The 71,532-nt window shown below is 45.1% G+C and overlaps 1 protein-coding gene across 1 annotated transcript; it reads right to left on the bottom strand.

Annotated features, from left to right (window-relative positions):
- Positions 1–12,735: 12,735 nt before the first annotated feature.
- LOC115080280 (extracellular calcium-sensing receptor-like) lies at positions 12,736–38,028 on the bottom strand. The gene is made up of 5 exons (XM_029584431.1): positions 37,750–38,028; positions 25,257–26,102; positions 19,605–19,832; positions 14,445–14,568; positions 12,736–13,655 (listed from the first exon to the last, which is right to left on the bottom strand). Exons 1-5 carry the CDS (start codon positions 37,915–37,917, stop codon positions 12,736–12,738), a joined length of 2,286 nt encoding a protein of 761 aa, XP_029440291.1. The 5' UTR covers positions 37,918–38,028.
- Between the last annotated feature and the right edge of the window lie 33,504 nt (positions 38,029–71,532).

The following is a 71,532-nucleotide window of genomic DNA, read 5'->3' as shown; positions in this document are numbered from 1 at the left end:
ATGCCCAATTTTCCAGTCTCACAAGGTCTTCCTGCAATTTATAACAATCTGCTTGTGATTTAACTACTCTGAACAATTTTGTGTCATCTGCAATCCTTCTGCTTTCTTTCCTAATGGTCCTGGACCTCCCTGTTCCAATGATTCTTTTTGCATTTGACCAAAAAGCCAGACCTGATATTCTAAGAAAAGCTGAACACTTACATTTAGGCCTCTAAATTAGTTCCCTAAATTGGGCACCAATTTTCCGACAAACAGGCCAATACAGTAAGGAGCGGTGGGAAGAGCTGCGTTAGTGCCGGGCGCACCCGCGGTTGCCGCACGCACAGTCCAGCTCACCTACCACTCGATCCTGTATGTAAATAGCTTGCAAATGCAAGCTGCGTCCAAGAAGCGTCCGTGAAGCATTAGGCCCGCGCAACCCATTTTACTGTATAGAGCGCTATACAGTATCCTGGGTGCGCTGGCCTAACGCTTCACGGACACGCTGGTATCTGTCATTTCAAATGTCATTTCAAATGACAAGTACCAGGAAGTGGACGGTTCTCCTACGCTCGGGATTGCCAGTTCTCTCTCCCCTCCTCCCGAAGCAAGGCGCAGGGAGGGGGGGAGAGAGGACTGGTGAAACGATGTGTAAAGCAACGAAGCGACTTACTTTTCTTGTAGCCCTCCTCCGGACAGGGACGGTAACTTTCAAAGCCACATGGGGGCACACGTGGGCACCCCGTTCATTGTCCCATGGCTCTTTTAGAACATATGCGCGTATATGCACGCATATTGTAAAATAGCCTGCACGCGTGCGCAAGTGTGCTCAGTCTTGAATGGACGTACGCAAATCCCACGTCTACTGCGTAAATGGGGAACGTTTACAAGGGACACGCGCCAATGCCGTCGCTAGTTTTCCCCAGGTCATTTCCAGCTCACCCGGGGGATAGGACTTCTAAATCCCCCTAGTTCAACAGCCTTCCTTCCCCTCTTTTGGCCCCGCCCCCCTCAAAGCCCAGCGGACGCGCCTAGATGCTTTTGTTTTATGACTTACACGCCATCCATAGCAGTAGTAAAGGTGCGCAGCCGGGGACCCCGGCGCGCACCTGTTCACGTAAGCATTTATGAGCACACTTCTTGGCCAGGACTGGACACGCCCCATCCCTTTCTGTGCACGTAGAGGCTTGGACGCGTGTACCCTGGTGGTCTTTAAAATCCGCTTAGCGCACGCCGGCCCAGCGTGTGTGTGTATCTTTCTAATTGATACACGCGTCGGACTGTATGTTTTCAGCTGAAAATTCACAGAAATTTACGGACCCAAAAACCTAAATTCAGGCCTGCTATCATTTGCCTACATTTAGGCTGCGGGTAATGTCCCACCTGTCTCAAATGTACATCGGTGAAACCATTATTGAAAAAGCCTTTACATGATTACTGCAAACTATAGGCCCATATCATCATTACTATTTCTGTCTAAATGTCTTGAAGCTGTGGTTCTGAAACAGCAGAGTCTCTTGATGACCATACTTTATTACACTATTATCAGTTTGGTTTTTGAAAGTTTGATAACACTGAGGGTTTTACATCTTTCAACACTCAATGTTATTTGGAGAGGCTTTGATCGGGTGATTGATCACCTTAGACATCTCGGCAGCATTTGATATTATGTCAACAAGATGTGATCTATATCTAATTGTTCTTGGAATAAAAGGTACTGTATCATTGTGGCTCCTTTCTGACTGAAAGGAAATTTCAGCTGCGGCAAGGTTTCCCAGTCTCGCAGTGGGTTGGAATGGAAACAGGGATGCACTGTCAGTCACATTATTTAATATTTATTTAGCCTTGTTAGGTGGCACTAGTAAACACTGAATACCAATAGCCAGTAGGAGAAAAATAAATCTTTAGTTATATTATAAGATATTTTATACAGCTTACTAAACAATGCAGAGCAAACCTTCAGCTCAGAGTTCCCAAGCCTTTCCAGTCAGTTAAATGTCACCTCCCGTAGGGACCCAACCGCTGGGACTTAGGTGGACCTAGGGAGGTCAGGGCAACGGTGCAAAGGCCAACTGGAGCTTCGCCCTGGAAGCCCGCGGTCCCCCCAGGAGGAGCCCATAGGGCCCCGGGCCGCTGGGTCTGGAGAAAGGCAACAGAGTAGTCAGGCAATGCAGAGGTCCGGGTCTGGAGAGAGGCAACGGAGGAGTCAAGCAATGCAGAGGTCCGGGTCTGGAGAGAGGCAACGGAGGAGTCAAGCAATGCAGAGGTCCGGGTCTGGAGAGAGGCAACGGAGGAGTCAAGCAATGCAGAGGTCCGGGTCTGGAGAGAGGCAACGGAGGAGTCAAGCAATGCAGAGGGCCGGGTCTGGAGAGAGGCAACGGAGGAGTCAAGCAATGCAGAGGTCCGGGTCTGGAGAGAGGCAACGGAGGAGTCAAGCAATGCAGAGGTCCGGGTCTGGAGAGAGGCAACGACGTGGTCAGGCAAAGCAGAGTCAAAGTCCATGTAGTCAATCCAAGCAAGGGTGAATAGTAGAGACGCAGGAACGAGGAAACCAGGAACAGGGAACACTTGAGGAACAGGAACACTGGAACGAGGGGAGAACCCTGAGGAGGCAACGAGTACTCGACCAGCGAGGAGACCTGTTGCAAAGGCAAAGCTAGGGAGCGGAGCCCGGGCTTATGTACCGGTGCTCCGTTGACGTCATCATCCGGGGGCTGCGGCCTGGTTCCCGCCGCAGGCCCTTCTTTAAGAGCTATTACATCAATCATTTGGAAATAGTTTATGAGTCAAGATGGCATCTGAATAGAAATTAGCCCCACCCTCAGATATTCACTCCTTATTGTAGAAAATGATGAACTGAGAGAACATTTCTGAATCTTATTTCAATTTAGGATTTGTTTGGTGAAACAATTTTTTTTTTATAAATCATTGTTCAATATTAAATTAGGCTTAATTATGATCTAAATGTTATTAACCTGATTGAAACTGTCTCTGATATATAGTATGATTATTGCCAACCTAAATATTTACTTATGAATTAATATAGATTTGAACCTGATTGAATTCATACTTCTGAGGGAACTAAATTGATTGTAACCATAGAAAAAACTGAATAGAAAAAGTGTTTTATTCTGGCCAGAAGTACTTTAAATTAAGAAAGTTAATATGCACCCATTAGAAATTATTTGTTATCCTTTGCAAACAACAATTTATTTTGATTAACTTCATTTTACAAAGCGCTAATTTGAATTATTTTGGAGACATCTTAACAGATTCATATGGTATTGCCAAAGCTTCAAATCAGTCCTGATGCTTTCCTAATCTGAATCCACTTCCAAGCTAAAATCCAAGAACCTCACTGCTGGGATAGACCCTGTCAAGTTTGGCTCCTGGATCCAAATGCTTGTCTGTGAGAATCCAGATGAAGTTGCCCAACATTGGACTTTAATATAAACTGTTTAATATATTTTTGAAAGACATTGTTATGATGATTGTTTTTCTCTTCAAATCCTGAAGAACTGCACAGAGAGTACAAGAGGGACCACTGAGGAAGTCAAAGTCTGTTCAATGTAGTGCAATATAGTGCAATTTAGCTAACAATGTTCCTTCCTGATTTAATCATAGCAAGCATATGCTTTACTTATGGACTTGGCCATTTCCCCCTTATGTTCCCTTATCAGTACCTCAGACCATAGCATTTGGTTGTTGTCTGAATCCAGTTCCCCTTTTCCCTTGCTGAAGTGGGGAGAAATGTTACAATTGCATTAAAAGCATCAGGGCACGTTAGTTAAGGACATTTCAATTGTTGCACCTCCTGATTATTTTTAACTTAGGCAAAGTAAACTTTCATCTTAACAGTCATCCAGAGAGTCCTACCTGGTTTGTACGTGTGCCTGACCCAAAGAGCAAGGGTTACACACACACCTATTGGATACTACACAATCCTTCCTGATCCAAGAAGGTTTTTGTTCACTCCCACAGAAAAGACCTATCCCCTGGGAGAAGAATGTTGGGTAAGAGACGGAGGAACTAGCCATGGTTAATAAATTATTTTATGGCCCTTTGGAATTGGACAGATTCCCCGGGAAAGGGTTACATAAAATGGCGCCCAACATGGGGCTCAAGGGAGGAATTGTGTGTTACCGGTGCAACTGTATTGTCATTCTGCATGTTACAAAGCACAACTGTGTAAAGTACAAACACAGCTGTGTTTCCCACCTTGGGGGAGCGGTGGAAACAAGAAAGAGTGCACCAGAATGGGGGAAGCCAGGTAAAGCATGCGCGTGACATCACCAGCGTTCGTGATGGGTATCCAGTAGCAGCCCACAAAACTGGCGGCATGCAGCTGACACACGGACTAGCCCAAAGAGTGGTGTGTGAAAGCAGCAGAGGTGTGCAAAATCGGATTCCAGCAACTCCGTTCGACATCACTAGCTGATTCGAAAGACTGAATGGCTGAGCAACACAGTACGTTCCAGCCCATGAAGGGAGATGGCAGCCCGCTGTCTCACACAGAAGAAGAGGTTCTATGACCTTTGGGTCCAATTTTTCCAGTTCCACCGGAGTGAGTACAAGCATCTCACAGGCGGGAGCAATGGGGACAGTATGGGAGACACACATGCGACCACGATTCTTTCAATACTGAGGCCGGCTACAGTTATTGCTGGGGGGGATGCACCGCATCCATGATTGCTGAGTGCACTGAGTGTCATGCAGGACAGAGAGTGCTACTGACTACCTTAAAATGTTACTGGTGCAATGTAGCCTTTTTTTAAGAGGTGAGATAAGATCCCTGTGGGTCCTGAGCTGCTGTTGTGGGACCGCAATTGCTTAGTGCCTTGGAGCAGGTTGCTCAGAGTGCCCTTGCAGGACAGCCATCCCACATCAAGTTGGAAGAGAGCAGAAGCAGTAGCGGAGCTGAGAACAAAGGAGCGACCTGGCGGGAAAACCTCACTGAAACCTGTAAGCTCTTCTGCCAGCAGTGGAGAGCCGGCTGACCTCCCGAAACTGCTGGCCTTCAAATTTGAGGGAAGCCCTGATGTGGTGGTAGAGCTGGTTATCACCAAATCAACTCCTGTACCCACTGCTGGACCAGAGTCACCCCTTTCTTGGGCCAAACAGGTTGGTGTGCAAGCTGCTACTGTGACCAATGGAGAAACAAGCTGGGGTATGACACCAATAGGCTGAGGACGTGGTTTACTCTTAAAGGCAATGGCAGCCGCTAGACCACTCGGGCTCCTGAAGAGCTTCTCCGTAGAGCCTCTACCACCAGCAGAGCTGCAGAGCTGTTGGGTCATGGAAGATCTCCTGACGAGTACTCCAGTAGCTCCAGATCATCAAAGAGACCCCGTTGACTTGCTAGTAGGAGCAGTAGGAGCAGAAGAGAAAGCAGCCTGGCAATAAGCCCCACCTGGGCTATCAAATATTTAATCGTAGTAACCCCATAATGCAATTTGCTGGTGAAAGGATACGGAACCTACCAAGAGCTCTGCTGCAGGGCCATGGGCATGACACCCACCATGATCAGCTCTGGAGTATCCTCTGCAGGGGAGTCTATACCCCTGAGTGACTCTCTTTCTCCACTGCCAAGCCTTCCAGAGAAGAATAGCTCATATGCTGGCAATGACTTGTCCGGGATCCCTGAGTCACTAATGGAAGAAAAATGATTGGACCAGAGTCTTCCACTTGAAATAATAATCAGTGGTGGGTGGAATCCAGCACAGCACCTGATCCCAAGGGACTATACAAAGGGGTAGATTTTAAAAAGGGTGCGTGCGGGCATACATGTGCGCGCGCTACCTGGCGAGCTCACATGTACGCCCGATTTTATAACTTGCGCGCACAGGTGCGCGCAATTGTGCACCTGGTGCATGCCGAGCCGCGCTGCATTCCTCCATCGCCCTTCCCCCTAACCTAACCTTCCCCCCCTTCCCCTAACCTTCCCCCCCCCAGCCCTACTCTAACCCCCCCACCCCCAAAATCTTTATTTTACCTTTTGCGCCTGCCGGCAGCCTGCCAGCACACAATCCCGTGACACAGCGGCAAATGACCGCTGTGTCAGAGGCCTCTGGCCCCGCCCCTCCCCTTTCTGCAAGCCCCGGGACTTACACGCGTCCCGGGGCTTTACGCCCGTCGCTGGGCCTTTTTAAAATAGGCCCGGCGCGCGTAACCTTTTTAAAATCCGGCCCAAAGTGTCTCAAATTGAAAGCTTTGTTTGGGCTGCACTACCCTTATGCCCCCATCCACGTGATGAGCTTTGTGGAGGACCCAAGGGATATCTGGGCAGCTGAATACGCTGATAAATGTATTACGAGGGGATCTGCTGACCCGGAATACCGAACATCTCATCCAGACTCCCCTCAAAAGCTGGACAAGAAGATGGCTGAAATGGAGCTTGGCAGAAATATCCTCGAACATGCAGTGGTTTACAAGAAAAGGAATGGTGAACAAGTAAAATATAACATAGACTGCCTTCCACCAAATGGAAAGGTAGTAAAAAAGTTGGATCCTCTCTAGTATGAGCCTGCTCCAGTAAATCACGTCCAGCGGAGAGAGAAATCCCCAAAGTTATCTTGAATGGCAGGGACTTTTCCAGAAGTAATCCAGCAACCAGAAGACAACTAGCCTGGATATTTCTCTTTTTGTTGTTTGTCTATGCTTCCTTTACAGACCCCAGTTCCAGTTAGGCCTGGAAGGCCGAAGAGTTGCAATTGTTAAAAGAATTGTTAACTTATCCTCCATGGAAGGGATGGACTTGCTATTTTGAGGATCTCTACTGGCAAGTGGATGACCTGGCCAGTCAAGGGGCCATTGAAGACCAGAAGACTCTGGGAAGTTATCCTTCGGGGGAAGGGTTTTCTCCGGTATTGTATCATTTATGAAATGTTGACAAAGGAAATCTTTGTTGTTTTGAAAAAAGAAATTGTTTGGCTGAAGGCAAAGCTAATGTTGCAATTTCAAAGTATCTGTTTGAAGAAAAATGTCCATAATTCTTTCTAGAAAATGTATAAAATTCAAAAACTTGGAAAAAAAAAAGTTGTGTTCCTTGATTTATTTTTATCTAATCAATTGGGAATCCTCACCAGGATGTCTTGCCAATATTTACTGACTTAACGTTTTCTTCCAGGTTCCAGTTCTGCCCTGTGTACCTGTTATGCAGGTTTTTTTCCCCTTTTGCAGGCCATGTGAAAGGGGATGGAGAATGCTGGTGCGCTGTGTAAGGGCATGGACGACCTAGTGTTCCCATTGCTGGTTTTGCATGCCGCTTAGTATCCAGAAAGGTGAAAATGTAACATAAAGTGTATTGGGATGCAGCATTCCCCCCAGGAAACGTATGGTGGATTCTTTTCACCCAGCCCAAGAAGCGGTTGCAGTGACCGCGCAGAAAGAAAGAGAAGGGTTTTGATAACAAACTGAGCTTTTACTCCCAAGCTGTTTTCCTGCCACCCTCCCTTGCCCTGAGCTGGAAGCTGGAAGGACTGCTTTTAGGAGAAAGCCTTTCCTGCCGGAAGGCTGCATCTGCATTGTGAAGAGGAATTGGAAGGAGAAGAAAGAAGAAGACTATCCTCTGGGACCCAGGACACTGCCAGGCTGGAGTACGGGATACCCCCAGCCCACCTGGGACACGTATCGTTCCCTGACATGGGGGATAAGCCCCTGCCTGGAGGGACCCATCCACAGAGTAAAAGATCAATTAAATCCTGGCTCATGTAAATCTGAGGACCCTGGATGTAACTGGACATTTTATTCCTTGCACCTCTTCGTTATTTCCAACCCAAGCCAAGTAAACTTTAATTTGAGCATCCATCCAGAGAGTCCTGCCTGATTTGTACGTGTGCCTGTCCCGAAGAGCAAGGGTAACACACACCTATGGGATACTACACAACCCTGCCTGTGCCAAGAAGGGTTTCCTTCTCCCCCACAGAAAGGACCCACCCCTTGGGAAAAGAATGTGGGGCAAGAGACTCAGGATCGAAAGTCTCCCTTTTTTTTTAACTCTCAAGTGAAATCAGTTACGCCAAAATCAGAGCAGGGACTCTGAAGCACGTAGCTTTACAGGCTTAAGGCACCCTGTTTGTGCAGAGTTTATTTATTTATTGATTGATAGATTGATTGATTTTGTATCCCGTCGTTTGGAGGAACCATCACAATGGTTTACAAAAGTAAAGAGAGCAATAATAATTACATAAATATATAAAACAACTGTAAAGTATAAATAAATAAAATAAAAATACAAAAGATAATGGGGTAGATTTTCAAAGGGTTGCGCGCGTAAGATGTGCAAGCCCCGGGACGCGCATATGTCCCGGGGCTTCGAAAAATGGGCGGTTCTGGGGCGGGGCCACGGTCCGGGGGCGTAGCTGCAGTCCAGGGGTGGTCCGGGGGCATGGCCGAGTGCCCTGACACAGCGGCTTGTGTCGGGGCCTGGCCAGCCAGCGCGCGCAAGTTATGCCTGCCTTGGGCAGGCGTAACTTTCTCAACAAAGGTAGGGGGGGATTTAGTTAGGGCTAGGGCTAGGATTTCGGAGCGGCCTCGGAGGGAACGGAGGCAGGCTGCTCGGTTCGGCGCACGCAGGTTGCACAATTGTGCACCCCCCTGCGCGCGCATGTTATAAAATCGGACGTAGATTTTTTTCGCGCCGGGTTGCCCGCGCGTATGTTTTAAGATCTGCCCCAATAATAATATAGATAAGATACAAATCAGATAAATCAAGAACTAAAAAAACGGAAGCATTAAAATCAGAGGGATCAATAACAATTAGAAAAATTGATTATATGAATTAGAGAGAAGCAGCTATTTTAATAAGGTTGACGGTTACGTTGTTTATTCTGATTCTGTATATGCCTTGTTAAAAAGCCAGGTCTTTAGGTCTTTTTTAAACCGTTTAAAATCAACTTGTAAACGGAGTTCTAATGGGAAGGAATTCCACAATGTAGGCCCTGCAGTCGAGATGGCTCTAGTCCTAACCTGAGTCATGTGGGCTGAATGAATAGAAGGTACAGTAAGCAGTCCCTTATTAGCAGATCTTAGGTTGCGTTGTGGTGTGTGGAGTCGGAGGGATGTGTTCAGCCAGTCAGTTTGTTCTTCATATATGATTTTATGTATAATGCATAGAATTTTATAATCTATGCAGAACTTCACAGGTAGCCAGTGTAAAGATATTAATACAGGTGTGATATGATCACATTTCTTGGTACCTGTTAAAATCCTGGCTACTGTGTTTTGAAGTATTTGTAAGGGACGTATCATGGATAGTGGAAGACCGAGTAGAGGTGAATTGCAATAGTCAATGATAGCAAATGCCAATAGTTGCAGAACTGTTCTAAAATTGGATTGATTTAAGAGGGGTTATAGTCGTCTGAGTGTTAATAGTTTATAATATCCTTCTTTTAATTTAGTAGAAATATGATTCTTGAAGTTGAGTTCTCTGTCAATAATTATGCCTAAATCACGAGTATGTGTCACAATTTTTATTTCTTTTAACTTATCTTCTAATTTTAATATGGGAATGTCGTTGTACGATGGTCTCCTGTCTAGCATGATAAGGTTTTGTTAATATTGAGCATGAGTTTCATGTACGAATTCCTGAGACACAGTCTAGTGGCTGAAGTTACTCCACAAACAAAAAAACAGCCAAAAAAAGGCAAAATCCGGGCTCTAACCAAGCGCTAGCTAGATTTGAGCTCCCCTATCCCTAACACTCCATTAGCTGGGCACAGCTGCAGCTTTGTATAGGTAGCTCCTTAGCGGGGAAACCCTACTGTCCCCTAAATCTCACATTTTCAGGTTCTCACCAGGATAGCACAGCCCTCTGAGTGTCCAGGATCCCCTGCGGGGGGTGGAGCTCGGCTTCAAGGCCCTTTTGCATGATTCGCACTCCAGTCCCTCCTCACACACCCTGCAAGCAGCACTGATGATCCCCTTCACGTAAACCGCAGCAATAATCAGGCTAGAAACTGTGTGGGGTTCCAACTCCATTTTACTGAGGGGTTGCAAAAGTGAACTGATCTTTACAGACTCAAAAATGAAAACAGTTCAGCTGACAGTCACAACCTGGGATGCAATACATTTGTGACCTTCTTTCTCCAACAACCAATATGTCGTATTATTTATTTATTTTTCTGATGCAGACATAAAAATGATAAAAAAAAAAAAAAAGATAAGAACTAATAATTACAATAAAAGCAAGAACGTACAACACACACCCCTCTCCTCTGGTGCTTCTCCCTGAGTTTACACAGAGCTCTTTTTATTTAGTTTCTGATTTATATTCTGCTTTTCAGGCACTTCATAGTGGATTAGATTCAAGTTGTGTGCATATTTCTATGTCCCCAGTGGCCTCACAATCTACGTCTTAGACCGTACCTCACCCCTGTTAATGGATTGGAGTCCGTTCTTCCTTGATGATTCCTCTTCTTCTTCCAGTCCTTTCAGAAGGAATGGGATTCTCTCCTCAACCCAGCAACCACTGAGCTCCCTCGGCCACCAGGGTATTCAGTAATGCAAAAGATATAAACCCAAGAAGAGGTAGGAAGGGTGGAAAAAGAATGTTCTCCTCTAGCAACCAAATCAGTTACCAAAAAAAAACATAGAGAAAAACACTACAGGGAACCAGAACTCTGTCTCCCAGTCTCTTGTTAGATACACCCCAGTCCTAACCCTGGAAAATAATCCAAGTGATATAGCATGGTAGGGATGTGAATCGTTTTTTGACGATTTAAAATATCGTCCGATATATTTTAAATCGTCAAAAATCGTTAGAGGCGATATTTAATAGGAATTCCCCCGATTTATCATAAAAAATCGTAAATCGGGGGAAGGGGGAGGGGAAGGGGGAGGGCGGGAAAACCGGCACACTAAAACATCCCTAAAACCCACCCCGACCCTTTAAAATAAATCCCCCACCCTCCCGAACCCCCCCAAAATGTCTTAAATTACCTGGGGTCCAGTGGGGGGGTCCCATTGTGATCTTCCACTCTCGGTACCTTTGCCCTGTCATATGACAGGGCAAAGGTAGCGCCGGCGCCATTTCTATCAACGCACCCGTTGCCCGAGAGTAGAAGCTCACAACGGGACGCCCCCCCCACTGGACCCCAGGTAATATAAGACATTTTGGGGGGGGGGGTTCGGGAGGGTGGGGGATTTATTTTAAAGAGTCGGGGTGGGTTTTAGGGATGTTTTAGTGTGCCGGTTTTCCCGCCCTCCCCCGATTTACAATTTACACAATATTTAAAAAAACAAAACCGCGACGATCCGATTCCCTCCCCCCCCCAGCCGAAATCGATCGTTAAGACGATCGATCATACGATTCACATCTCTGTGGGATATGCTACCTCTTAAAAGGGTTAACATGAGCTTTCTATTGAAAAGCCAAACTGAAAGCCACACCCTAAGATGGTGGCAGGGCTTTCTAAAGGCTGGGAACACACCATCTGCTTCTGCTCCATGGGGGAGCAAAACCCAAACCTCCAGCTAGCTAAGCTCCCTGTACTGCCCAGAATTTTGGTTCTGTCCTTCTGGTAAGGAAACCAAAGGATCTTCGTGCATAGCCTGAGTCTGTATATTTTTTTTTTCGTCTTTTGCTTCCTGCTGCAACTTTTAAAACAGAGTATAGGGGTTCTGGCAAACTGTAAGGTGACTACCACCTTGGAAATATTAAACACCCCTCCCACAGAAAGGTCCAGTTCGGGTCGGAATCTATGAAGCCCAGTTGCTTGGTTTGACGTGTGCCTCAAGAGCAAAGCCTTCAGCCTCCCTGCCCAGCCCTCCACCAATTCAAAGCCAGCCATGGCGAGTTTTGGTCCTGTCAGAGTGAGAAGACAAACCCAGATGTGATTAGTGGTGAAGGGGAGCTCGGCCCTTAATCCTTTGTCTACACTGAGCATTGTCTTTTCTGTTCTTGGAAGAGGAAAGACTGCTAGGCTTGTGAAGCTGTTACAGAGATGCTAAAGAGAGTCAGCAGGAAATTCTCTGCAACTATTCAGAAGATTTTTCCAGTTCCATATGCTGGATACCAGAGATCTGCTGATACCAATACAGAGAAAGTCCTAGGGTTGGGAGAAGCTCTAAAGAGAACACTATGGAGGAAATGGTTCCCCAATCCAATAGATTTCTTTGAGTGTGTAACAAGTGACTGTATTAGAAATTTGATTTCTGTATGGATTGCACTAGACAAAAGTGTACCCATCTGCTAAATTATTCATTTACACCAACTGTTCCAAAAAACTTGGTTTCCTTTGAAACAACCCTAGCCTTGTGTAATCATGTTTTTTTTTGCACTGGGAAATACCAGAAGACAATCCACAGGCCTAAGTGCCTTGAAAAACATTTTTCTTTCCCCCCCTATTAGGATACAATCCAGGGAGCATGGAGTGTTTAGTTGCCTCACCATTCCAAACAGTGCTCCTCTGTGCTACTAGCCAGTGGCCCAAGAATATGCACTAAAGGTGAGTTGAGAGAAGGTAAGAGATCCAAGTCAGGTTGGTGTTCCAAAATCCAAGTGAAAATAGAGTATCAAGGAGAATATGGCAATCAATGGTGCTTAAGGTAACACATACTCTAGGTCAAGGAGGATAAAGATTGAGCAAACGGCCTTGGCGAGGAAGAGATCACTGGAGACTCTGGCAATCACTGTCTCCATGGAAAGTGGAAAGCAGAAATTGGCCATTTGTTGACTAATAATGATAACTCAGAGAAGAGCCTATGACCATATTTATGGAAGAACGTAGTCCAGATTATTTGAAACAGAAGAGTAATTTATTTCATTTTTTTGTTACTGACTGTTCTATTCAAGAGAAATTCTTTAGTATTCATATCGGGCCTAAATAAAATAATATAACACTTTGGGAGGAATATGCAAGCCATTAATCCAATGCTGGAAGACAAGATTGCAAAGACCTCAACAGCGACCATGTGTTTGCCACGGGTGCTCAGGTATGCTGGGATGAAGGACAACCAAACACTAATAAAAATCAGCATGCTGAAGGTGATGAATTTAGCCTCGTTGAAGCTGTCAGGAAGCTTCCTGGACAGAAAGGCCACTACAAAACTCACACTAGCCAAAATACCCATGTATCCCAGCATGCACCAGAAGGCCATGGCTGAGCCTTCGTTGCATTCCACAATTATTGAACCTTTCTGGAAAGTTTTGTTAATTTGTAGGAAAGGAGATGATGTAGACAGCCAAAGAACACAGATAACAACTTGAACAGATGTTGAGGAAATGATAATTGAGTTGGCCAGCTGAGGTCCTACCCAGCGCTTCAGACTACTGTCAGGCTTGGTGGCCCTGAATGCGATGACCACCATGATGGTCTTTGCCAAGATGCAAGAAACACAAAGAGCAAAAATGATGCCGAAAGCCACTTGCCTAACTAAGCATGTCACATCCTTTGGGTGGCCAATGAAGATGAGTGAGCAGAGGCTACAGAGGACTAAGGAGATCAGCAGAAGAAAGCTGAGCTCCTGGTTGTTGGCTCTGACAATGGGGGTGTGTCGGTACTTGATGAAAATCACCAGGATGGCTGCTGGGATCGCAGCTGTGACCACAGATGACACTGCCAGTATGGCACCTAAAGGCTCTTCATAAGAGAGGAACTCTAATGATTTCTTGATACATTTTTCCTTTTGTTCGTCAGGCCAGTAGTCTTCAAGACACTTCCAGCACTCAGTGGAATCTGTGGATAAAGATATTTGGCTAATACTAAATTTGAAGGGTACTATGCATATACATTAAATTTCATGAATGAATGGTAATAGTGCATACACTAGAAATTGTCATTCCTAAGGGTGAATTTTCAAGAGCATTTATATGCATAAAACCTAGTTTTATGTGCTTAAATGGGCTTTTGAAAATTGACTTGGGTTTTCTACGCATAAAGGTACACACAGAGGAGATTCCTTTTAAACTTTTACAAGTACTGCACAGAGGCATTCCTGGGGGTGGAGTTGGGGTGGGAAACTTGCTTCCGTTCATAATCCAATTTTTTTGAAAGTACGCATGTGAATGTACGCATTCGTTTCCTATCAGACACAAATGTGTTCACTTATACTTCATCAATGTATGCAGTCCCCCTAATTTTCAAAGTGCAATTGCTCCCATAAATCTGCTTTGAAAATTACGGCTGAAGTTCACACTTATTTTGCAGATGTGGACTTCATACTTAAGCCTCCCTATGCATTCTTAGATTTGAAATTCTTTAAGTAGCTTAGGTACTTCACTGGAGTCCATCGTATTGGCAAGCATGGCAAATGACTTCACACAACACTACTGTTCTGCTTTGGCCATGCTGTTGGCAACCTACTCAATTGATCTTCATGGCAACTATGACTTCTCACCATGTGACTTAGCACAATGCTATATCTAGTTACAGTGTTATATGATTAATACTAAAACATTAGGTTAAGCTTGTTTGGGGCAAGGGAAATGTCAGTTTCTACTTTGTGAAGTTTTAAATCTCTCTCACCACTTTGGTTGGAAATCTCTCCTTCAGAGCAGATGACACACTTAAAGCAACAAAGAGGCTTTCCTTCTTCTGTTATCTTTCTGTATCCTGGAGGGCAAGTCTCACTGCACACAGACTGAGGGATCTAGAAAAAAAATAGAAACTTCAAAAAATGAGGAAAGAACAATAAAACATTTCTACTCTAGCTATCGTAATCCACCCATCAGTCTAAACATCCATCTGACTCATCAGTTAACCTTCTTCAACCTTAACATCAAACCATCCCACCAGTGAGCCCTCTCAGCAACCTACTCATCCAAAATTCATCTCAGTCACTAAAGCTATCTATTTGACTCCCCATCTAATTATTCAGTTTATCTATTTAACCGTGTAGTTTTAAGCACACCTACCCAACATCTTGCCTTTCCAACAAGCAAATCAACAGTCAACCATCCTATACACTAACTTAACTATTCAACCTGAGGCCAAAACTCCTCGGTGGAACCAAGAGAGTGACAGGGTAGCAGCAGCAAGACTGGCAACAATATAACAAGGCACTGAGGGCAATAAATGTGGGTATTGGTTTAGTGGGGATGTGGCTGTGTGAGCCTTTTGTGCTGCAGCGTAGTTGATGCAGCCTTGAGGGCAAACCTACGAAGCTTATGCCGGCAGCTGGCAAATGCGCCCTTTACCAGTCACCTCGCCTACAGGCTGAGCCCTTGGGAACTGGTGGCCGGCAGAACTTAGGCAGGACCCTAGGGTGGTGAAGATAACTAAAGTCTAGAAGCACACCGGGGTTATGGTAGACAGCAGACTAATGTATTCAGAGACAGACCAAGGTTGGGGAAGACAGCTAGCAAGAGTAGTTAGTTGCAGGTAAGGGATCAGATTCAGATGGCAGACAATTGTGATCATGTTCAGGCAAGAGGTCAAGATCCAGGAAGTCAGACCAAAGATGGACGAAGACCCACTGACGACATTGGACAAGATGACTATGGTAAGGTGAGGCCAGACAAGGTGGGTTGGAAGAGGAAAGCAGGCTGGACGAGGCAAGGCACCAATAACACAGAATGACAGGAACCAGAACACAGAACAACAGGAATAAGGAACACAGGACACCAGGAAGTTCAGGAACTAGAGAAACAGACATTGCAAAGCAGGAAACCATTGCTGAGGCATCTGCTTGCTGCAACACTGAGGCTTAAGTAGTAGCCTGGATGATATCATCGGAGGGTGCCAGTAGCCGGGATTCCTGCCATGGAGCCTTTAAGAGCTCACCCCCATACTTAGTTTCCCAGACCATCAAAATCAGGGCCCTTTTTCGTTACTGTCTGAGTCTTATTCCCCGTTGCCTCTTGCCATTGAAGCAGAGAGCAATGTTGGAGTTGCATCAAAAGTATCAGGCTTATTGGTTAAGGGTGGTAACCACCATACCAGCAAGTTATCACCATGCACTCTTTTTTTCATTTCCATCCTCTAGCCTTTAGGGATTCACAGTGTTTATCCGATGCCCTTTTGAAATCTTTCATTGTTTTTGACTTCACCACCTACTCTGGAAGAGCATTCCAGGCATCCACCACCCTCTCTGTGAAGAAATATTTCCTGACATTGATTCTGAGTCATCCTCCCTGGAGTTTCATTTCGTGACCCCTAGTTCTACTGATTTCTTTCCAATGGAAAATGGTTGTCGATTGTGTATCAATAAAACCTTTCAAGTATCTGAAGGTCTGTATCCTATCTCTCCTGTACCTCCTCCAGGGTATACATATTTAGGTCTTTCAACCTCTCCTCATAAGTCATTTGATGGAGACCCCCCACCATTTTGGTATCCCTTCTCTGGACCGACTCCATCCTGTCTCTGTCCCTTTTGAGAAACGGGCCCCAGAACTGAACACAGTACTCCAGGTGAGGCCTCACCAAGGATCTGTACAAGGGGATTATCACCTCCTTTTTTCCTACTGGTTATTCCTCTCTCTATGCAGCCCAGCATTCTTCTGGCTTTAGCTATCACCTTGTCACATTACTTCACCATCTTCAGTCGCTAGACACCATCAACTCAAGGTCCATCGCTTGATCTGTGCACAACAGCCTTTCATCCCCCATCACATACAGCTCTTTTGGTTTGCTGCATCCCAGATGCATTACTCTGCACTTCTTGGCATTTAATCTCAGCTGCCATATATTTGACTACTGTTCAAGCTTCCTTAAATCATGTCTCATTATCTCTACTCCTTCCGGCGTGTCCACTCTGTTGCAGATCTTAGTGTCATCCGCAAATAGACAAACTTTACCTTCTGTCCCTTCTGCAATGTCGCTCACAAAGATATTGAACAGAACTGGTCCCAACTGATCCTTGTGGCACTCCGCTTAACATTGTTCTCTGTTCAGAGAGGGTTCCATTTACCATTACACTCTATTTTCTATCAGTCAACCAGTTTGTAATCCACACCACCACCTTGGCGCTCATTCCCAAGCTTCTCAGTTTATTTATGAGTTTTCTATGTGGGATTGTATCAAAAGCTTTGCTGAAATCCAAGTAGATCACATCAGGCACACTTACTCGATCCAATTCTTTAGTCACCCAATCAAACAAAAATCAATCAGATTTGTCTGAGAGGACCTTCCCCTGGTGACTCCATGCTGCCTTGGTACCAGCAATCCTCCTGACTGTAGATAGTTCACTATCCTTTCCTTCAGCAGAGTCTCCATTAATTAACCAAGGTGAGGCTAACCGGCCTGTAGCTTCCAGTCTCCTCTCTGCTCCCACTCTTGTGAAGTGGGACCACCACCGCTCTTCTCCAATCCCTCGGCACCACTCCCGTTTCCAGGGATCTATTGAACAGGTCATACAGCAGACCTGAGCTCCCTCAGTTTCCTGGGATGAGCCTCATCTGGTCCCATGGCCTTGTCCACTTTCATTTTTCCTCACTCTTTCCATACTTTCTCTTCTGTAAACAGAGTTTCATCTACCCCATCTCCATCTACTGTCTTGTCAACCAGCAACTCTTCTTCTCCAGGGTTTTTTTTTTTGTGAACACCGAACTGAAGTATTTGTTTACTATTTCCGCCATTTCTTCATCTCTCTCCATACAGTGCTCCTTGTCATCTTTCGATTTTACTATACCACTTCAGGCCTTCCTTCTTTCTCTGATATATCTGAAAAATGTTTTGTCTTCTCTCTTTACTTCTTTAGCAATTCTTTATTCTGCTTGACTTTTTGCTTTCCTGATTTCTTTTGTCATCTCCCTCATTTTTAACAGATATTCTTCCTTGTGTTCCTTTTTTAAAGATCCTTTATACTTCTTGAATGCTGTTCTTTTTGCCTTAATTTTTTCAGCCACCTCCTTAGAGAACCAGATTGGTTTCTTTTTCCTCTTATTCTTCTTTACTTTCCTAACATATAGATTTGTTGCCTTTATAATAGCTCCTTTTAATTTGGCCCACTATTGTTCCACCTCACCCATTTCCTCCCAGTCTTCCAGTTCTTCCTCCAGGTACATCCCCATTTTGCCAAAGTCTGTATTTGTAAAATTCAAAACTTGAGTCTTCGTGTGACTTCTCTGTATCCTATTTGTGATATTGAACCATACCGTCTATTGATCACTACTGCTCAGTTGAGCCCCAACCTGAACATCAGATATTATTCCCATTAGTGAGCACTAGATTGACAATTACACCCTCCCTCATGGGTGCCATTACCATTTGTTTGAGCAGAGCACCTTTAAGGGCATCCACTATCTCTCTACTTTTTGTAGATTCTGCAGAAGGGATGCTACAATCTACATCTGGAAGATTAAAATCTCCAGATCAATATTTCTCAGGTGCACAGGTAAAGGTATCATCAGCAGAACAAAGGAGATAGCATCGCTATTGTATTGGTCATTAATGAGAGCCCCACTTGGAGAATTGTGTTTAGTTGCAGAAGGAGGAGTAGGTTAGCACTCTAAATTGGCATTAAGCATAGAAGTAAAAAATAAAATACAGTCTGGCTGCTAATATTCCTCTTTCCCCCTTCCTCCTTTCATCTCCGATCCCCATCTCAAGTATTACGAAAATAACTGTCTGGAAGCTGGTGCTCCAACTCCCGCATCCCCCTTTCCACCCACCTGATATTTCGAAAACACCACTGTGCTTCCACTCCTGCTCCCCCAACTCAACCCCGCCCAAAGAAAAACCTCTACTGTTCTGCCTGCTAAACAATGAGGAGGTACAGGCTTACTGTTCTCCCTTGTTGGCATCCAGCATTGCTCTGGCATTATTGCTGTCAGCAGTGATAGACACCGGGCGGGCACAGGTTTACAGCCTTCCCAAAGGTATCCAGCCGGAATGACAATAAGCCTATACTACCTCTCAGTTTTGGTATGTGGGGTTTTTGGGGGGGCGTTCAGGAGGAAGAATGGAGGCATGGGTTCTTTTGAACTATCAGGTGGGTGCAAAGAGGATTGTGGGGGGAGGGGGCAGGGTGTGGAGTGCCAGCTGCGGGACAGTTCTTTATTTTAAGCCTGGGAAGGGGATTGGCAAGGGGGAATTATAGTGTTGGATATATTGGAGGGTTTTTTTTGTTTTTTTTAAATAATATTGGGAGAGTGTGTTGCCAGCCAGATGTGGTCCTGTTACTGCAGTGCCTAGAATTAGCAGACCATGTTAGGCAGCTAATGCTGAAAGTTGGTGCTAACCGCCCAACCTAACCCCACCTCTGGACTGCCCAGAATTTGTACAAGCCAATTTTAACCAGCTAGTGAACTTAGGTGGCTACATTTATCAGCAGCTCAACACTTGGCCAGTTTTGAAAGGCTTTGATCTAACTGGCTAACTCCTTTGAAAATCGATCTGTATTTCACTTACATGCGGAACAATGTCCTGTAGGCAGTCAGACTGAGAACTGGGAGTTATCATTTGTTAAGATTGCAGCTGAAATTTTTCCTAAGCTAGGTGCCTTCAATATCAGCTCCTTGGAGGCTAATCTTTTTCTTTTTCACATATAACAGCACTCAGCTTCAAGCCCTCAGTGAGCTGTATTAGCAGCAAGATTCATTTTAGTATAGCTCTGTTTGACGCTGTGGTCTAGCAGAGACACACACACATCCCTGGCCCAAAAGATATATATGTACTTCCCAAATATCGCTGCTTTAGGGATGTTCCCTTAGATTCAGCACATAACTCTTTGAAGAAGCTTCCCACCTTTGATTGCCCCTCGTTCCACACGATAGCACTTTCGTTTATAATGAGCTCCTTTCCCGGAAGGTTTCTGGAATCATAGACGCCAACCTCCACAAACTTAACCGTCTGCTCAGGGGTCAGCTGCATGTTGAGAATGTCATAAATTCCGGGAGGGTTTCCGTTGGCATCAAAAAACACCTCTTCTCCATTGCTGTTCTTGTAACGAGTTTTCCATATATAATGCAGAAGCTGAAGACAAAAGGAGACATCGTTATCAGTTAAAATATTATTTCTTATTGTGAACATGGAGCAGTATGAATGGAAGTTTGACCAACTTCATTGGGTGACCTGTTCTAGGGATCAAACATAATATGTATAGTGAGAACATTGGGACTGTATTATTAATAAGCAGAGCTGGAGCGTGCACTAATGAATGAGATGTTAATGCCTTTCACCAGTTGTGTCTAATAAATTCTGATTAGGGAGTGAATCCATTGAGGTCTATGGAGGTGGGTGGCATGGGGAAGAGATATGTATGAGCGTGATACCATGGAGTTCTCTGGAGGTAAATGTTATGGTGGCTTTATAGGGAAGAGACAACATGTATCTAGCAAAGGAAAGTCTTGCTTTACTAATCTATGATGTTTTTATTGAAGAAGTTAATAAACATAAAAAGACAGGAAGTGCCATGATGATTCAGACCAAGGTCCCATCAAGCCCAGCATCCTATCTCCGACAGTGGCCAGTCCAGGTTGCAAGTACCCAGCAGATCCCAAAAGCTTGATCTATTTTACTCCCAGGGATAAGCACTGGCTTTCCCAAGTCTGCTTGGCAATAACTGTTTATAGACTTTTCCTTCAGGAATTTGTTCAAAACCTCTTTTGAACCCCACTGTGTTAGTTGCCTTGACCACATCCTCTGGCAACAGATTCCATGGCTCGACTGTGTGCTGAGTGAAAAAAAACTTCCTGCGATTTGTTTTAAATCCGCCGGTTGCTAGTTTCATGGATCATCCCCTAGTCCTAGTGTTGTTGAAAGGGTAAATAACTGTTCCCTATTTACTTGTTCCACCCCACTCAGGATTTTATAAATCTCAGTCATATCCCCTCTCAATCGTCTCTTCTCCAAGGTAAAGAGCCCTCATCTATTTAGCCTTATGTAAATAAGGGCAAGCCGGCCGATAGAGCGTATCTAGATTTTCAAAAGGGATTTGACAAAATCCCTTTTGAGAGTGCAAGTGCCCTAGGGAAATAGTGGAGATAATGGGACTCCTCAGGATCTGTAGTGGGACTGGTGCTGTTTTAACATTTACATTAATGATTTGGAGAAAGGGGGCAAAGAATGAGGTTTGCAGCTGATACAAAACGATTCAGAGTTCTTGAAACTTGAAATTGTAAGGACCTGGCATCTCAATAGCAGGTGAAATTTAATGTGGAGAAAGTAGTGCACAGAAGGAAAAATAAACCTTAACTACAGGTACACAATGCTGGGTTCTGTGTTAGGCGTCACCACCCAGGAAAAAGATCTTGGAGTCCCTGGTGGACAATACATTGGGACCCTCCACTCAGTGCGTGTTGGCTGTCAAAATAAGCAAATCGAATATTAGGAAGGATTTGGAAAGGAAACGGAAAATATCCTAATGCCTTTGTCTTGCAAGAACACCTTGAGTACCGTGTGCAGTTCCGGTTGCCCTCATATAAACCCCCCCCCCAAAAAAAAAAAACATAAAGCAGAACTAGAAAAGGAATAAACAAGGGCAACAAAAATGATAAGAGGATGGATCGGTTCCCCTACGAAGGGAAGCTGAACAGGTTGGGACCTTTAGCTTGGAGAAGAGACGACTGAGAGATTTATAAAATCATAAGTGGGGTGGATGGTTGATTGCCATTTAAATAGGACCAGCACTAGGGGACACTCCTTTAAGCTAACTTGTAGCAGATTCAAAACAAATCAGAGAAAGTACTTTCTCACTCAACGCACGATCAAGTTGTGGAATTTGTTTCTGGAGGATGTGGTTAAGGCATTTAAGCATAGCGGCTTTTAAAAGGGCTTGGACAAGTTCCTGGAGGGCCAAGCTATAAATAACTAGAATCCACGCATGCATTTCCAAGCTAAGGACCCTTATTAACTATTGTTGAATCAGGAGAACTTCATACATGGAATCGGGTGCTTTTCATTCACTGCAATTCCTCATTAGAATCATCCGTCTCTCTATTTTTAAAAAGTTTGAATGCTACGCCCGACACAGCCCCGTATTTCAAAAACTTCAAAAGCATCTGCTTCAGACCAGGCTGACTACCCGACTGATTTAAGTGCCCCTGAAACAGATGTGTTTGAAGCTTTCCAAACTCAGGACCATGTGAGGAGGAGGAAGAATAATATTAAGCGTGGAAAAGTACTGTTTTTAAGTGCATTCAAAATATTAATTTATTTATGCGTTTATTTAAAAGTTTTATATATCGTACCCTTCAAAAAGTATTTATCGGGGTGGTTTACAAAGTCACATTCCCAGGAAACCAATGTTTAGCACCCTCACCAGGCAACGTGGGGAGAAACCTGCCACCAATAGCTGGAGAAGTGCTGCTGCAGACCCCTCCAGCCCCCATGTAATAGGGCCAGATGGGAGTTGTGGGTTCTTTAGATACTGGGGGAAATGACCCAGGCACGCCAGGTTCAATGCAGTTAGTACTCCTGCTCCTGAGCAGGTGACCCAGGATACACCACGACACGCGGAAACTTTCAACACAACTTTACTCTTTGAGAAAAGTGAAGTGACGTAAATGCAATGGCAATCAAAACAGCGGTAGAATAATGCCCCACAGTAACTGTCAGGAAAATCAGTTATATATATATATATATTTCTCTAACAATAGCAACCCCAGAAACTGCAAAAGGCATGCAAGCAACCCCCAAACCCCAGTGTAAGCTGCTAGAAATAAAAAATGGTTTCCCCAGTCCCCAGAAAAAAAAAACCAACCAAAACAAAAGCATGGCAGGGCCCTGGAGTTCCTGAATAAACCAAATATCCACACAAGGCTGCTGTGGCAGGTTGATATGGCCCCTCCCGTGAAAATGGGATTAGGTTTGTTTGAGCAGGCAGCCACTGTGTTTACAGCGCAGAGGGTTTCTCTGGATGGAAACTCCATTGCAGTTTGTCCCTCTTGTAGTATTTGCAAGAATAAAGCAAACTCCCAGCACGGCCTGAGTGTCGCAGAGATGACTCTTATTCTTATAACTATGAGCATCTAGTGCAGGACTGCACCGTCAGGGAAAACCCTCTGGTTCTCACTCTTGGGAGTCAAGATTTAGATTGGGTTTTGTTTGTCTTTTAATTATCTCTGTTGGATCCTTCCGCATGAAGAACCAGCCCCCCCCTTCCACAGAAACTGCAGCCAGTGTCTCCTGATGTAGGGGAGGATAGCGAGGGGAGTTTATCCCCAGCTCAACCTTGACGTCTGCTGAGAGATTCTTTCCCTTTTACTGGTATTCAGCAATGCTCCTCTGGGTGTAGCACACCTCATGAGGTCTTTTTGCATGGGATTCACACAACAGCCGGATTCTTGTCTTCTTTCACTCCCAGCTCCCGTTACGTCTAACCTTTTTCCTTTCTGTAGGAGCCTACGTCTCTCTTTTTCCTCTCCCCCCCCCCATTGGTCAGAACTCTCCTTGCTTCCCGGGTAGTTCTGAGGCTCCCATTGGTCCAACGCACTTCCTGCCGCATCGTAGCCTGGCTGTTCTCAGGAGGGGAGAGAGAGGCTTTGAAGAGCAGTGAACATTTATTCTGCATTCACTGCAAGTTTTCTTGCTATTAATCCTATTTATCTCAGTAAAGGGCTGTCATAGTTGATGGACATTTCCCTACCTGGAACTTAAAAGCAGCTTGCTAATATTAAGTCACTTAAAGTCCTTATGCTGTTCAGTCCAGAGACATATACACAGTCATGAGAACAGGTACCCTTTTCACAAATATAAAATCAATTAACACATCAATAACATATCCATTTTAAAAAACAAAATGACAAAACATAAAAGTTCCATATTTATAAACAAGTTCAATAATAGTAACTCTGCATGATTAGGTGTAAGAGGTGGATCAGTTCTATTAATGACATGAGAATATATTATACTAGTCCTAAACACCACAAGTGCAGAAGAACTTGTCGAATCCAAATGTTTATTATTTTTGCAAAATTCATATGGCAACTCCACTGTCAAAATTTTTATGTATAATTCCAATCACAGGTAGGGGTCCCCCGACACGGACCCCGTGTTTCGCCCACTGGCTGCGTCGGGAGGGACAACACCATATAATCGTACAATCTTCAATGGTTTCAACAGACCAGTTAACAGGGAGTGTTTACAGCACAGAGGGTTTCTCTGGATTGAAACCCCACTGGTTTCAATCCAGTGGGGTTTCCCTGTTAACCGGTCTGGTGAAACCACTCAACGCACAATGAAACTCTGGAATTTGTTGCCAGGGGATGTGGTTAGTACAGTTAGTGTAGCTGGGTTTAAAAAAGGATTGGATAAGTTCTTGTAGAAGTCCATTACCTGCTATTAATTAAGTTGACTTAGAAAATAGCCACTGCTATTACTAGGAACAGTAACATGGAATAGACTTAGGTTTTGGGTACTTGCCAGGTTCTTATGGCCTGGATTGGTCACTGTTGGAGACAGGATGCTGGGCTTGATGGACTCTTGGTCTGACCCAGTTTGGCATGTTCTTGTGCCTTCTGTTTCAAGAATAATTGATGAGGGTTCATAGCATGGAAATATATAGATGGATTCTAGTTATTTATAGCATATTCCACTGAAAGTCCATTAACCATTATTAACCAGGCAGATTTGATAAAGCCACTGCTCATCCCTGGGAATGGATATATTCTTTAAGATGTGATGGTTACTTTTGATTGGGATTGGCCACTGTCAGAGACACGATGCTGGACTTGATGGACCTTTGGTCTGCCTCGGTCTGGCAGGAGATAGATACCATTAACATATATAGAGGTGAATGATGATTAAGAGGATTTTAAGACAGGTACGCCCTTGAAGTCTCTGGAGGTGGATAATGTAGGGAAGAGATAATTAAGGGGCAAATGTTATTGCAATCTATTGAGGTGAATAAAATGGTATAATAGATATTTAAGAGAGGGTCTCAGTGAAGTAAATGACTGTCACCTGGTTAAAATCTTGCTATGAGGATATTTATTTATTTATTTTATTTAGAGATTTTTTTATATACCGCGGCACGTGAATCATATCACCTCGGTTTACAGAAAACAGTAATGCAGCAACAGACTTTACAATAAAATATTAAACGGAGCAAAAACTAAATAGCATGTTTAACAGTTAACTTAGCAAATAAAGATCATTGACGAAAGAATAACAAGGATTACCGAGAATTTGATCGACATATAGAAATATACAGTAGCGAGCTTTTCTAGGGAACAAGTGCGGGTAAGGATGGGAGGGGGAATCAGGAGGGAGGTTAACTGCGATGTATGCGGCCTGTATGGGGCCCAGTGAGTCATGGGTATGCTTTTTTGAAAAAAGACTGTCACCTGGTTAAAATCTTCCTATGAGGATATCACCTAAGCAAAACCATCTTGATTCAAAACATGCATGGGATAGCTTTATCATGACAAAATCTTTCAATAAAAAAATTCGTCATACCTGCCATGGTTCAAAATCCTGGATGCCTCCACATGACCCATTTCCAAAAGGCCCTTCCCCTGGCTGGCAGGAGCTGAAGTTATGCAATGCATGTGCAATGCTGTACACAGCATTATAAGCATTATAACTGATGCTTAAGTCACTCATATCCAGGAAGGAGATGTTTAACTCACGTAGGCTTTCCTTGCCTGTGCAGAACTTGACCATGCTCCACTCGTTATATGCCCCACTTCCTGCCTGGTTAATGCCAAGAGTAGGCCACTTGCAATTAAATACTTTCTCCCAGAAAGTTTTGATGAAAACATCTGTGGGGTTCTTGGTGGGATGGAGCTGAATGAGATGTTCTTTGAATCCTGGCATGGAACCTCGACGGACAGAAAATCCCAAGAATCCCTTACACGTTCTTAAAAACATTTCTCCAGAAAATCTGGATGTGGTGGACCATCCATCACTAGCTATCCAGATGCGCCCTGTGATATTCTTTCTGGCAATCTCTAGCATGACGGGATACAGACTGCTATCGCTAGAGAAGACAATGATGACTTTTGCTTTGGATTTCTCAATCGTTTCCACTATATAGTCAATCTTCTCCTTCGAAGAGAAGATGGGCAGGGCTGTGAGGAACTCAATGCAGATCCCGGCCTTCTCCAGTTCCTGTTTCAAGATCTGGCTCCCCTGGTGCCCATAGTCACTGTCCTCAGCCATGATTCCGACCCAGGTCCAGCGAAAGTGAGCCACCAGCCTGGCGATGCCAAAGGCCTGAAAGTCATCACTAGGTGTGGTCCTCAGGAAGGAAGGGAACCGAATCTTGTCACTCAGTGCAACTACGGATGAGCCATGGCTGATCTGGAAATATAGATTTGATATTTGATAATTTATTAGAATTGTGTATATTTATTTATTTATTTTTATTTATTTAACTTTTTTTATATACCGGCATTCATGAACAAGTCACATCATGCCGGTTTACATAGAACAAGGGGTGCAATGAACAGTAGAACTAAACTCGTGCAAGGGGGGAGCAGTTACAAAAAACAGGGGTAGAGTAACTTGGAAGAGCGGAAAGGGGGAGTGGGGAGAGATAGGAACTGTAAGGCAAAATATAAATAAGTTAATAATTAGTTAAATTACTATAAAGAGACATTGTATGAACTGGAGATGGTTAAGAACTGTCCGGGAAGGCTTGTTTAAAAAGCCAGGTCTTTAGTCTCTTGCGAAAAGTTGGAAGGCAAGGTTCTAGGCGGAGATCTGAGGGGATTGAGTTCCAAAGTGCAGGTCCAGCTGTCGAGAATGCCCGGTCTCTTGCTGTAGTGTGACGGGTTGATTTTGTGTTCGGAACCTGGAGGGATCCTCGATGGACTTCTCTGATTGGTCTTTGAGAGGTGTGAAGGCTTAGCGGGTATTGAAGATCCAGGGATGTGAGGTGATGGATTGATTTGTATATGATTGTAATAGATTTGTAGAGGATTCTAGCCTGGATGGGGAGCCAATGTAGATTTTTAAGATGGGTGAGATGTGGTCTCTTCTTTTGGAGTTTGTGAGGATTCTAGCCGCTGTGTTCTGTACCATCTGTAGCGGTTTCGTGTATGAAGATGGAAGGCCCAGAAGTATGGCGTTGCAATAATCTAATTTGGCAAAGATTATTGCTTGAAGTATGGTTCTAAAATCTTGGAAGTGGAAGAGAGGTTTAATTCTTTTTAATACTTGTATTTTATAAAAGCAGTCCTTAGTGGTGCGGTTTATATAAGCTTTTAGGTTCAAATTGTTGTCAATAATGGCTCCTAGGTTCCTGACTTGAGAAGATAAGGGGATGTTTGGTATGAAGGTATGTTGAATGTTGTTTTCAGGAGTAATGAGAATAAGTTCTGTTTTGGAGGTGTTTAGTATGAGGTTCAAGCTAGAGAGAAGGTCATTGATTTTTGATTGGCACGAATTCCAGTATTCAAGTGTTTTGACTAATGATTCTTTAATGGGAATTACTATCTGCACATCATCTGCGTAGATAAAGTGTTTGAGATTTAGATCCGTTAGAAGTAGGCACAATGGGCGTAAGTAAATATTGAATAAGGTAGGTGATAATGAGGATCCCTGTGGTACTCCTATGTGGGCATGAAAACGGGAGGATTCCTTATTGTGTATTTTCACTTTGTAACCTCTGTTGTTGAGGAAACTTTTGAACCAGGCTAGGGCGGACCCTGCTATTCCAATGGATGCTAGTTGTTTTATGAGGCTGGTGTGGTTGACCGTGTCGAATGCGGCTGAAAGGTCCAACAGGATCAGAAGGAATGAATGGCTTTTGTCAAGACCCAGAATCAGGTGGTATATACATATAGTTCATTTAAGGATAGAAGGCATATTATTGGACTACTTCAGGGATTTGTCCTCGGGCCAATTCTATTGAATATGTTCATAAGGGAGTATTGCAGTAGGGTTGTAGGAAAGGTTTTTCTTTTTGTAGATGATATTAAGAATGGATGTTCCTGATAAAGGAGAAAATATTAAAGAGCTAAGAAATCTTGAGGAGCAGTCACGTACTTGAAGGCTAGGATTCAGTTTACAAAAGTGCAAAATCCTGCATTTTGGGAAAAAGAAATCCAAGGGAGCAATACACCATGGTGGGAGACGTGCTGATATGCACCGAACAGGAAAAAGGGTGAGCGAGGTGATCAGAGTGTCAAGGTGGTGGACTGACCCAGAGGGACGCTAGGGGGCATAGGGAGAGGTATTAGCAGGAGGGGAATGAACTGAAACATGTTTTGTTTCATTTTGGGTTGTTTTTGTTTCAAGGTTATGGTTTATTTTGTTTTGTTTGATTTATTTTAAAGGAAAAAAAAGGACCCCCCCCCCCCCAAAAGATGATGTAGAGTCTAGTCAACCCTTTTCCCCCTCAACCCTCTCACCCATCCTGTGTTTCTTCAGTTGCCTCCCTTTGATCCCTTCTAGATTATCCTACCCCTAGTGAGGGTCCAAATTGTGCAGGAACGATCCCTGGTAGTACCCGCCCCACCGCTTCCATATCTCAAAATGGAGGTGATGACGCCTCTGTCATTTGGTGAGACCTCACCTAGAATATTATATTCCGTTTTGGAGGCTGCACCTTCAAAAGCAGATCTACAGATACGATGCAATCCAGAGAAGGGTCACCAAAATGGTGTAAAAAGCCCTATCAAAGATTTAAGGGAACAGTTTTCAAAAGACTTTACCCGGGAAACTACTGGGACTGGAACTTGCTCTCCTTCTCTGAAGGTAAAAGTAATCACACTGATGGTTCTGTCTGAGGTTCAGAATCCAACTGCAACCCACTAAGCCCCAATTATTATCGGTCCAGGCTGGTCTCCAGTAAGAAAAAGGTCAAAATGGCTTGTTGCTACCAAAAATATGTTTTATTTGAAAAACTGGAAAAAATCTGTGACTTGATACAAATACAATCTCGGAAAAAAAGTCACATGTATACCACTGTTCATCGGTTTACCCTCATAGATGAGCTGGTGTTCACTTCCGCTAATTTAGCGTTTATAACTTTGAGCCAGGAAGTCTCTGGCTGCCCATTCAGAATTCATTCACAGGGTAACCTTTTTTATGAACCGTGATTAACACTGCCGCTTGTATGCTGCTATTAAATTCAAGCAGAATTTTCAAAAGAATTCACATAATATTTTTGGAACTTCTTTTTTCAAAAATCGCCATTCAATCTTTACCATCAAATTGAGTGGTTGTACTTATCTCATTGATATAGCCGATATGCTGAAAGCTGAGAGCGTGCTGAACTCGCTCTGCTGTTTTGCAAAACAGCAGAGCGGAAGTGAACATCAGCCCATCTATGAGGGTAAACCGATGACCAAAAATATGTTGGCATTATTTATTTCTGGTTGCATTTTACCGCTTAATTTTTCTTTAGGGGAAACCAGTAGGTAGGAATTCCCTCCCTTTGAGGACTTCATATCCTGTTGCCCTTGGAGAAAGCAAAAGTTGCTTACATGCAACAGGTGTTCTCTGAGGACATGAGGATGTAGAAACAGAGAAATATGACCGCAGCATAAGATCATGTGGCATATCTAGTTTGCCCATCCACACCAAATAAATCAGCTTTACAATCTCTATCAATCTCTCAGAGATCCCCTGTGTTTATCTCATGTTTTCTTGAATTCAGATACTGTTCTTGTCTCTACCACCTACATGGGGAGGCCATTCCATGCATCCACCACCTTCTCTGTAAAGAAATATTTCCTAAGATTACTCCTGAGTTTAACCCCATTCACATTCATCCTATGACCCCCCCCCACCTCATTCTAGAGCCTCCTTTCTGTTGAAAGAGGCTTGCCTCCTGTGCATGGAAACCTTGGAGGTATTTAAATGTCTTTATTGTATGTCCTCTATCCTGGCTTTCCTCCAGTACGCCATTATGTCTTGAAGCTAATCAGCAGTGCGGGTAACAAAAATGAGCCCTTGACAAAGGATTACCAATATCCGAAACACTGTCCCGTGTTGGGCAGAGCGAGCGGGCAGAACGAGCAGAATGGCATAGTCTACCGGGCCATTTTAGTCGGATAATGTGGCTTACATTAATTCAGCTAAGTAATCATGATTGAAAAATAATAAGAAATTTGAAAAAGTATAACAATGGTGGAAAGAGCACAATAGAGGTGATACATTCACGAAAAAGAAAAATATAGTGACCTATGATTAAACAGAAGGTGGAGTATTAAAGCGTTAATCAAGCTATACGATGACACCTATTATGATGGTCAATCTAGCCTAATGCAATAGGTTCGTGGTAAAACAAATAATTATTGGACACTTTTGGTACACTTTTGTGCATGTGATTTCCTCCAGGGTATACATGTTTAGATCTTTAAGTCTGTCTCCATATAGTTTAGAACAAAGGCCATTGATTATTTTAGTAGCCTCCCTCTGGACCAACTCCATCCTTTTTCTATCGTTTTGAAGGTGCGGTCTCCAGAATTGTACACAGTATTCCAAGTGAGGACTCACCAGGGACCTATATGTTATTATTTGTGATAATTGTGGGTGGATCCTTGGGCCGGTGGCAGATGACCACGCGCCCAGGGGAAGATCCCGAGAGGGGCCACCGGTCAGGCTCAGAGTTGGGAGACAGACACACACTAGATCTTTTATTAAACTGTATAGTGAACCACCAGAGGTGGCAGTAGTGAGCTGGAAGAGCCCGGCTGGGCTGTAGTCCCTCAGGCACTGGAACAGCGATCCCAGGATGGCTGAGCTGTAGAGAAACTGAATATAGAGTGTAGGCAGAGTATGCAGAGTTCAGGAACAGAACCTTGATGGTAACACTCACACAATAGTCTCTTGAAGCAGCCCAGAGGCTGGAATGAAGTAAGCCCTCGAGGAGCGAGTACCTGGTTCCAGGAAAAGCTCTGAGAGAGAGATGGTAACTTACTGGTGTTGTAGGCAGCGGTGACTTCCTGGCAAAAGTTGTATTCGGTAGCAGGTCCGGGAACGTGGGCCCTCGAGGAGCGAGTACCGGTTCCAGACTGCGACCTGAAAAGCAAGAGAGAGAGTGAGGCCTCCGAGGAGCGGGTACCCCTGGTAAAGTCCGAGGAGGCAGAGTAGCAAGGTATGTGGAGAGCAAATCCCATCCGCAGCGATACCTGGAGGAAGCCCTTGCTAACTCGAATAGCTAGCAAAAATGAAGACCTTAAGTATCCGGTGAGGATGACGTCATCTCAGGGGGACGCCCCTGAGGTTCGCGCCACAGCTGGTACTTGAGTCGGGGCCGCGCGTGTGCCCTTAGGCTTCAGGAGAACATGGCAGAAGGCAGCATCTAGCCAGTCCGGGGATGCCGGAGGAGGTCGGCAAGATGGCGCCGCGGCAGCCAAACTTCCATCAACCAAAGAGGGAGTCGCAAAAGAGGTAAGGTGGGCAGAGTAGAGACGTCGGGCAGTGACGGTCGCAACACTATACAGTGCAATATCACCTTCCTTTTTCTGCTGACCATTCCTCTTCATCAACTTGTCCACCTAAAGATCATCAGATACAATTATCCCCAGATCCGTCTCTTCCTTTGTGCTTAGAAGAATGTCACCTCCTATGCTGTCCTCTCCCTTGTATTTTTGCAACCTAAATGCATGTGAATGCCCACTAGATCCCTCCTTATGTTATTCACAACTTCCTGGTTATCTACCCTGTCACAGACTTTGGTATCAGCAGCAAAAAGTGTCACCATGGCTGGGGTCAGGAAATACCCTCTCAGGAGCAGGGCAAGACCACAGGGCAGGAGCTGGATCAGTCTTCTGCCTAGCCAGCCCCCTCCCCCGCAGGATGAGCCCTTGGGTTCTGGGGGCCAGTAGGACATGGTTATGACAGCTAAACATCATGGTTGAAAGCTGGGCTGGCTTTCTGCCTAACCAGCCCCCTTCCCCGCAGTCTGAGCCCTTTGGTTCTGGGGGCCAGTAGGGCTTAACTGGACAGCCTGGATAAGCTGGTCAAGGCAGGTCAGACAGAGGCTGGAGGTTGTGGACAGAGACAGACTGGAACAGGCAATGAGTTGAGGACTAGATACTGAAACAGGCGAGGAGCTGTGGACTGGATACTGGAACAGACAGGGAGCTGTGGACTAGATACTGGATTTGTGGTCTGGATACTGGGGACTGGACTGGGCAGGGCACGACAAAACCAGAGAAGGACAGGACTAAGCAAGGCAGACTAAGGCAGGACTTAGACAGGCCAGATAAGGTTAGGCACAGACAAGGACAACACAGAACAGAGAACACAGAACCCTGAAGGCAGCAAGGCTGAAAGCTCAAAGGCCACTAGAGAAGGGAAGGCCTGAGTAGGCTACAGAACAAGGCCTAGAGTAATATCAGGTCCAGAGGCCACAAGGCAAGGTAAGGCCTAGATAGGCCTCAATGCAAAATGACCCAGAGGCCACAAAGCAAGGTAAGGTGGTCCCGCTTCACAAGAGTGGGAACAGGGAGGAGGCTGGCAACTACAGACCGGTCAGCCTCACTTCGGTGGTGGGAAAAGTAATGGAGTCACTGTTGAAAGAGAGAATAGTGAACTATCTACAGTCAGGAGAATTAATGGACCAGAGGCAACATGGATTCACCAGGGGAAGATCCTGTCAGACAAATCTGATTGACTTTTTTGACTGGGTAACCAAGGAATTGGATCAAGGAAGAGCGCTCGATGTCATCTACTTGGATTTCAGCAAAGCTTTTGATACGGTTCCGCACAGGAGACTGGTGAATAAAACGAGAAGCTTGGGAGTGAGTGCCGAGGTGGTGACCTGGATTGCAAATTGGTTGACGGACAGAAGACAATGTGTGATGGTAAATGGAACTCTCTCTGAAGAGAGAGCGGTTTTAAGCGGTGTACCACAAGGATCGGTTTTGGGACCGGTCCTGTTCAATATCTTTGTGAGCGACATTGCGGACGGGATAGAAGGTAAGGTTTGTCTTTTTGCGGATGACACTAAGATCTGCAACAGAGTGGACACGCCGGAAGGAGTGGAGAGAATGAGACGGGATCTAAGGAAACTGGAAGAGTGGTCAAAGATATGGCAGCTGAGATTCAATGCCAAGAAGTGCAAAGTCATGCATATGGGGAGTGGAAATCCGAATGAACTGTATTCGATGGGGGGGGAAAGGCTGATGTGCACGGAGCAGGAGAGGGACCTTGGGGTGATGGTGTCTAATGATCTGAAGTCGGCGAAACAATGCGACAAGGCGATAGCTAAAGCCAGAAGAATGCTGGGCTGCATAGAGAGAGGAATATCGAGTAAGAAAAGGGAAGTGATTATTCCCTTGTACAGGTCCTTGGTGAGGCCTCACCTGGAGTACTGTGTTCAGTTCTGGAGACCGTACCTTCAAAAAGACAAAGACAAGATGGAGGCGGTACAGAGAAGGGCGACCAGGAAGGTGGAGGATCTTCATCGGATGACGTATGAGGAGAGATTGAAGAATCTAAATATGTACACCCTGGAGGAAAGGAGGAGCAGAGGTGATATGATACAGACTTTCAGATACTTGAAAGGTGTTAATGATCAAAAGACAACGACAAACCTTTTCCGAAGGAAAAAAAATCAGCAGAACCAGGGGTCACGATTTGAAGCTCCAGGGAGGAAGATTCAGAACCAATGTCAGGAAGTATTTCTTCACGGAGAGGGTGGTGGATGCCTGGAATGCCCTTCCGGAGGATGTGGTGAAGACCAGAACTGTGAAGGACTTCAAAGGGGCATGGGATAAACACTGTGGATCCATAAAGTCAAGAGGCTGCCAATGAAGAGTGGGTGACTCGCCAGAATGACGGCTACTGCCTGGAGTCAATACCCTTATTAAATAAACATACACAGGCTTACTGTGACTCCAAAATCGCTCTAAGCTTCAACAGCAAGAGGAAATGTGGAAAAAAGGATTCACACTCACAAAGAGGGGAGTAGCTGGCTTGTTACGGCGGTTACTACCCCAAATCAAATAAGCCTGATACTTCACTTTCAATGCATATACAGCATAGTTCTCTGATTCAACGGCAGGGGAGAAGAAAAACTGATACTTCACACATCCAGAAAAGAGGGTTCGCACTCGCAAAGCAGGGAGTAGCTGGCTTGTTACGGCGGTTACTACCCCAAACCAAATGTGCCTGATACTTCACTTTCGATGCATATCCAGCATAGCTCTCTGCTTCAACGGCATGGGAGAAGAAAATCAACCAATAAGGGCTGTATAACAGTCTGGGTAAAACAAATAAACATGGGTGCAGATTGCTTATTGCGGCGGCTTCTACCCCTAACTAATCAAGCTAGATATTTCACTTGGATGCAGCTCCATCACTGCTCTCTACATTAAAGGTGGGGGTGGAAGGGAAATAGAACCAAGAGCTAAGAGAAACAGATAAGTATGAGAGAGAAAATTTGCGGGGCAGACTAGATGGGCCATTTGGTCTCCTTCTGCCGTCATTTCTATGTTTCTATGTTTCTATGTTTCTATGTAAGGTCTATATAAGCCATAAGGCAAGGAGCAAGAAGGCCTGGTGGCCACAGGGCAAGATAAGGCCTAGACAGGCCACAAGGTAAATAGCAAGGAGTAAGAAGGCCCGAAGGCCATAAGGCAAGGTAAGGCCTAGATAGGCCGCACATCAAGGAGCAAAATACAGGAAGGCCCGGAGGCCACAAGGAATAGAGGAAGGTAAAAAAGGCCAGGTCAGAGAGCCAAGGGTGACTCCATGAAACAGCATCTAGGTTCTGGCAAGGCTGGATTAAATGGGGCTGGAGCTTGTGTGCATGCAGTGAGGCAGAGCTTGGCAAGGCTGAAGCTCACTGAGGACTCCTGATGGAAAGGTGGCTGCACCAGAGGCTGAGTCAGGTGGCCAGTGAGAAGATGGCTCGGGTAGCTTGGAACAGAGCTCACTGGAGGCTTCTGCTGGGAGGTAGTGTCACAGCAGGCTGGATCAGGACACAGTGAGGCAGCATAGCAAGTAAAACCGTGACAAAAGGACAAACCTTTCCTGAAATCCTTCTGTAATGTCACTCACAAAAATGTTGAAAAGAACTGGTGCAAGGACCGAACCCTGAGGCACACCATTAATAATACACCCTCCTCTCAGTGAACTCCATTTACCATTACTCTTTGACACCTCCCACTCAACCAATTTCTAACTCATACCAAGGGCGCTCTATTTATAAGTCTCCTATGTGGAACCTTGTCAAAAGCCTTACTGAAATCCTAATCAAAGAAATTGATCAATTTGTCTGAGACAGCTACTCTGGTAAAGCCAGATCTTGCAGTCCATTGGATTCCAGAATCTACACTATCCTCCGTTATAGCAGTAATTTCATTAATTTCATCACCATCCCCCAATCCAGTGGGAGCCCTGAGAGGAGAGGATCACCTTTCTGGTGGCTGAAAGGAATCAGTAAGTTTTGCTTGAGAAATTTTTTTTTTTTTTTAAATATTGGGGCGAAGTAAACTATTGGGGTGTATTATTTAGTGTGTTTGTCTTTTTGTGCTTTTAATAGTCAGTAAGGCAGTGAATAAACAGACGTTAGAGTATTTGTATTTCCCAACCCACCCACCCCTAGCTCATCCTTTAATATATAGGCAGGTGCCACTTTCACACTAACACCCCCCCCCCACACACACACACAAATCAGCCTTTTAACTTCACTTCACGAATTCTCCACACCTTATTGAGAGTTTGATTAGTCCCCTGTAGGCTACTACCAGACACATAGTGAATTCACTAATACATTTAAAGGACATTAATTAGACACATTCCTACTCCCATAGCAACCTAAAACTTAACTAGGAACTGAACAAATTTGAGATGAAGGCAGCAGTCCAGCAGCAAGAGAGGGGCTTCCCAGTCTTTTGCATCGAGTGTCACATGTATGATTTTTTACGTGCCGTGAGAAATTGTACATGTGCGTGCGATGCAAAGAGGTCCTGTCTCTCAGAGAACGAGTCCAATCTCTGGAGGCTAGAGTGGCAGACCTGGAGGAGCTGAGGCAGACAGAGAGGTATATAGATGAGACCTTCAGAGACAGAGGAGCCAAGTCCCAACTTCAGACAGCAGCCCTGGAGGAAGAAGGTCTCATGATCAGAGAGCATCAACCGGGGGCAGCAGGAAAGGATCCTGTAGCAAGGACCTGCTCTCCAGGTGATGCATTGTCCTTTCGCACCGAGGATATCTCCCCAAGGCCTACTGCCCAGGAGGGAAGGGTTAGGTCGGCCATTATAGTTGGTGATTCGATTATTAGGAATGTGGGTGTGAGGATCGCCTGGTAACATGCCTATCTGGTGGGAAGGTGGTGGACCTCACACGTCACCTAGATAGGATTTTAGACAGTGCTGGGGAGGAGCCGGCTGCTGTGATACATGTGGGCACCAATGACATAGGAAAATATGGGAGGAAGGTTCTGGAAGCCAAATTTAGGCTCTTAGGTAGAAAGCTTAAATCCAGAACCTCCAGGGTAGCATTCTCTGAAATGCTCCCTGTTCCAAGCGCAGGTCCCCAGAAGCAGGCAGAGCTCCGGAGACTCAATGTGTGGATGAAATGATGGTGCAAGGAAGAGGGATTCAGTTTTGTTAGGAACTGGGGAACCTTTTGGGGAAGGGGGAGTCTCTTCCTGAAGGGATGGGCTCCACCTTAACCAGGGTGGAACCAGACTGCTGGCGCTAACCTTTAAAAAGGAGATAGAGCAGCTTTTAAACTAGAACAAAGGGGAAAGCCGATAGTCGCTCAGCAGCGCATGGTTTGGAGAGAGGTATCTTCAAAGGATACTAATGATGCATTAGAATTAGGGCATCCCGACAGTGAGGTTCCAATAATTAGAAAAATAGTCCAAGTGACTGTAACTAAAAACTCACCTGAGCTAAAAAATTCTAATTTATCCCTATCAATTAGAAAGCAGAATGAAAATACAAACAAAAAACAAACTTTGAAATGTTTGTATGCTAATGCCAGAAGTCTAAGAAGTAAGATGGAAGAAGTAGAATGTATAGCAGTGAATGATGACATAGACTTAATTGGCATCTCAGAGACATGGTGGAAGGAGGACAACCAATGGGGCAGTGCTATACCGGGGTACAAATTATATCGCAATGACAGAGAGGAGCATCCAGGAGGCGGTGTGGCGCTTTATGTCTGGGATGGCATAGACTCCAACAGGATAAACATCCTGCATGAGTCTAAATGCACAATCAAATCTTTATGGGTAGAAATCCCTTGTGTGTCGGGGAAGAGTATAGTGATAGGGGTATACTACCGTCCACCTGGTCAAGATGGTGAGACGGTCAGTGAAATGCTAAGAGAAATTAAGGAAGCTAACCAAATTGGTAGTGCAGTAATAATGGAGATTTCAATCTCCCTGATATTGACTAGATAAATGTATCATCGGGACATGCTAATGAGATAAAGTTCCTGGATGGAATAAATGACAGTTTTATGGAGCAATTGGTTCAGGAACTGATGAGAGAGGGAGAAATTTTAGATCTAATTCTCAGTGGAGCACAGGATTTGATGAGAGAGGCAATGGTGATGGGGCCGCTTGGCAACAGTGATCATAATGGGGTAGATTTTATAAGAAGCGCGTGGGCGTACTTTTGTTCGCACAACCCTGCACAAACAAGAGTATGCCAGATTTTAATAGATACAAGCGTAGCAGTGTGTATCTTTTAAAATCCGGGGTTGGCGTGCGCAAGGGTGTGCATGTATTGGCACTCTGCATGCACTTTTTACATGCAGATATTGTGAGCGTGTTCATAAGACCCCATTTCCAAGTGTAAAACACAATTTTATGTGTGAAAATGCCTTTGAAATTGCCCTCTTTATGGCATCATTTTCATCCTTCACCTACCTTTTATAATATTCTTCTTATCAGGGCATTTTTATCTGAGCACTCTGGGTACTCTTGTAGCACATAGCCACTCCTCCTTTTTCCTGACATGGCAAATGATACTGGTGTCAGGTAGGCAGTTGTAGAGGACAAGGAAGGCAACATATACTGGGTGTTGCTCACCTGGGGGAACTTGTAAAGCCCCAGAATGGTGGCCATGGGGACTGACTGTATGGAAAGTTCTTCTCCTACCACAGCAGCCAGCGGAGGTTGGGTCCTGCAGCAGAAGTTAGGAATCGGCTCTCTTTGTTGGGTCAAGAGATGCATGGTGGTCTGAATGGACATTGACATAGAGTCACATGAGTCTCGAATGGAGAACCCCAGGGTAAGATTTGGCAGAAGGCTTCTGTCTCTGTTGACCTCTTCCAGGGCAAAGATAAAGCTCTGAACAATCCGATATCCAGTTAGATCAAATCTGAAGAATAGTGAGGAAAAATTAAATATGTATTTTTAGAGGTGTGTAAGTACCTTAACCATAATTAAGGAGTCAAGGAATTATCACTGGTTTATATTTCAGTGGGTTCCTCTTGGCCAATAATTTAATATTTAATTTGTCATCATATTGGTCAATTGTGTACCACTCTTTCTCCTATAAGAACATAAGAACATGCCATACTGGGTCAGACCAAGGGTCCATCAAGCCCAGCATCCTGTTTCCAACAGTGGCCAATCCAGGCTATAAGTACCTGGCAAGTACCTAAAAACTAAGTCTATCCCATGCTACTTATGCTAGTAATAGCAGTGGCTATTTTCTAAGTCAACTTGATTAATAGCAGGTTATGGACTTCTCCTCCAATAACTTATCCAAAGCTTTTTGAAATCCAGCTACACTAACTGCACTAACCACATCCTCTGGCAACAAATTACAGAGTTTAATTGTGCGTTGAGTGAAAAAGAACTTTCTCAATTAGTTTTATATGTGCTACATGCTAACTTCATAGAGTGCTAGTCCTTCTATTATCCGAAAGAGTAAATAACCAATTCACATTTACCTGTTTTAGACGTCTCATGATTTTAAATACCTCTATCATATCCCCTGTCAGTCGTCTCTTCTCCAAGCTGAACAGTCCTAACCTCTTTAGTCTTTCCTTATAGGGGAGCTGTTCCATCCCCTTTATCATTGTGGTCACCCTTCTCTGTACCCTATGCCAAGATGGTTGCCAACTCTCTCTGTACAGAAGAAGGCCACTTCCTTTTGGGCTCCAACCTGTTTCTATTTTCCTACCCTCTGAAGCCTAAAATTCTCCCGTCCCTAGTGTGATATGGGATTGAGACTGCTTCCTCCTTCTCTCTCAGGCTTTGATCATTTGTTGAAAGACTAACGTTTAAGAGCTACTGGAGACACAAGGAGACTCATCAGTCTCCTGGCAGGTTGTGCTGAAGGAAGGGACTTTTTACAGTTTGGAGAAACTGGAAAATTGTCAATATTTACATCCAGATTTGAAAGGGAGTTTCTACCATTGGGAGTGTTGGTTGGTTCTGCGATCTATGCAAGTTGACTTCGTGACTTTCTCTCTCCATTGTTTGATGATTGCAATGAATTATCCTATGGGCTAGATATATGTTCTGTTTTTCCCATGGACAAGAAACATTAGAAGTACCCAATTTCTGTGAAAGAGAACTTCTGATAAATCTGCCCTATTATACCAAGGAAAAAAACCCCCTGTTTCTTTTACCGTTCATGATACAGAAGTTCTGCTATACTTACTGCTCACAACTTAGTACGCCTGGGCGTTCCTGAAAGGTGATGTTGGGATTAGCATTGATGTAATTGACTGCAAAAGCACCCCCAATAATAACATCCCCGGGCCTCTCGAACCCTGCCTTGTTCAGGGTGATAGGGCTCATACAGTTGGCCTCTGAGGTATTGGTAAATGTAACTGTAACCATCAGGAAGAAAAGCGTGGTGAAGGGAAACATCTCCGAACATGGAAAAGCTCCTCCAGTGTTTAGAAGTGTCCATGTATCACCAGCCTAAAAAAAATAGAACACCATTGGCAGCCAAAAGGAAGATACTAGACAGACATTGATCTCCTAAAAAAGAATATGTAACCTTGTCAGAAAAAGGCACCCTGGGCTAATAATAGCAGGGATGTGCTATGATGTTTTGATGTTAAGCCCTGATAGGGTCATCATTGGCACCCTTGAGAAAATAGTGTATATTCAAACTTAGCAGAAGGAGAGACTCAAGGGATTCTGAAGGAGGGAGAATATAGAAGTCAAAAGTGTCTCACTGCAGTGGGGAAGCAATACATTCCCATGCCAACTGGTCCAATTACTAGAGGACTATGGGTAGCAGAATCCAAGAACTTTCCTCAATAGACGATTTGTGATCTGAGTCATTGGAAGAAATGGAGTGAGCATCTACTGTATGTTTATTGCACAGATAAACGGTGCTGCTTGTTCCAGAAAACAAATTTGACTTGTGAGGAGTTTCATTTGCTCCTGTAATCTGTTGCTATCTGCCGTACGTTGTTCACTGTGGAGATTCTGACTATGCACCTTGTTTCTCGTTTTTTTTTTGTAAGTAAATAGACATTATGGAACCAACGCCAAGTGTTTGAACTGAATTTATTTTTGTCAGGATCTGGGTTTCAGTGAGGTTGCCAGAAGATAGTTCAGATCCAAAGGAGCCAGTAACTGAAGGGGTATTTATAGTAGCCACAGAGGGGATAATTCTCCCTGTCTAGTGGAAAAAATCACCTTGGGTCCAGTCCTCTACAAGAGCCACGTGACCACTGTTTGAAGATCCCTGTTACCAGGTCAAGGTATGGAACCTACCCACAGTGAACTATTACAAATGTGCAATAAATATGAACCCTACATACTGGCAAGAAACCAGTTGCTCTCTTGCTTGATATCACTGACAAGAAAGAACACATTTGCAGTAGCATATTAACGGGAATGGTAATCACCTGGGTTAATTCCCTAGCCTGAAAACGTTCCTCAGCACCTAAATCTGGCCACCGAGTTCTGCATAGTGGCTAGATCTTGCCATCTACAAAAGATCGATCTCTCATCATAGCTGGTTCCACAATATGGAACAGTATGCCCTCGGATCTACGCCAGGAAGATTGCCACAAAAAAGTTAAGCAAAACCTAAAAACCTGGTTGTTTAAAAAAGCATACTATTAACTGACTGGGTCTTCTTCTACTCCATTATGTCGCTGTCACCTCCTCCCCCTTCCCCCCCCACCCCCTCGCACCTAGAAACTCTCCCTCTTGTTAATTATTACTCTATGTATATTTTAGTTTGCCTAGTTTATGGGTAAACCTTGTTGCCTATTATATCAGTTTACATGTTATATTGTAAAGCGCCTTGCTGAATTATTGTTATCTGTAAACCGAGGTGATGTGACACACGTGCCGCGGTACATAAAAATCTTTAAATAAATAAAAAATAAATAAATATGAAAAAGGATACAGAGCGGGCGAGGGAAAGTATGCACTCCAGATGAGGAAAAACCTATTTGCAACCATATAGACTTAAATATTAATTCAGATTTTTATTCGTAACACATGTTCCTTCAGCTAGTAGAACTTCGAGGTATAGCTGGGAACGGTGAGGCAACCAAACACCCCTGCTCCCTGGGTCCTTTCCTGACAGGAGGGAAAAGGGGGACTCTTTCATGGCCCTTAAGCTTTCAGAAATCCTCTGGCGAGTCGCAGCAGACTAAGATGCACTCCACTTAGGGATGGGGTTATTCCAAAGCCAACTTGTGTACTTGGGTACTAGATGCAGCTGAATGATTTAGCAAAGTGTTTGGTGCAACCCATACAGAAATCAAAGAAATTCAGAATCACAGTCAATAATTACAAAATCGCAGTAATAAAAATATGAAACATTAGGGAATCCTTTCCTTCGGTGTTCTCCTTAGAGATGCTTTCACCCTGGCACTTTCCCTGCATTGGTACCTGCTTGATACTGAGAAGACCTCCCCAATCCAGTAGATGAAACTGGAAAATCTTCCTGAACGATTACAGATGAGCCCCTGCTGATGGTTATCTGGATAACTTTAGGATAGGTTGATGGGAATGACCAGACTTAGGGCTGGATTCATCATTCTTTGCAGAATGATGAATCCAGCGAAAAAGGGGGCGGGGGGGTGGTGGTGAAGGGGGGGGGCAGGCCTGCGAAAGGCCGCAGCCGTTCGCACCCCGGCGGTGCGATTTCGCCGGCTGCAGCCTTTCACACAAATAGCGCCACCGTAAAAGGTGGTGCTATTCACCGCAGTACTGCCGGCGATAATGTCCCTCACATTATCGCCGGCAGCGGTGCCGCAGCCGACTCCTCCCCCTCCCTGCCCCGACTCCTCCCCTCCCCGACTCCTCCCCTCCAGCTAATTAACACCCTATCGCACGCGAAAAGCCCCTTTTCGCGTGCGATAGGGGTTTATCGCGTGCGATAAACGTTTAGAAAATAACCCCCTTAGCCGGATAACTTTTCTGACTAACTCAGCTCCTCCCCAGTTATGCCCCTGGAATGCCCCTGACTTACCCAGCCAAGTTTTAGCCAGATAAAATGTTATCTGATAAGTGCCCAAATATTCATTAAGCCAGATAACTTCTGAGTTACCTGACTAAATGCTTCTGAATATAGACTTCCAGGTTGAACGTTATTAAGCCACGTGTGACCAGATAACTTTAGACTTCACTGGCTATATTCAAAAGAACATAGCAGGTTATGTGGCACAGGATGTAAAAGAAAGAAAGTGATGTGTTGGCCTGTGGCTTGAATCCCACATCTCACCCAATAATGTTAAAAATGGGACCTGCTGGGCCATGCACCCCTCAGTACCCAAAGGCCTCCAAAAGTGCTTCTCAAAAGAAATGTGGTAGGAGTTGCTGGGTGGCCTCACCCCTTCCCTCTATCCCCATCCCAGTTCAGCAAATGCCCCCTCCTTTCTCTCCCCTCACCCTCTAACCCCATCCTCCTGGTACCCTAGAAACCCCGTCGTTGTGCCGGAAGAGCGGATAGGGGTTGGGGATGATCCAGTAGTAGGGGCACAGGCAGTGGCAGTTCATTAAAAAAAGCGAGGGCCTTGGACTTCAGGAAAACTAATGTTCATTAGATGGAGGAATACCTCAAGGACTCATGAACTGGATGGCAGAGGCTAGGGGAAGGAGAGGAGCTGTGGAAAATCTAAAAGGAGATTCTGCCAGGGCAACAAACACTGAATAAAGGTAAACGGCAAAAAAAAAGGCATCGAGGGGAGTGGAGGAGTATCCTTGTGGTGTGTACGGCGGGTTGTGAACCAGGGAAGCTCAGGGTTCAACTCTTACTGCTGCTCCTTGTGACCTTTGGCACTGATACAAACATAAAGCTGGATTTTAAAAAGCATTCATACACTTAAAATTGAGTTTCACACATGTGCATGCAATTGGGCTTTCAAAATTGCTACAATATATGCCATTTATTTGTCCATAGGATATTCACGTGTAAGTGCACTTGGAGCATGTAAATGTTTTTTTTCTTTTTAAATTGCTACAATATTATGTTACATTTACACGTGTAACTCCTTTTAAACTTACTTTCTCAGATTGTAAACCCTCTGGAGATGGAGAATATGTGAATATAATCTGCCTAAACATACAGAATATAAGAACATAAGAACATAAGAACATGCCATACTGGGTCAGACCAAGGGTCCATCAAGCCCAGCGTCCTGTTTCCAACAGTGGCCAATCCAGGCCATAAGAACCTGGCAAGTACCCAAAAACTAAGTCTATTCCATGTAACCATTGCTAATGGCAGTGGCTATTCTCTAAGTGAACTTAATAGCAGGTAATGGACTTCCCCTCCAAGAACTTATCCAATCCTTTTTTAAACCCAGCTACACTAACTGCACTAACCACATCCTCTGGCAACAAATTCCAGAGTTTAATTGTGCGTTGAGTGAAGAAGAACTTCCTCCGATTAGTTTTAAATGTGCCACATGCTAACTTCATGGAGTGCTCCCTAGTTTTTCTATTATCTGAAAAACTAAATAACCGATTCACATCTACCCGTTCTAGACCTCTCATGATTTTAAAGACCTCTATCATATCCCCCCTCAGCCGTCTCTTCTCCAAGCTGAACAGCCCCAACCTCTTCAGCCTTTCCTCATAGGGGAGCCGTTCCATTCCCCTTATCATTTTGGTTGCCCTTCTCTGTACCTTCTCCATCGCAATTATGTCTTTTTTGAGATGCGGCGACCAAAATAGAATTTCCTTTCCACTGGAAAAGGTTTACTTCTTATGCATTAATAATACTATTCAGGTATTGGAATGTCTCTTATCATATCTCGCCTGTCTTGCCTCGCCTCCAGGGTATCCATAGTTATATTCCTAAGTCTCATCGATTCTGATACAGACCCTGCACCATTTTGGTAGCCCTGGTCTGGACCACTCCCACTCTGTCTACATCTTTCTGGAGGTACACAATGCTCCAAGTGAGGTCTCACCAACAGCCTGCACAATAGAATACTTGTTGAATCTCTCCCTGTGCCCCCTAGCATCCTTCGACTCTGGCCAGTGCCTTATTGCACCAACTTTCGGGCTTGAATTCATCAGATATCACCACCACCCCCAGGGTCTCTTTCTGGCATCGTGGGCTTCTGTTCCTCACCTGCTGTCTTGTTCTGCCCCCTTCAGATTTCTGCATTTTCTTGGCACTCAAGATTGCTTCCCATTTTGTCTACTCCCTCAGGCAGGCCCACTCCTCTGCAGAACTTAGACAAACCTTTTCCTCCCAACAAAGAAGCTGGTCAGAACCATGCCTGGTATCAGTTCCTAAGGCACGCCGCTCATGCAGGTACCACGCCAGGCTCTGTCATTGCAAGCTTTGGATTCTCTTTTCTTCTCGCAGTAACCATTTTAGCAGGTGGTTGCTGAGCAAGTGGATCACATTTATAAGGGGACTTTTGCCATATGAGGGACACTTTAAAAACAAAACATAGGAGTATGATATAATTTGATTGACTGTAGTGGGGCTACCCAAGTCATTCTCAAATCAATAGAGTCTCTCGCTTTACGGCTGACCTCCTCTTTCCTATCCTTCCTAGTCACAAGTTTTCCTTACAGGCTCTTTGACTGATATAGAATAATTGTTCTGTTTTATTATTGAGTCACTCACTTTTGCAACTGCCTTTTCATAAAGCTACCACTTCTTTCTCAAGAGTCACCCTCTTATGTAGCTAAGAATGTTACCATTTTCTTCATTTTGACTTTAGTGCACTTTTACCGCTAATTAGATATATTTCCTTTGTTCACTGTGCCTCCTCCTTAAAGGCTTCCAGATGTTGCCACCTTCCTGCAGATGTTTTCTGTCACACAGGTTTTAGAAGGGTGTTATTTTTCAGCAATCTGTAAGTACTTGAGCATTTTTCTCCTTACCTGTATTGATAGTTTCTACAAACATTCCTTCCCAAGTTAGCACTGGTCAAGCCTTGCCTGCATTCAGCGCTGAGATTTCAGGGGTCAGGCTTTAGGAAAGAGCAAAGGCTGAAGATCTGGACAAGGGGCAGCCAACAACTTGATGTCTCCATTGTGAATGGAGGACATTATCCCTGGATGCTCCATCCATACTCGTGCACTGCTACAGGTGAACGATGCAGCATACACACATATATATACTGTATATATCTATCGCTTCCCACTGAGCAATCATCAGGCCCTGCCGTGTGTGAAATCTCCAGGGGTCACTGCAAATGAAGTCAGTGACAGATCTGTGTCCCAGGGTTAATTGTGGAATCTCGGAGGAATAGAAGGGAGGACAATGGGAGATAATGGTAGCATGATGGGAAGAAGGAATGAGAGACAATCCTTGGGGGGGAGGATGCTCTAATTGTTGTGACTTTGATTGACTGCCTTTGTTTCCCTGTACCTGGGTTTGAATTCTGGCTTTCTCAGTGACCCTCTGCCTGACCCTGAAATGCCCCCTCGTTACGCTTTCCTTAATGTTTTCTGGTTGCATCCCGCCTGCAGATATTCACTGTCCTTAAATCATCATAGGGTGGGTTCATACCTGCATGGGTGTAGCAGACACGGAGAGAGGAATTTATTTTGACTTCTTATTTATTAACACTTTTTATTTAGCTCTCCCAGGGTAGATCAAAGTGGTAGTCAACAAATGTAAAAATGTAACACATGCACAATAACATAGGCAACAGTGATTCAAAACATGAAAACAGCAGCCGGACATAATCACAGGCATAAACAAACCTAAAAGCACAGCAGATGGAATGGCTGAATAATACAATAATCAAATAAAATCAATGCTGGGGCATAACCCAGAAGAAATAGCCATGCTGAAGTATTTTGTTTTATTCAAAAAAGAAGCTAAGTAATGCATATATTAATTTTTTTTTGGGAGAGATGATTCTAGAGAAACGGGGCCACATATGAGAACGTACACTTCTCTGTTATAGGCAATTTTGCTTCTTTCGGTGACGGCAGCTGATGTGTGTCAGTATGTGACCTGAGTATTCAGGCTGCGACATAGTATTTATTTATTTGTGGAGTTTTATATACCGTCATTCGGTAGAGCCATCATAACGGTTTACAAAAATATACATTTTTCTTAGCAGTTGTGTAACAGAAAAAACAATGTGAACGTTATACATTTTCTTAGCAGTTGAGCAACAATAAAAAAAACAATTTGAACAATATCAGAAATAAGCATATCAAGTCCAGAGAGCATTAATAGGTTGGAAGAGGAGGGTATGCAGTTCAGGGTGAAGAGAATGTATTAAGAGGTTTATAACTGAGAGTTCAGTTGAGAGTTGGAATGATCAGACGTCTGAGGGTCAGTGTAGAATTTGCGGCACATTAGTGTTTTTAGGTCCTTTTTGAATATTTTTAGGTCGTGTTGGGTTCTCAGGAATTTAGGTAGGGTGTTCCAAAGTTTAGGTGAAGTAATTGAAAAGGCTCTTTCTCTTGTGGTTGCCAGATGTGCATCTTTGATAGGGGGAATGTTTAGGTAGCCTGAGTTATTAGAGCATAAGTTTCTTGGAGGATTTTGAGGGATTATGTTTAGGGTGTTAAGACCTTGATGATCATTGTTTAGAATTTTGTGGATTATGGTCATTGATTTGTTAGCAATACGTGCAGTAATAGGGAGCCAGTGAAGTGAGGTCAATATTGGTGTTATGTGTTCATTTCTTTTTGTTCCAGTTAGGACTGGCGGCTGAGTTCTGCAGTATTTGGAGTGGTTTGAGGGATGAAAAAGGTATTCCAATTAGTAAGGAGTTGCAATAGTCGAAGGTGGAGAAGATAAGAAGTTGAAGTACAGTTCTGAAATCATAGGGGTTGAGAAATGGTTTCAGGTGTCTTAGGGTTAGGAGTCTGTGGTATCCTTCTTTAGTTTATTTGCTATGTGGTTCTTGAAAGAAAGTTCTTTATCAATGATAACTCCGAGGTTCCTGGTGTGGGTGGTAGGGAGTATAGTTATCATTTGTTTGTCAAGTATTGTCAGGGGTGGCGGAGTTGGATTGGGTTTTTTATCCATGAGTATTATTTCAGTTTTGTCAAAGCTGATTATGAGTTTCAGGGAATTTAGGAGATGTTTGATTGAGATAAGTAGTTCTGAGGTTTTCTTGTAGGCGTCTTCAATCGAATTTTGTATGGGAATGAGGAGCTGAATGTCATCAGCGTAGAGGAAGTGTGTGATTTCATATTCTTTTAGTAGTTGGCAAATGGGGAGAAGGTAGTAGTGGGAGGAAGGTGGATGGTTATTATTACTGTGTGTGTAGAGGACTTCGGGGTAGAGGAGAATAATAGGAGGGGCAGGTTGATGGTTATTATTACTGTGTGTGTAGATGACATTGGGGTAGGGGAGAATGATAGGAGGGTCAGGTTGATGGTTATTATTACTGTGTGTGTAGAAGACATCTGGGTAGAGGAGAATGATAGGAGGGGCAGATTTTTGGTTATTATTTTGCGGTGTAGAGGGGACTAGTGTGGTATAGTGGTGAGCATGGCTGCCTTCCAAGCAGTTGACACAGATTTAATTCCCAGCCAATACATCAATACTGAGCTGAAACTTTGGTTTTAATATTGGTCATTTTTTGGCAGTAGAAGAGGACCAGAAGGTTCATCTGCATACTGTTCCCAGCATTCCCTGGGAGAGGACTCCAGAGGTTACAGTGAGCGATCCAGGCTTCAAACTCCACAGCCTCAGCTTCCAGAGGCCACACTCCCTTTGCAGTAGAAGAGGACTGGAAGTGCGCGCCATTAGGCGTGCAAATCTCAAAACTCTGAATCCTTTAAGTGAACATCAACTTAATGGTAGTTGAAGAGGATTTGTAAGTATAGCTCTGGGAAATCTTAGGACTTAAAAAAAGTGTTGTACTCACGTCTCGGGCCCGGCCCAGGCCCCCCTTCCATGCCGCTTCCCGAGGCCAGAGGGCCTCCGCTCCAGCTAGCGCTGGCGACTTTCTGTCTTAGGCGCGCGCGCCTTCTGGGGAGATTTAAAGGGCCTGCAGCAGGAAGACGCCTCTGGCCCTTCCCCTTTGATGTCAGGGCTCGGCCCTTTAAAAACTCACTCTTGATGATCCTTGGATGACTTGACAAAAGGTCTTTTGTGCTTCGTGCTGTGCTTCTTCTTGTGTTCTTGCTCCCGGTTCCTGTTCCTGCCTTCCGAGTCCTGTTCCTCCCTTCTGAGCCCTGTTCCCGCTCCTGCTTCCATCCTTGGTTCCTGCGGATGGATCTTCTGGCTTCTGACTTCGGACTGGCTATCGGCGATCCTCTGGCTTCTGACTCTGGACTGGCTATCGGCAATCCTCTGGCTTCTGATCTTGGACTGACTTTGGACGATTCTCCCGGCTGTCACAACCGTCTTCACAGGGGCCTACCTAAGACCAACCGGCCCCCCGCACCCAAAGGCTCAACCCATGGGGAATGGGGTTGGTATTGGCGAAGCTCCAGATGGCTCCTGCACCAGCCTGGCCTCGCCTCCCGACGGTGGGGACCTGCGGGGGTTCGTTCTCTCAGGTTGCGTCAACTCCACTTCGGGCAAGGGGTCCACATTCTCATCCGTCTCTGCAACAAAAAGTTTGGAGAGAGGTGAAATAGTGGGATATATTCTTTTGTGTTAGTGTGTGTCTGAGATAATAAGCAAGCCAGACGGAGTTAATTCTAGTGTCTGTCTTTCCCTCCCACCCACCCCTAGCTCAATCCTTGATTTTTAGGCAAGATACACTTTCTGATTAAAAATCAACCAAGCTCTTATCTAAATCATACTGTTGCACCAGGCCTTATTGAGAGTTTGTTCATCCCAATCTAGGTCACTAGCAGATTAATTAGTAAATACACCTATAAATTTTAAGTACTCTAATTCCAACTCCTTTAGCAACCTAAACATAACTAGGAACTCAACAAAATTAAGATGAAGGCAGCAGTCCAGCAGCAAGAGTGGGGCTTTCTTTTGCATCGAGTATCACATTATGATTTTTTACCTGCCGGTGAGAGATTGTGTCTGTGCACCCAGTGTAAAAAGCTCCTGACTCCCAGAGAACGAGTCCAATCTCTGGAGGCTAGAGTGGTAGACCTGGAGGAGCTAAGGCAGACAGAGAGGTACATTAATGAGACTTTCAGGGACATAGTAGCTAAATCCCAAATCCAGTCTGGCAGCCCCAGTGTTGCCTTGGATCAGAAAGGTCTCCCAGTTGGACAGCATCACTGTGGTATAGCAGGAAGTGTAGCAAGGACCTGCTCTCCAGGTGATGCATTGTCCTCTCACACTGAGGACAAGTCTCCCAGGGTTACTGCACAGGAGGGAAGGATTAGGTTGGCCATCATAATTGGTGATTCAATCACTAGAAATGTAGATAACTGGGAGGCTGGTGGACATGAGGACTGTTTGGTAACTTGCCTGCCTGATGTGAAGGTGGCGGACCTCACACATCACCTAGATAGGATTATAGACAGTGCTGGGGAGGAGCCGGCTATCATGGTACATGTGGGCACCAATGACATAGGAAAATGTGGGAGGGAGATTCTGGAAGCCAAATTTAGGATTTTAGGTAGAGAGTTGAAATTCAGAACCTCTAGGGTGGCATTCTCTGAAATATTCCCTGTTCCACATGCAGGTCCCCAGAGGCAGGCAGAGTTCTAGAGTCTCAATGTGTGGATGAGATGGAACAGGAACTGACACCAAAAGGAACCAAGGAACTCATTGCCAAGTCAGTTAGTGAGGACTGGAGACGAAACTTAAATATCCCGGGTCAGTGATGCCATCAGCCGGAGACGACCCTGGACTTCCTGCCATTGACCCTTTAAAGGGAAGACAGATGGTGTGCGCGCACGCCTAGAGAGGCCCAGGAATGGAACACTGGCTGGCGGCGTCCCAGCCACCACATGGAGTTAGGGAGCCGGGAGGAACGCGGTGGCAGTGACTGGTCACCGCCGCGAGAGCACCAGGGATAGCGAACCAAGCATGACATGACGTGAGTTGGGCCTGTTGCAGGTGACCGCGGCCGGAGGTCATAACAGGCTGTGGGAGCTAATTTTTAAAAACTAGATTGTCGGCTTTCCCCCTTGTTCTAGTTTAAAAGCTGTCCTGTCACTCAGCAGCGCATGGTTCGGAGGAATGTATCTTTGAAGGATACTAATGAAACAGGACAGTTAGGGCATCCCAACAGAGAAGTTCCAATAAAAGCAAAAGAAGTACATGTGCCTATAAGTAAAGAATCACCTGAGCTAAAGAATTCCAAATTATCCCTAACAACGGAAAAGCAGGTTGTTAATACAAGTAAAACATGCACTTTGAAATGTCTGTATGCCAATGCCAGAAGTCTAAGTAGTAAGATGGAAGAGTTAGAGTGTATAGCAGCAAATTATAAGATTGACATAATTGGCATCACAGAGACTTGGTGGAAGGAGGATAACCAATGGGACAGTGCTATATCAGGGTACAAATTATATCGCAATGATAGGGAGGATCAACTTGGTGGGGGTGTGGCACTTTATGTCTGGGAGGGTATAGAGTCCAACAGGATAAAGATCATACTGTAACATCAGGACATGCTAGACACAAAGTTCCTGGATGTAATAAATGACTGCTTCATGGAGCAATTGGTTCAGGAAGCAACGAGAGAGGGAGCTATTTTAGATTTAATTCTTAGTGGAACGCAGGATTTGGTGAGAGAGGTAATGGTGATGGGACCAATTGGCAATAGTGATCATCAGGTGATCAGATTTGAACTAATGACTGCAAGGGGGACAATATATAAATCTACAGCTCTAACACTACATTTTCAAAAGGGAAACTTTGATAAAATGAGGAAAATAGAAAAAACTGAAAGCTGCAGCTGCAAAGGTTAAAGCGTACAACAGGCATGGACATTGTTTAAAAATACAATCTTAGAAGCACAGTCCAGATGTATTAATGCATTAAGAAAGGTGGAAGGAAGGCCAAATGATAACCGGCATGGTTAAAAGGTGAGGCGAAAGAATCTATTTTAACCAAAAAAATTCTTCAAAAAATTGGAAGAAGGATCCATCTAAAGAAAATAGGAAAAAGCATAAGCTTGCTTGCGGGAATGACGGCTACTACCTGGAGATTAATATCCTTATTCAATAAACATACACACAGTTAATGCGACTCCAATATTGCTCTATGCTTCAATGGCAAGAGGAAATGTGGAAAAAAGGATTTGCATCCACAAAAAAGCAGGGGAGTAGCTTGCTTGTTACGGCGGTTACTACCCCAAATCAAATAAGCCTGATACTTCACTTTCAATGCACATCCAGCATAGCTCTCTGCTTCAACGGCAGGGAAAATGAAGAAAAGATGATTTATATTCAGCATCAACCAACAAGGAATGAATTACATAGTCTGGGTAAACAGATAAGCATAGGAGTAGCTGGCTTGTTACGGCGCTTACTACCCCCAAATCAATTAAGCCTGATACTTCACTTGCAATGCACATCCAACATAGCTCTCTGCTTCAACAGCAGAGAGAATGAAGAAAAGATGATTTATATCAGCATCAACCAACAAGGAATGAATTACATAGTCTGGGTAAATAAATAAGCATGGGTGTAGCTTGCTTGTTACGGTGGCTACTACCCCGAATCAATTAAGCATGATACTTGACTTGGAATAAGTATCCAGCGCAGCTCACTGCTTCAGCAACAGAGGGAATTAAGTAAAGAGGATTTTTATTCAGACAACCAACAATGGCTGAATTGCACATCCAGGGTAAACAAACGGGAGTAGCTTGCTTATTACGGCGGTTACTACCCCAAACCAATTAGCTAGGTACTTCACTTAGATGCAGCTCCAGCACTGCTGTCTGCATCGATGGTGGGGGTGGAAGGGAATTGGAACCAAAAAGTTACCAATAAGGGCCCTGACCTCATCGGTCAGAGTAACAGATTATGAAAACAAATAGGTGTGAAAACTTGCTGGGCAGACTGGATGGGCCGTTTGGTCTTCTTCTGCCGTCACTTCTATGTTTCTATGTTTCATGGTCAAGTTATATGTAAAACATTGATAATGAAGGCTAAGAGAAAATTTGAAATGAAGTTGGCCAAAGAGGCAAAAACTCACAATAAAAACTTTTAAAAATATATCGAAAGTAAGAAACCTGTGAGGGAGTCAGTTGGACTGTTAGATGACTGAGGGGTTAAAGGGGCTCTTAGGGACGATAAGGCTATTGCAGAAAGACTAAATGAATTCTTTGCTTCTGTGTTTACTAATGAGGATGGTGGGGAGATATCGGCTCCAGTGTTGTGTTACGAGTAAAGTCAATAGTGGACCCTTGGGCCGGCTGAGGTGGACAGCGTCCACAGGAGTTAATAAGCCGGGAGGCGGCACTCAGCTGGAGCGGACTGGTGGCGTCTTCACCCTGGAAACCCGAGACCCCCCCAGGAGGAGCCCGTAGGGGTCCGAGTCGCTGGGACTTAGGAGAATCGTGAAGAAGACCAAGGTTCGTGGCTGGCTGAAGACAAAGGAGAATCGTGAAGAAGACCAAGGTTCGTGGCTGGCTGAAGACAAAGGAGAATCGTGAAGAAGACCAAGGTTCGTGGCTGGCTGAAGACAAAGGAGAATCGTGAAGAAGACCAAGGTTCGTGGCTGGCTGAAGACAAAGGAGAATCAGGAACCGGAGCTGGAGTCAGGATATGTAGACAGCAAGTGGAGCCCAGAGCTGGAGCCAAGGCACAGCAGGACCAAACAGAACCTGACCTGGAAGCAAGGCACGGCTGGGACAAGCTGGAACCGGAGCTGGAAGCAAGGCACGGCTGGAACAAGCTGGAACCGGAGCTGGAAGCAAGGCACGGCTGGAACAAGCAGGAACCAGAGCTGGAAGCAAGGCACGGCTGGAACAAGCAGGAACCAGAGCTGGAAGCAAGGCACGGCTGGAACAAGCAGGAACCAAGGCTGAAAGCAACGCTGGGGAAGCAACTAAGCACTCAGGAGAGCGACCTCGTTGCAAAGGCAAAGCAAGGAAGTCAGACGATGGTTTTAAATAGCCAGCCAGCGTCTGACGTCAGGAACAGGGCGGTTCAGCACTTCCGGGTGCTGGACCTTTAAGAGCCCCCTGCTCACGCGCGCGCGTTGCCTGGCAGTGGGAGGAGTCAGAATCGTCCTTCGGCAGCGTCTCCACGTGGAGAGAGACGCTGCCATGCGGCCCTGCAGGCCCCAGGAGCAACGGATTGCAGCGAGACCGGGGGGAGGCAGGAGAAAGGTAAGGACCCGGTCGCTAGCCTAGCGACCGGGACTGCAACAGTACCCCCCCCTTTACGCCCCCTCTTCAGAGGGCTTGGCCTGTCAGGATGGTCCAGATGATATTGCTGCAGAAGAGTCTTGTCCAAGATGTTGCGGGCAGGCTCCCACGTATTGTCTTCGTCTCCACAACCTTCCCAGGCTAGCAAATATTCCCAACGTCTGTTGGCGAAGCGAGCATCCAGGACCTCTCGTACCTGAAACGTAGGATCCTCATCCGTAGTGATGGAAGCGTCCTCAAGAGGCCTGGGGTGGAATCTGGAAAGAATCACTGGTTTTAAGAGGGAGACGTGAAAGACATCATGAATGCGTAAAGTGGTTGGGAGTCGTAGGCGGTAAGAGACCAGCCCTACCCTCTCTGCAACGCGGAAAGGACCACAGAACTTGGGTGAGAGCTTCTTGGAAGGTTGCCTCAGATGAATGTTCTTTGTACTAAGCCACACTCGATCGCCTGGGAAAAAAGCGAATGCCGGTTTTCGGTGTCGATCATAGTAGCGTTTAGAAGTGCGTGCGACTTTCTGAAGTCGGTGTTGAGTAGAGGACCAAAGTTTACTCAATTGGTCCGCGGTCAATTGAGCAGCTGGTGAGGAGGTTGGTACTGGTAGAGGTAACGGTGGTTTGAGCTGTTTACCGTACACAATTTGAAAAGGGGATTTCCCCGTCGCCGTATGTATTTGATTATTATAGGCGAATTCTGCCCAAGGCAAAAGCTCCACCCAATTATCTTGTTTGTGGTTAATGAACGCTCGTAGGAACAACTTTAATGAACGATTCATGCGTTCGGTTTGCCCATTACTTTGCGGGTGGAAAGCGGAGGAGAAACTCAGCTGGATCTTAAATTTTTTGCATAAGGCTTTCCAATACCTGGCTGTGAATTGAGGGCCTCTGTCAGATACAATGTCCTGAGGCAGACCATGAATACGGAATACATGGTGTGTGAACAGAGAAGCCAGTTCAGTGGCGGAAGGTAATTTGGGCAAAGGCACAAAGTGAGCCATTTTAGAGAAGCGGTCCACCGTGACCCATACCACAGTCTTGCCTTGCGAAGGCGGGAGTTCCACCATAAAATCAGTAGCAATATGTGTCCAGGGTTCCGTGGGTATAGGTAACGGTTGTAGAAACCCTCTCGGAGGGCCATTAAGCGGTTTCTGCAGGGCGCAAGTGGGGCAAGAATTCACGTAAAGGGAAACATCACGTCGAAGACCAGGCCACCAATAGAAACGATTTATAAGATCCAATGTTCTTAGTCTACCAGCATGTCCCCCGGTCAAGGAGTCATGGCCCCAAGACAAGACTTTCCTCCGAAGCCTCTTAGGAACGGTAGTCTTATTTGAGGAAGCAATGGAAGTGGTAGTTATTTGAACACAGGCAGGATCCAGGATGGTTCGTGGAGAGTCGTCCTCTTCTTCCGGCTGATAGGTACGAGATAGAGCATCGGCTCGAACGTTCTTCTCAGCTGGTCGAAACTTGAGGATGAAATTGAAACGACTGAAGAAGAGTGACCATCTTGCTTGCCGCGAGTTTAGTCGTTGAGCTTGGGCCAAGTACAATAAATTTTTGTGATCAGTGTACACTGTCACCGGATGATTAGCCCCCTCCAGCCATTGCCTCCACTCCTCGAAGGCCAACTTGATGGCTAAGAGTTCTTTGTCTCCGATGCCATAGTTACATTCAGCAGGCGAAAACTTTTTAGAGAAGTAAGAACATGGCATCAATTTGCCCGAAGTATCGTGTTGACTGAGCACCGCTCCAACAGCCAGATTCGAGGCATCGACCTCCAGGATGAAGGGTCGTTGTGGATCTGGGTGTCGTAGGCAGGAAGCGTCTAGGAATGCTTGTTTTAAGTCTTCAAAGGCAGCCGAGGCGGTGGTGGACCAATCGTGAGCGTTAACCCCTTTGCGAGTAAGCGCCGTGAGAGGAGCTACCTTCTGGGAGTAATGTGGTATAAAATGCCTGTAAAAATTGGCGAATCCAAGGAATCGCTGTAGCGCCTTCAGGCCAGACGGGCGAGGCCATTTGACAATGGCCGCCACCTTCTCTGGGTCCATCTGGAAACCGGACGAGGAAACAATATATCCCAAGAACGGAAGCGACTCGCGCTCAAACTGACATTTTTCAAATTTAGCGTATAGATGATTGTCTCTAGAGCCTGTAAGACCTGTTTGACGTGTTGGCGATGGGAGGAGAGATCTTGGGAATAGATCAGAACGTCATCAAGGTACACTATGACGAAAGAATGAAGCATCTCTCGGAGTACCTCATTCATCAGATTCTGGAAGACAGCAGGGGCATTACATAAGCCGAAGGCATTACTAAGTATTCGTAATGTCCATCTCGCGTGTTGAACGCTGTCTTCCACTCGTCACCGGGACGAATACGAACCAAATTGTATGCTCCACGTAAATCCAATTTTGTAAAGATCTTGGCCCCCTGAAGTCTATCGAGCAGTTCTGGGATCAGAGGCAAGGGATAGCGATCTTTCTTAGTGATGGAGTTCAGACCCTCGATAGTCTATGCACGGCCGGAGGGAGCCATCTTTTTTGGACACAAAAAAGAATCCTGCTCCTGCAGGAGGAGTGCGAAGGGCGAATGAACCCTTTGGCAAGATTCTCCGTAATGTAGTCTGACATTGCATGGGTTTCTGGCAGAGAAAGAGGGTATACCCTACCCCGCGGGGGAGTGGAACCAGGTAGTAAATCAATGGCACAGTCGAAGGGCCGATGGCATGGAAGCAGTTCAGCTTTTGTTTGGAGAACACGTCAGCGTAATCCTGGTACGGCAAAGGAAGGTCCAGGGCAGAGTGAGAGAGTAATATCTCCGGTCTAGGAACGGGATCCAGGCAATTCTGGAAACAGGAAGGACTCCATTGCGCAATTTGGAGAGAGTCCCAATGGATCACCGGAGCATGTTGTTGCAACCAAGGGAGTCCCAGGACCACAGGGTGCACCGATTTATCCAGTAGCAAAAAGGAGATTGTCTCAGTGTGAAGCACTCCCGTCCGTAAAGTGAGAGGCATCGTGGTTTCAGAAATGGATCCAGGTAGAGGGGTTCCCCGGATAGAGGTAACCCGTAACGGAGGTATCCGGCGCTTAGTAGGTAGTCCTAATTGGTGTACCAGTTCTCTCCAGATAAAGTTCCCTCCGGCTCCGGAATCAATGAAAGCTAGAGTCTGCAAGGAGCCACCTGGATATTCCAGCGTTATAGGAACTGTACATTGAGGAGTAGCATTAACATAGCCTAGGGGAACCTCCTCATCTCTCCCTAGACTCGAGCATTTCCCGGTCTCGCAGGACATTGACCCAGGAAATGACCCTTAGTGCCGCAGTATAAGCACAGGCCCAGAGTGTGGCGTCGTGTCTTCTCCTCCTCGGTTAGCGGTGCCCGTCCAAGCTGCATAAGTTCCTCTGAGGAGCTGTGGGAGGCTGATGGTGTCTTGTGAGGTACAGTCAGAGACCTAGAGAAGGAGGGTGCCAATGAGACAGGCCGACGAGGAACTCGACCCTCCTTAGCTCGTTGCTGCAATCGCCGGTCAATCCTCCCGGCCAAGTCTATCACCCCGTTCAGAGTGAGGGGCAGGTCACGAGCCATCAGCTCGTCTTTGATACGACCTGCAAGACCTTCCAGGAAAATACCCCGCAAACAGTCATCCTGCCAGCCGAGTTCCATCGCCAGAGTACGAAATTCAATAGCGTACTCCGCCAGAGAGCGGGATCTTTGTCGTAGCTGTAGAATTTCAGTGGTAGCAGTGGTAGCACGAGCTGGCTCATCAAAAGTCTGTTTGAAGTGAGTCACGAAATCCTGCAAGTTGTGCAGCATGGCGTCCTGTTTCTCCCACATGGGAGAGGCCCATAGCATAGCCCTCCCATCGAGCAGAGACAAAATATATGCTACCTTGACGGCATCAGACGGGAACTGCCCTGGTAGCAACGTGAAGCGGATGAAGCACTGATTCAAAAACGCCCTGCACGATCTGGCATCCCCGGAGTATCGAGTAGGCGCTGGAAGCTGAGTCTGTGCGGGAGCTTGAACCGCCAGTGGAGGCGGGGGTGGTGCCAGCGGTGGAGGATTGGCGTCCAAGCGACTGGCTAGGCGATCCACCGTAGCAGCCAAGACTTCCAGACATTGCTGTTGCTGCTGGATTCTTTGGGCCATGCCAGGGATGGCCTGCATAGGAGCGGAGTCCGCCGAGTCCATGGCCTTTGCAAACTGTTGTGTTACGAGTAAAGTCAATAGTGGACCCTTGGGCCGGCTGAGGTGGACAGCGTCCACAGGAGTTAATAAGCCGGGAGGCGGCACTCAGCTGGAGCGGACTGGTGGCGTCTTCACCCTGGAAACCCGAGACCCCCCCAGGAGGAGCCCGTGGGGTCCGAGTCGCTGGGACTTAGGAGAATCGTGAAGAAGACCAAGGTTCGTGGCTGGCTGAAGACAAAGGAGAATCGTGAAGAAGACCAAGGTTCGTGGCTGGCTGAAGACAAAGGAGAATCGTGAAGAAGACCAAGGTTCGTGGCTGGCTGAAGACAAAGGAGAATCGTGAAGAAGACCAAGGTTCGTGGCTGGCTGAAGACAAAGGAGAATCGTGAAGAAGACCAAGGTTCGTGGCTGGCTGAAGACAAAGGAGAATCAGGAACCGGAGCTGGAGTCAGGATATGTAGACAGCAAGTGGAGCCCAGAGCTGGAGCCAAGGCACAGCAGGACCAAACAGAACCTGACCTGGAAGCAAGGCACGGCTGGGACAAGCTGGAACCGGAGCTGGAAGCAAGGCACGGCTGGAACAAGCTGGAACCGGAGCTGGAAGCAAGGCACGGCTGGAACAAGCAGGAACCAGAGCTGGAAGCAAGGCACGGTTGGAACAAGCAGGAACCAGAGCTGGAAGCAAGGCACGGCTGGAACAAGCAGGAACCAGAGCTGGAAGCAAGGCACGGCTGGAACAAGCAGGAACCAAGGCTGAAAGCAACGCTGGGAAGCAACTAAGCACTCAGGAGAGCGACCTCGTTGCAAAGGCAAAGCAAGGAAGTCAGACGATGGTTTAATAGCCAGCCAGCGTCTGACGTCAGGAACAGGGCGGTTCAGCACTTCCGGGTGCTGGACCTTTAAGAGCCCCCTGCTCACGCGCGCGCGTTGCCTGGCAGTGGGAGGAGTCAGAATCGTCCTTCGGCAGCGTCTCCACGTGGAGAGAGACGCTGCCATGCGGCCCTGCAGGCCCCAGGAGCAACGGATTGCAGCGAGACCGGGGGAGGCAGGAGAAAGGTAAGGACCCGGTCGCTAGCCTAGCGACCGGGACTGCAACATCCAGAGATGGTTTTCAAGAGTGATGAGTCAGATGAACTGAACCAAATCACTTTTAACCTGGAAGATGTAGTAGGCCAGATTGACAAACTAAAGAGTCAAATCACCTGGACCGGATGGTGTGCACCCCAGGGATCTGAAGGAACTAAAAAATGAAATTTCAGGTCTATTAGTTAAAATGTGTAACCATTGTACCTGAAGACTGGAGGGTGGCCAATGTGACCCCAATATTTAAAAAGGGTTCTAGGAGTGAGCCTGGAAATTAATGACCAGTAAGCCTGACTTCAGGGCTGGGAAAAATAGTGAAAATTATTCTAAAAATCAAAATTACAGAACATATAGAAAGACATGGTTTAATGGAAAACAGTCAGCATGGATTTACTCAAGGGAAGTCTTGCCTCACAAATCTGCTTCATTTTTTTGAAGGGGTTAATAAACATGTGGATAAAGGTGAACTTGTAGATGTAGTATATCTGGATTTTCAGAAGGCGTTTGACAAAGTCCCTCATGAGAGGCTTCTAAGAAAACTAAAAAGTCATGGGATAGGAGTCAATGTCCTTTCGTGGATTACAAACTGGTTAAAGACAGGAAACAGAGAGTAGGATTAAATGGTCAATTTTCTCAGTGGAAAACAGTCAACAGTGGAGTGCCTCAGGGATCTGTATTTGGACTGGTGCTTTTCAATATATATATAAATGATCTGGAAAGGAATACGACGAGTGAGGTTATCAGATTTGCAGATGATACAAAATTATTCAGAGTAGTTAAATTTCAAGCAGATTGTGATACATTCCAGGAGATCCTTGTGACACTGGAAGACTGGGTGACTAAATGGCAGATGAAATTTAATGTGGACCAGTGCAAGGTGATGCATATAGGGAAAAATTACTCTTGCTGTGGTTACATGATGTTAGGCTCCACATTAGGAGTTACTACCCAGGAAAGAGATTTAGGCATCATAGTGGATAAAACAGTGGATAATACATTCAAATTCTCGGCTACCGTAGTAAAAAAAGGAAACAGAATGTTAGGAATTATTAGGAAGGGAATGCTTGCTGAATAAAATGGAAAATGTCATAATTCCTCTGTATCGCTCCATGGTGAGACCGCATCTTGAGTACTGTGTACAATTCTGGTCGCCGCATCTCAGAAAAGATATAATTGCATTGGAGAAGGTACAGAGAAGGGTGACCAAAATGATAAAGGGGATGGAACAGCTCCCCTATGAGGAAAAACTAAAGAGGTTAGGACTGTTTAGCTTATAGAAGAGACGGCTGAGGGGGGATATGATAGAAGTCGTTAAAATCTTGAGAGGTCTAGAACAGGTAAATGTGAATTGGTTATTTGCTCTTTCAGATAATAGAAGGACTAGGGGGCATGCCATGAAGTTAGCAAGTTGCACATTTAAAACTAATTCAATAAAATTATTTTTCACTCAACAAACAATGAAGCTCTGGAATTTGTTGCCAGAGGAAGTGGTTAGTGCAGTTAGTGTAGTTTGGTTTAAAAAAGGATTGGATAAGTTCTTGGAGGAGAAGTCCATTACCGGCTATTAATTATGTTGACTTAGAAAATAGCCACTGCTATTACTAGCAACAGTAACATGGGATAGACTTAGTTTTTGGGTACTTTCCAGGTTCTTATGGCCTGGATTGGCCACTGTTGGAAACAGAATGCTGGGCTTGATGGACCCTTGGTCTGACCCAGAATTGCAATTTTCTATGTTCTTATGTAAGGGGAATTATAGAAGGGAGCAGCTTGATGGTTATTATTGAATTATGTAGAGGACATTGGGGTAAGGGGAATGATATGAAGGGCAGGTTGATGGTTATTGATGAATGTGTAGGGGACATTGGAGTAGGGGAGAACGATAGGCGGGGAAAGATTGGTGGTTATTACTGTGGGTGTAGGGGACATAGGGTGAGGAATGATAGGAGTGGGAGGGTTGGTAGTTATTACTGTGGGTGTAGGGGACATGGGGTGAGGAGTGATAGGAGAGGGTGGGTTGGTTGTTTTTATTATGATGGGTGTAGAGGACACACAAGAAGGAATGATAGAAAGGGGATGGTTGATGTTTATTTGCCTTACACTGCAAGTTACTCAATACAACCATTTCTGTTGCTTTCCAAACACAACAAATGATTCTTTTCTGTATTTCCAAGGCTCTTGTAGGTCGTAATGTGCAAGACATCCGATGCATTTAGAGTCTTTACAGAACTCAAAGCCACCTTATCTTCCCTCTCCATGTATAATTGCCTGCAAGTCGCAGAGGGTCAATGGCTTTTCCAAGGTGCCTGCAGTTTTCAGGCATTATGCAATTGCCTTTTCATAATTGTATAATTGTGTTTAATTGTGTCATAATCTTTAATTGTGCTGATTGCTTGTGGGAGAGCTTCGGTACTTTATCATCTGTAGCTCCCAAACACTTCCAAGGAGAAAAAATCATGCCAGAGGGAGAGAACAGAAGTTTAATTATTAATTCTTTCTTGCGTAGAAATCATCAGTGTTGGATTGGTGAACCTCCTGAGAGCTACTCTTAGGATCTTCTTGGAAGAGGCCGCAATCCATTTGGATAGGTCCAGTTAATTTCAAGGGCAGATTTACAATCGGCCCTAACATATTATGATAGCTTTGACAATATGAGAAATATGATTTTAGTTTAACTGAAACCCTATTTGCTGAATCAATCATAATATTTAATATTCCTGCTGGGAAGATACATTTTAATTTGCTTCAAGCAGTAGTGCAGTTGCACATTTCTAGTCTACATTTTACAAGCATGGAACTCAGACAAAGCTGATCATAACAATTAAAATATCAAAGTAGACATCTAATGTTATTTTTTTTATCTCCGGTTGGAATGTTTTATTCATTGTGAATTGTGTTTTTCTGCTTGGTGTTTGTGACCGTCTTTGATGTAATGGTCTGGCTTGTGTATTTATACTTGTAAAGGTTAGCGTGTTTATATCGTAATTCATGCTGCACAACTGTCATTGAAAGAGGGTGGAATAAAAGAAAATAGTAATTCTGTCTCTACTCATTCTGTAATTGCCTATTATCTGGACTTCCAGCAAAATCCTGTCTGCCTCAATGTAACATTACGGCCCCTTCCGTAAACCCAAAATTCCAGTGCTCGTCTTCTTACTGGCTCTAAACTCCATGACCAGATACAACTACATTGGCTTCCTGTCACGTGGTGCATATGATACAAATTATCCATAACCTGCTTCACAACATTCCCTCCCCGTGGGGAAATGCTACCTTAAAACTGACACCCCCTGGTGCTCCCTTATCTCCTCATTCCACCAGAGAAAGTCCCTTTTCAATTGCTGGCCCCCTCTTTGGACCACTTTGCCTTTATATTTGCACAATATTGAGGCGCCAAAGGATTTTAGGAAGGCCTTGAAAATGTTCCTCTTCTCAGCCGCCTTCAAAGACTTGCCCTCCAAACAGATCCACAAAAGTATTACTAACGAACAGTACAACTGGCTAAACCCACCTTTCCTCCCTCGTACCTCCACAAGACCCACTCGCTCCTCTCTCCGTGGAACCCTCATTCCCCCCTTCCATAAAATCCACAAGACTCATCTCCACCACCAATAGGGTCCTCTCCCTCGCAGGCCCTTCCCTTTGGAACTCCATGCCCCTTGACCTACGCACAGAAACCTCCACACCCACTTTCAAAAAGAAACTCAAAACCTGGCTCTTCCTCCAAGCATTCCCCCAATCATCATCATCTCCTACTAACACCCTAACCCGACCTCCATCTCTCACCAACACCCCCCCCACAGGACCTACACCCAACACCCACCCCCTCTAAGGAACTACAAACCTAAAAAATGTTACTTAGTACAACCGCACACTTTTTCCCACCTCAATTATTGTTGTTCTGCGCTTATACAATCTTGTATATAACCTGTGTACATATCAATTGTTCCTCGTACCCCTGTACATAGCTTCTCCTTATGTATCCACTCTCACCCTCCCCCCTCCCCTTCCTTTGTCTCGTCTACCCCTACCCCTCCCTCCCTTATTTACCTTATTTATCTTATTTTTCTAGTTAATTGCTATGTTACTGCGTTTATGTTACACACTGTTCCTTGTAAAGGCCTTGCCTATATATCCTTTGGTTGTAAGTTATCTGTAAACCGGCACGATGTGCAAACGGTTGCCGGTATATAAAACAAAATAAATAAATAAATAAATAAATAAATAAATAAATAAATAAATAAATCTCCCATAATTTCATCTAAACAGTCTTGAACCAAGCTTCAAAATAGGATTAGCAAGTTATAAGCCCGCTTTGGAAGTTTTGTTTGTCTTGTTTTTAGTTGGTTTCATATTGTTATTATGTATGTTTGATTGTAACTCTCCCCGAACTTTGGTGGGCACGGGTTTTAAATAAAAACATGAATAAAATCCATTTATCATCTTCAATGAATTCAAAGCAGCGCAGCCAGGCTCTTGTCTGGGACATCTTGTTGGGATGATATTGGTCCCATTTTGGTTGGTTTGCATCGTCTGCCAGTTTTATTTTCTGGGGGATTCAATTTAAAAGTCTTTTACTGGTATTTAAAACATCTATCATATTAGCCTGATATATCTTTGCTCCCTTTTAGTGCCATCTGTCCCTGCTACTTACTGGCTACATCATCCTGTTGAAAGGCATGGCTATTCTGCACCAGGAAGCGACCTTTTTCATTTTATGTTCCCACATTGTGGAATCCTCTTCCTGTAGAGGCGAGACTGTCAATTGATATAAATCAGTTTCAGGAACTTATTATGGCTTGGCTATTCACACAAGCATTAGGGGTTTAATCCCAGTAACTGACTAAATGATTTAGTGGTTCCCCAGCTTATTTGTATCCCAGACGTAAGCAGACTATGTTTGAATGTTATTTGGGGACCTGTTAGGACTTTAGGTTATTAATATGCTTTATTTGAGGTGCTATGCTGAAGTTATATTATTTAAGGTGTTTTTTATATTGTATTTTATGTTTAGTTAATGTTTTCTAGGTTTTATTATGATTTATGTGTTTTATATTTCATTGTCTGAAGTCTGAGATATTGTTGTTACTTATTTACTTGATCTGTAATTTTTTAATTTGTACTATGCTTTGAGATTTATTTAGCAGTGTATTATAAAATAACCTGTTAAACTTGTTTCACACTGCTCATGATTTGCTAAAACTCCATTGTATCTTTTCTCTGTCTTCTCTTCTCCATTCTGAAGAGTCTTAACCTGTTTAGTTTTTTCTTCATAAGGAAACCATTCCATTCCATTTATTATTTGTGTTGCCTTTCTCTGTACATTTTCTAGCTCTGTTTTATCTTTTTTTGATATGGGAGTGAGCAGAACTATGCAGACGATATCCAATTCTTTTTGAAAATAACACTTGGTCTCTTATCCATCTGTTTTTCCACTATAAAATGTTGGCTAACGCACAACAGACTACCTTTAATAAGACCAAGGAGAAATGCCTTGTCTTGCAACTATGTCATCATAAGAGGGAGCAGGGGTTTCTCTCTCGTAATGGATGGTCCTGTAACTATGTCATCATGAGAGTGAGAGGAGCTTTCTACTTAATGTTGTTTAGTCCTGCAACTATGTCATCCTGAGACGGAGAGGGTGTTTCTCCCTTGTATTGGCTAGTCCGGTAACTATGTCATCATGAGAGGGGGAAGGGGTTTCTCCCTTGCATTGGCTAGTCCAGTAACTGTCATCATGAGAAGGAAAGCAGTTTCTCCCTCATATAGGCTAGTCCTGCAACTATGTCATCATGAGAGGGGGAAGCAGTGTTGCGTTTGGTGGTTTGTGAGTTAATCCTGTGAACTGCTGCTCTCACCTCCCATTCTGGGCCCTAGTCAAGGAAGGACGCGCTTGTGGCAGGATGCCGCCCTCTGCTGCTCTAGGTCCTGCTTTCTTCATGGTGAAACACTGCCAGCTTCCCCCTCAGCTGAACGCTGCCATTGGCCTGCCAACACGCTGTCCTTAGGCACATGCACGGCCGACACTAACAATTTTAAAGGGCCTGCAGCAGGAAAAGCTCCATAATGTGGGCCAATGACATCATCCAGCTAACGCCTATAAAAGGCTTTCAGACCATGATTTCCTCGCCTTGGCAACAGGTTTCCTACTGCTGTGTAGTATGAGTTTCCTCAGCATTTCTCCTGCATTCTTGTCTTCAGTTCCTGGGCTTCATTGTCTTCAGTTAGTGGTCTCCTTCATCTTCAATCTCCAGTGTTCCTTTCCTCTTGTTTTGATCCTCATCCTCCTGCCCTGCTTATCTATCCCGCTTTCCCTAGGATGGATCTTTGGCTTTGACATTGGCTTGCTTCCTAGACTTCTCTTGATTGCCGCCTGCCACTGACCACAGCCTGAGTGCCGGACATTCTTGATCGCTGTCTACCCTGACTCTGGCTGGCCTTCGACTTTGCCTGCTCATCCTTGCCTTGTCCATGGATCCTGCAGTCTTCAGCAGAGGCCTCCACTTAAGACCTGCCAGCTCCGGCACCCGAGGGCTCAACCTAAATGGAACATGGGCTGGTATAGATGAAGTTCCAGCCGGGCCTCTGCCTCATCCGACTCTGCCAGCCTATGGTGGGTACCTACAGGGCTCCTCCCTGCAGGTTGCACCAACTCCACCTCAGTCCAAGGGTCCATGCCTTCAACAGATTGCCGAGGTCATGAACTTGGTGGATGCTACAGCCATAAAGCCATCCCGGGTCTTGCACACAAGATAGAGGAACAGCAGAAGTTTCTGGAACTTCTGGCAGTATCCATAGAATGGCTCTCTACTCGATTAGATAGCCACTGCGGCTCCACCGAACTTGCCGTCCACTCTGCCAGCACCCATGGCACCCAGCCAACCGATACAAAGAACTTCAGGCTCCACCTCGGTATGCCAGGGACCCAAGCAATGCTGTGGATTCCTGAACTAGTGCTACATGCACTTCATGCTACAAGCAGCGCTTTTCCAGATGATGTGGTAAAGACCCCCTACATTCTTTCCCTCCTGGATGGCAAGGCCCTGGCTTGGTCCTCCCCCCTCTGGGAGAACTTGGATCCACTGTTATAGACCTGCACCAATTCACCACAGTGTTAGAAAAGGTCTTTTTAGAAGCAGGTCGTTTGGCCACTAAGGGCTCGGAACATCTCCATCTGTACCAGGGCACACACACACATTAGAAGAATAAGCCATTGAAATCCAAACCCTGGCAACAGAACTTGACTGGAGAGAGGACTGTCTCCACTGCATCTTCCTGGAGGGTGTGTCCCCCAGGATCAAAGATGAGCTAGCTGCCCGAGATCTTCCAGCAACCTTAAAAGGCCTCATCGACTTGACAGGCAAAATTGACTGTTGCCTTCAACAGCAGGCCAGGGAGGCTCAACCATCCCGTTGAGCCATTATGTTGATTCTCCTCTTCCAGCACACATTTTCACCATCACCTTCGGCTCTGTCCGTGGTTGGCACTTTCAACGAACCCATGCAGTTGGGACATATCTGCTTAACACCTGAAGAGAGGCTCCACTGCCGGCAATTAGGCTTGTGCCTATATTGTGCTGGCAAGTGCCACCTATTGGCCCAATGCTCACTGAAACTGGGAAACTTCAGAGCCTAGGATCTGATGAGGAGTTGATCCTAGGCTTTACCACACCCACTCCTCAGCTATTGCTTCCAGTGACAGTCACATTGGGTCACTTGAATTTCCCTGCTCTAGCACTGGTGGACTCCAGTTCTGGAGGAAAGTTTATATTGAAAGAACTTGTGGACCAGCTCCAGATTCCCACTATCTACAGGACATCTCCCTTGATCATCATATTTATGGGGATCCTCTGCCTGGCCCATAACTCCCATGTCGCAGGTCGCCCTGGATGGGCTCGAACTGTTGCATTGCTTCAGCAATAGTACTGGTGGACTTGAATGAAGCAGGATGTCAAGGCCTATATGGATTCATGCCCCACCTGTGCTCAGCAGAAAACTCTGCATGGCTGACCCTGGGGCTGTTACAGCCATTGCCAGTCCCCAGGGAACCCTGGACCCATTTGTCCATGGATTTCACCTTGGACCTCCCTCTCTCAGACAGCACCATCATGATCTGGGTGGTCATTGAACACTTTTCACTTTGTGCCACTTACAGGTCTCTCTTCTGCCCTGGAATTAGCATGGTTATTCATGCTCCATGTATTTCATCTACACGGCTTACCCAATTCACTGCAATGTCAATGTCGCCACCAGGATTTTCCCATTCCAGCTAGTCTATGGAAAACAGCCATTACCTCCTTTGCCTCTACCCATGACGGTGCCTTCACCAGCTGCCCAATTATCTGCATAGGGGCTACAAAAACCTTGGGCACAAACCAATGTCCTCATTCAGAAGGCCATCAACAGGGCGAAGAAAACCACTAATGCCCACAGAAGATCAGCTCCACAATTCCAAAAAGGGGAGAAAGTATGGCTAAGCACCCAACATATATGCCTGAGAGTTGCACCTATATAATTGGCTCCTCATTATATTGATCCCCTCTCAATTCTATGGCAGATAAAACCTGTAACATATTGGCTAACACTACCACCAACACTGAAGATACATGATGTCTTTCATGTATCTCTACTCAAACCCCTGATACTTACCTGGCCCTCTAGGGTACCTCCAGTACCATCAGAAGTAGTCAGCGATGATAACACCATCTATGAAGAGGAAGAAGTCTTAGACTCTCGCCGGAGAGGCAAAAGAACAAAGTATCTCCTTTCCTGGAAAGGGTATGGCCCAGAAGAGAACTCATGGGAACCTGCCTCCAACATCTTGGATTGCTACCTAGTAAAAGACTTCCACCTACTCTACCCCAAAAAACATCGGGCCTCAGGAAGAGGGTTTAAGAGGGGGGGCTATTGTTGAGTTCAGCAGTTTGTGGGCTAATCCTGTGAACCGCCACTCTCACCCAGTCTGGGCCCCAGTCAAGGAAGAACTTGCTCGTGGTAGGACAGTGCCCTCTGCTGTTCCAGGTCCTGCTCCTCTTCACGGCAAAACACAGCCAGCTTTCCTTGCAGCTGGATACCGCCATCATCCTGCTAACTTGCTGCCCTTAGGCATTCACACACCTGACACTGAAAATTTAAAGGGCCCACTGTAGGAAAAGCCCCTTTTATAGGCCTTAACTGGAGGCCTATAAAAGGCCTCCAGACCCTGACTTCCTTGCCTCGGCCTCCTACCGCTGTGTAGTGTGAGTTGCCTCAGCATTTCTCCTGCATTCCTGTCTTCAGTTCCTGGTCTTCTTCATCTTCGATCTCCAGTTCTTCAGTGTGCCTTGCCTCTTGTGTTGCTCCTCGACCTCCTGCCCTGCTAATCCATCCCACTTTCCCTTGGACAGATCTTTGGCTGTGACCTTGGCTTGCTTCCTGGACTTCTCTTGATTGTCGGCTGCCACTGACCACTACCTGAGCGCCGGACATTCTTGATTGCTGCCTGCCCTGACCTTAACCGGGCTTCAACTTTGCCTGCTCATCCTTGTCTTGCCCATGGATCCTCCAGTCTTCAGCAGAAGCCCCCACCTAAGACCTTCTGGCCCTGGCAGAAGGTGGAATATAAGTTGGTATATGCAAAGCTCCAGCCAGGCCTCTGCCTCATCCGACTCTGCCAGCCTATGGTGGGTACCTACAGGGCTCCTCCCTGCAGGTTGCACCAACTCCACTTCAGTCCAAGGGTCCACCCTTCAACAAGCAATTTCTCCCTCATATTTGCTAGCCCTGCAACTGCTGGGTTCTGCAACAGAGGCTTCTGATCAGTTTTAAGTACACAATTTTTTTTTCTTTTCTTCTACATGTCTCTGCTCACAGTGGGGAGAGAAAACAATGTCCAGCAAGCCTTCTGCTACAATTCTGGAGCACAGCTGTTCCCAGGCCAGCTTGTATGCAGTGTCCCTGGTTTTATTATAACAGATTGTTCACGAGTGGTTGCTAGTCTAGTGAAGTTTGGAGAGGGTATCTGTAAGAGCATTTGGTTCTGGGACCGTAAGACCCAGGCAGGAGTATATAAGTGTAAAGTGGAGGATAACCAGCAAGATTTGTTATGAATTAAGTTGTGGATAATGGTAAGTAGCTTGTAATGAATATGCCAGCTGATGGGTAACCAATGAAAATTGTGTAAAACAGGAGTGATGTGGTTAGAGAATTTGGAACCTGAAAGTAGATGGGTTGCAGAATTTTGAACTAATTTTAATGGACATAAGTAAGAAATTGGAAGACCAATATAGAGGGGATTACAATAGTCAAGACCGGTTAGGACGAGGGATTGAAGGACGGTACGAAAGGCATCATGTTGAAGCAATGGTTTTATGTGCTTTAGGAGGCAAATTTTGTAGAAAGAGGATTTGACTACTGTTTGGATGTGGGATTTCATATTGATTTGAAGATCGAAATATACACCAAGATTACGAACTTTGTTGGTAATATTGATATATTGATGTCAACAGTAATAAGAGTGGGACTATGAGTAAATGAAGGATTTCCTAGGATCATGATTTCTGTTTTGGAGAGATTTAGGCTGAGTTTATGGTGAAATAACCAGGTTTTGATGTATGATAAACACATTATAAGGAATTGTTCTGTGGAGGACCACCAGTCATGGCGTGTGGGAAAGAAAAACTGTATGTCATTTGCATAGAGACGGTAGAAAACACCCAAAGTGGATAGAAGTTTACATAGAGGAGAAAGGTATATATTGAACAAGATCGCCAAGAGTGCTGATCCCTGCGGAACACCAGTTTTTAATGGAAACCAGGATGAGGGGGTATTGTTAACTATGACAGCTTGAGTTCTGTTAAGGAGAAATGATTTGAACCACTGAAGTGCAGTGCCAGTTAATCCAATATTGGTGAGACGGGAAAGAAGACATCAACAACAAAAAGTAAAAGCCAGTGTCAGCAGTCCGACAGAAGGTGGCAGGATCCAAGAGGGCCTAAGATCTAAAGGCCAACTCAAATAAATGAGTTAACCTGAGCCCCCCCTCAAAATTTTGTTCCAGCTTCGCCCCTGGTTTGCAGTTCCACATCAGGCTTGTGGCAGCTGAAGGAAGGGTCAGGCTCGGACATTTCATGATTTTATAAACTTCTATCCTGTCCCCTCTCAGCCGTCCCTACTCCAGGCTGAAGAGCCCTGGCCTGCGTAGCCTCTCATCAGAGGAGAGATGTTCCATCCCCTTTATCATTTTTGTCACTGTGTCTTTTTTGAGAAGAGAAGAGAAGAACCGCACACAATACTCAAGGTGCAGTCGCACCATGGCTCGATTCAGAGGCAATATGATATTTTCTGTTTTCTTTTTCATTCATTCTATTTGCTGTTTTGCCCACCACCGCACACGGAGTTGAGGATGTCAATGTGTTGTCCACAAGGACTCTGAGCTCTTTTATGTGGGTGGTGACTCGCAATCCAGAACCCAGCGCCGTGTACCTGTAGCTGGGATTATTTTTCTCCATGTGCATCACTTTGCACTTTTCCACATTAAATTTCATCTTATTTATTTATTTAAACATTTTTATATACTGGCATTAGTTATGGACATCATACCGGTTTACAATAAACGAATTAAGCTTGGAAATTACATGTTAACAGGGAAAGCAGAACTGGGAGAGGGGTAACAAGAGGCCATTCATCTGCCATTCAACTGCACATGCCTCATTCACTTTTTTAAAATGATTTTCAATCTGTTAAAATCAGCAAAGAAATAGTAATTTTGTGTTAAATATTGTAGTAAGCTATCATGATTCCTTTATACCATGCAGAAGTTGTGTCCGTTTCTCTTCGTTTAGAGATTCATTGAAACATACAATTTGACCAGGTGTCCCTAAACATTTGAATACAATTGCACATAGATATACACTCACATATATATATATACACACATTTTCAAACTGCCCACATAGTATTTTCAAAGCAAATTTAGATGTGTAAATGCATTTGAGAATACTCAGGCAATTGGCCAGGTACATGCGGAAACATTCACTCACGTAAAGGTACATCTCTTTGGAGGAGGTAACTTATGCATGTGCACTTATGTGAATACTATTTAAAAAGAAAAAACCCCCCAAAAATCCTGCACACATAAAAGCCGACTCCATGCCCCTGGAATGCCTCTCGAAGCACATAACATTATGCGCACAACTGGGTTCCTTCCACAATTGCATCCAAAAATGAGGCTTAACCGACTCTTTCAAGATCAGCCGAGCATACAGTTGTATGATCCAACAAGCCCCGGGAAACAATTAATGAAAGCGTGTATTGAAGCAGGCGTTTTAATTTCTGCCTGAAAAGGAGATAAGACTTGACTTCTTCCAGACATTCTGAGACTACAGGCGCGAACTGTCTCAATACGTTTCTTCCTGGTGCTCACTAACCTGCGCTGCTTTAATGGTGGAATGGACAAAAGGGTCGGTTATGATGATCTTAGTGTCCTTGTTTGAGAGTACCAGGTTAAAAAATAAGCAAGATACTCCAGACCTGTCTGATGCAATAATTTAAAACTTATAGATATAATTTTAAATGTATCCCTATTCTCAATGGGCAACCAATGCAGCTTTCTCAGAATGAGCATTAATATGAAGGCTGGGCTTAACTCGAGTCAACAATCTTGGCACCATATTCTGAAGGAGCTGCAACTATTTAAGGGTTTTTTTTGGCTGCCCCTGATAAAGGAGGTTACAGTAGTAAAACGGACTAATGAATGTGTTATGAACTGAGTCAATAAGTGGACCCTTGGGCTGGCTGATTGGGGACAGGCCCCAGTAGATGGTAATGAGCCGGGAGGCGGAGTTAAGCTGGAGCGAACTGGCGAAGACTTCACCCTGGAAACCCGAGACCCCCCCAGGAGAAGCCCGTAGGGGTCCGGGTCGCTGGGACTTAGGAGATCCGGGG

Source organism: Rhinatrema bivittatum, chromosome 19 (assembly GCF_901001135.1).
Source record: "Rhinatrema bivittatum chromosome 19, aRhiBiv1.1, whole genome shotgun sequence".
Lineage (NCBI taxonomy): Eukaryota > Metazoa > Chordata > Amphibia > Gymnophiona > Rhinatrematidae > Rhinatrema > Rhinatrema bivittatum.
This window is presented reverse-complemented; position numbering and strand designations above follow the sequence as displayed.

Coding starts and splice junctions, on each gene's coding strand:
- LOC115080280 (XM_029584431.1), bottom strand. CDS start 37,917: ATGTCAATGTCCATTCAGACCACCATGCATCTCTTGACCCAACAAAGA. Junction 14,569..19,604: donor GGAACGAGGGGCAATCAAAG/GTGGGAAGCTTC, acceptor TTTTTTTTCTAG/ATCCCTCAGTCTGTGTGCAG. Junction 13,656..14,444: donor AGAGATTTCCAACCAAAGTG/GTGAGAGAGATT, acceptor CTTTATCCACAG/ATTCCACTGAGTGCTGGAAG.